Here is a 70,415-nt window from a genome sequence, read left to right on the forward strand (position 1 = left end):
TCCATCTGCTGTCACCCTGATCGAAACAACGGGTCTGACCTTGTCACTCCCCTGCTGAAAAATATTCCAAGCTTTCCTGTTGTCTTTAGAAAGACGTAATTTCTGAAGCCTGGCAAATAAAGTCATCTATAATCTGACTTCGCCTACCTTCTCTGTCTCAGTACCCCGATGCTCTACACCAGCCACAGTAAACAATAATAGTAACAACAAAAAACACTTCATAATGTTTTTAGAAAACAAACTTTTACTAAAAGACCAAGTGATTTTTTTCATTACATGGTTGATCTGCTTATTTTGATATGATTTCCAATATTTATTATTATGTGGTTCACAACTTTTGTCTTTTTCATAAAATTTTGTCAGAAAAATACATATTCTTCATCTTTGAAAAACTGTTATAGTCATAGGCACCACTTACCAAGACCTATGTTCTATTAATAAATGTATTCAAAACAACAAAAGTTCAGTGTCTTCACTAAAATAAGCAAATAATTAAAGCTTTATTGAAAATAATAATTTTAAAAAGTTAAAATAGCTAACAAGCAGTATTGATGTGTCAGGCAGTGTCCTAAGAATTTTACAGGTATTTAGCTCATCTAATTTTTTTAACTTTTTATTTTATATTGGAGCACACAGTTGATTAACAATATTGTGGTAGTTTCAGGTACACAACAAAATGATTCAGTTATACATATACATGTATCTATTCTTTTGCAAATTCTTTGCCCAATTAGGCCGTCATGGATATTAAGCTCATCTCATTTTTAGTAGAAAAATACTGAAAGTCTTGCACTTCCCAGAATGGACTATATTCTCTTGTCTTTGCACCTGCGATTTTCTTGTCACAGTACTTAGCCATCCATGTGACCATCTGATTCACATTTATCCACTATCAGCTTGTACCAGGCACTATACTAAGTGCCAGGGATTCAAATATGAGTGAGACACGGTACCCGTAATGCGAGAGACAGACACACGGAAATTCAGTAAGAGCAGTGCTGAGATGAGGCGGGGGCACAGAGAGTGAGCCCTCATCCCGCCTGGGCCTGCCCCCCTGCAGCTGCACTTCTACCCTCTTCAGGAAGCCTTCTGGCTTTGCCAGGCGGGGTGGGCTCCCTTTTCTGTGCCCCTACCATCCCTTCTCTTCCTGTATCACACCCTGACCACCAGTGGCTGCATGGCTGCCCTCTCCTGGGCATAGTGAAGGTAGAGGAGAGTCTGACTCATCACTGACCCAGCACCTAGGACAGTCTAGACACAGGTCCTTGGGATTTGCTGAATGAGAGTGCTTGCGGAATGAAGATGTGCGATGAGGGGCAGCCTCTTCCTGGGTTCTTCTCTGATGCTCTTTCTCCAGAGTCAGGCCTGCTGCCCCTGTTCCATTTCCCGAGGCTGGTGCAGGCCACTCAGCCCAGAGGGTGTTGCAGAGTTCAGGCTCTGTCCGTAAGGCTGGGGCTGCTCCTTTCATCCCTGGTTCAGGAGCAGCCTGGTTAGAAAAGGCCATCCCAGACTGGGCACCCAACATGCCCCCTCGCCAGGCTGCAACTCTCTGCCCCTGACTTTTGAGAAAGGAGCAGTACCTTGGGCAGCTCTGGTCTTAGAGGTAAGAGGGAGGAGGCCCTGAAGCAACCCTTGGGATCCCTGGCTGTCAGGGCTGGGGTCAGGGTGTCTCCAAGAATTCCTTGAGTTCCTAAGACCCTTCTCAGCCTCTGGGCTATGGGTTCTGTGGCAGCTGTGACGGAGGGCTTTAGGAATAAATGACTAGAGTGATTTCAAACTAGGGTGCTGCTGCTGCTGTGCTTCAGTCATGTCCGACTCTGTGCAACCCCATAGACGGCAGCCCACCAGGCTCCCCCGTCCCTGGGATTCTCCAGGCAAGAACACTGGAGTGGGTTGCCATTTTCTTCTCCAATGCATGAAAGTGAAAAGTGAAAGTGAAGTCACTCAGTCGTGTCTGACTCTTAGCGACCCCATGGACCGCAGCCTACCAGGCTCCTCCATCCGTGGGATTTTCCAGGCAAGAGTACTGGAGTGGGGTGCCATTGCCTTCTCCGTCAAACTAGGGTATTTGAAGAATATTCTAGGAAGCCTTTCAGGGCCTAGTGACAGCTCAGGCTGGTCCTTTGGACCCTCACTGGGTTAACATAGCTCTTTTGCTCCAGAGCTCTGGAGGAGCAGTTGGGGGTCCTCAAAGGGTGGCTGTGAATCTTGGGGCAAGGACCCAAGATAACTTTCAGCCTCAGCCCTCTCTCCCAGGAAGACTGGCTGGGAAGCTCTGGCCACCACCCTCTGCTCCTTGCCTCAAAGCCCCTCTTGGCTCATGGTGCCTCTGCAGAGGTGGGGCTAGGGGCAGGGAGCCTTGGGGGCTGATGCTAACAGCTTTGGACAGGGTGGGAATTTCCACTCCTATCTAGGGAGCCATCAACACTGTGTGCCCTGACCTGGGCCTTTGGCCTCTAAAGGGCAGTGGGAAGGCCGGCCCCCGGGCCAATCCCTGGCCATTAATCCCTCCTGCCAGCCTGAATATCCACCCAGCATGGTCAGACAAAGGCCTGCCCAGCCCAGCCACTGTGTTCCTCCCGCCCCAGGGGCTCCACTCAGACGCTGGGCCGCCTGGAATCCAGGCCCATGAGAAAGGGGCCGCCTTCACTGGCCATCTTATGCCCGGATGCTCAGCCGCATCCCGTCCGGCCCAGGGCCTGTGAAAAGAGGGCCCAGCCACGCTGAAAACAAGGATTAGCCCTTGGGCCACCCCCTGACACCGGCCTGCTTGGCTCCGGGAAGCAGGCCCAAAGGAGGGGGCCAGGCAGACACAGAGAACTAGAAAAGTCTGGGTTCTCACCCCTTTGGCCCAGCTCCCTGCCCCCACTCTCCCCAAGAGTAGCATAGCCAACCACACATTCAGTATCACTTACTGAACATACACTATATGTCCCAGACTCTACACATGGACTGGAAAATGGATAGTACAAGAAAATTTCAGTCTGCCAAGGGAGGTAGTAAGAGTCATTCTCTTACAACCCACTCCCGACCCCCGGAGGCTATGGTAGGGGTCTTTGGAGGGGGGCTTCAGCCCTAAGGGAAGGGGAGAAAGACTGGCTCTGGTTTCCTGCCTGAGAATAGCTGCAGCATTCTGCTGCACCTGGCTGAATACATGCAGGTGCTGAAATCATTTCTGTGGCTCTGCCTCTCTCCTTCCCTTCCTGGTTTAATACCAGAAATGCCAGGTGCATAGTAGAAAAGAAATCTCTTATTTAAAAAGTCTATTACCAGGTGCTGGTGTGGGCCAGGCACTCTCATACACGATCTCATTTGAGTCTCATAACAACACCGAGAGGGTCCATTATTGTCCCTCTGCAGCAGGTGAGGAAACTGAGGCTCAAATGAGCGGCTCTTGGAGCCAGGATCCCTGCTGCTGCAGCTGCTTGTCTTGCCTTCCTCTTTGGTGAGTTGTTCACTGTGACTGCACCATCTTATGCTCCCAAGGCCTGTGCCAGGCAGTAGGATGCAAGGTGGAGAGGGGACTGAGGTGAGGTCTCTTCGTGTGTAAACCAGGCTGATTCTTCACTTGCAGTGGGAGGGGGGTTGTCTCTAGTTCTCTCGAGAGTGTCATCTTCTCCTTCCTCTCTGCTTCTCGGTCCTCTTTGCCTGTCTCTCTCAAAGTGGTTGGTAGTTGTCTGGGTGTCCATCTCTTCACTCTGTCTCCCCTGAGCACTGGCAAAGGACATGGCACAGAGGTGCTCGATCAGTGATGTGGGTGAAACTGAGGCCAGGAGAACTGAAGGAAGGATGGATTTGGATCCATGTGGAATTGACAGGACTTGTGGATTGCTCAGATGTGGGGAGTGATGGGGGAGGGAGGAGCCTGAGATGATGCCCAATATTTCTGATCTAGGTGGTAAGGGACAAGGGGTCAATTGGCTGAGATTTGGACTGCAGGATGGGGAGGAAGATGGAGTTGGGGGTGCACTGGGTCGAGGGTCATGTTAATTGGACACTTGGATGTGCTGACTTGGAGGTCAGGAGAGAGAGGCTAGGCACCAATTTTGCAGATGAAGTTGTGAGAGCTGGAAGGACTCTAGAGTAAATTATTTCAATAGTCTCAGCTTTAATATATCATGGTATGATGGCGTGCTGGTGCACTGAACTCTGGGTTTAATCCCATCTGCCACTTACTAGCTATGTGAAGTCAGGGAAGTGTTTTAACCTCTCAAAGCCTTAGTTTCCTTATCTGCAAAACAGGGATAATAACAGTATGACCTCACAAGGTATTCACATTTAAGTGAGCTAATGTATGTGTTTACCACATACACAATGCTCAGTAATGGTGGCTGTTATATTATCTGCTGAGATTGGAGCTGGGAGAGTGGGCTGTTAAGCTTTGAGTTTGGAATTTGAAGCCCTAGGCCCTCTGGCTGCTGTAGTTAGCTTTGATCATCTGTACCTAGGGGCACTCCACAGCAGCCACAACTGGGGTGAGACACCTAGGGCTCCAAACTTAAGGGGAAACTGGCTCTCAGATGCTGACCCTGAGAGTGAGCACTCCCTTAATTTTGGGTCACTTCAGTAGTCTTACCTACTCTCAGCCCTGCTCCCTTGAACTTGCCTATCTCCAGGACTAGCCTCTTTAAGGCAAGACTCTTTCATCTCTTAGTTCCCTCCAAGCCAGGTCTGGCTTTCCTGTCCCTTTGGAAAAGTTTCCTGAAATAGGCTCAGGGTTGTATCTCTTTTGAACAGTGTGGTGGGTGGTGGTATTTCCTAGAGATAGATTTTAATAAAGAATAAAGGACCTCCTCATCATCACCTTCCCCAATGAGCTATGAGTCTGGCATTTCTGGAGCTTTCCAGATGGCACTAGTGGTAAAGAACCCGCCTGCCAATGCAGGAGACACAAGAGACCTGGGTTCAATCCCTGGGTCCATAATATCACCTGGAGAAGGGCACAGCAACCTACTCCAGAATTCTCGCCTGGAGAATCCTGTGAACAGAGGAGTCTGTTGGGCTACAATCCAAAGGGTCCCAAAGAGTCAGACACGACCGAAGAGACTCAGCATGCACACACCCCGCCAGAACATTCCCCAGTCAGATGTGAGTCTGGCATTTCTGGGCCAGTAAGCAGCTCTCTCAGATTTCCAGTCTGTGGAAGCACTTGGGGGGGGTCTCTCTTTGAGCCAGTAACTGCTTCTTGGAACTTTGGGCTGTGCGTCTGTGTTTTGTGTATCTTCCCAGGGTGCCTGACATGAGGGTGTGAAAAACGAAGCCTTTTTTCTAGAACAGAAGATGCATGGAGAAGAGGCAGCCAGAAGGCAATTCCAAATTACAGCTTTTCTAGGGGGCTCTTGATTTAAAGTAATCGGTTCTCCGGCTCCCAAATCTGCTGGCTGGATCGCTTTCCACAATTTTGTTTTTTCAAAGGATACTGGCCTGGATGGGACAAGGTTGTGGGGGAGATAGCAGAGAGAGGAGATGCTAACCCTGGAGCCAGGAAATATCCTCCCCTGACAAAGCCTGCCTTCTGCTCTTCCCTTCCCCCCAACCTACCTTTCTCCATTGTCTAATGTCCTGGGGTGGGTTTGACACCTCTTTGACCAGCACAGCATTAGGATGCTGAGGGTTGGCAAGCTGGCTCTGGGCGGCTCTCATCTCTACCCCAGCTGGGATTGGAAGGACGCGGAGGGGTTCTAGGAGAGAAGGACAGAGGGGATAGGACTTAGCTGAGAGAAGTAGGATGGGGAGGGGGCTCAGAGAGTGCTCTGAATGGATGGATTTGTGATTGGCATTGACCCAAAGGGGTGGAGGTTGAGGGGGGAATGGAAAGGGAAGGGGGCTGGTGTGATGGGGCTTGGACCAGGGGCTGACCCAATGGAGATGGAGAAGGGATGAGGCTGGGTCTGGGAAAGACTGACCCAAAGGGACGGAGCCAAGGGAGGGGTGAAACGCTGGGGATGGGGGAGAGAACTGTCAGCCTTGTAAGAGGATTGGGAAGGCAAATTAGAGGGGGAGGCGCTGGCCAGCGGAGAAGGTCCGAGCCCTAGCCCCTGGCTGGGGGCACAGAGGGAGGGGGCCGTGTCCATATAAGGCAGGTCAGCGGCCCGGGTCTCTCCGAGAACGCGGGCAGCCCGCCGCATTCCCATGACGGGGCGCAGCGACATGGAGCCGCCCGCAGCTTTCTCGGGCTTTCCGGCCCCGCCCTCGGTCGCGCCGTCGGGGCCGCCGCCGTCGCCGCTCGCCGGAGCCGAGCCCGGGCCGGAGCCCGAGGAGGCGGCGGCGGACCGCGGGGAGCCGGAGCCCGCGCCGGCGCCCGGCCCGGGGCGCCGGCGGCGGCGGCCCCTGCAGCGCGGGAAGCCGCCCTACTCATACATCGCGCTCATCGCCATGGCGCTGGCGCACGCCCCGGGCCGCCGCCTCACGCTGGCCGCCATCTACCGCTTCATCACCGAGCGCTTCGCCTTCTACCGCGACAGCCCGCGCAAGTGGCAGAACAGCATCCGCCACAACCTCACGCTCAACGACTGCTTCGTCAAGGTGCCCCGCGAGCCGGGCAACCCGGGCAAGGGCAACTACTGGACGCTCGACCCGGCGGCCGCAGACATGTTCGACAACGGCAGCTTCCTGCGGCGCCGCAAGCGCTTCAAGCGCGCCGAGCTGCCCGTGCTCGCGGCCCCGCCGCCCGCCGCCGGCCCGCCGCCCTTCCCCTACGCGCCCTACGCGCCCGGCCCCGGGCCCGCGCTGCTCGCGCCGCCGCCCCCCGCCGCCCCCGGCTCCGCGCCGCCCGCGCGCCTCTTCAGCGTCGACAGCCTGGTGAGCCTGCCGCCCGAGCTGGCGGGGCTGGGCGCCCCCGAGCCGCCCTGCTGCGCGGCCCCCGACGCCGCCTTCTCGCCCTGCACCGCCTCCCCGCCGCTCTACTCCCCGCCGGCCGACCGCCTGGGGCTGCCCGCGACGCGCCCCGGCCCCGGCCCGCTGCCAGCCGAGCCGCTGCTGGCCTTGGCAGGGCCGGGAACCGCGCTCGGCCCCCTCGGCCCGGGGGAGGCCTACCTGCGGCCGCCGGGCTACGCGCCTGGGTTGGAGCGCTACCTGTGAGCCCCCTTCCCATCGGCGGGAAGGAGCCCCAATCTCTGTCCCCGTGCCTTCGAGCGCTCCTTGGAGCTCCCCAGCTCTGCCTCGTGGACTGAGCACACCTGTTTCACCCGCCGCTGTCCCTCATCCCTAGGGAACCTCGCACCTTCTCTCCACTGGACTTAAACCCCCATCCCCCATCCCGAATTGTAAGGCCCGCTTTTCTTCTCCCTCCATTGTGAGCCCTCATCTGTGCACGCCCCCGACCCCTGCACTGTTTTGGGTCCCATGTCTGGGGATCCTGGCGAACCACCTGTGAGACCCCACCTCGAATTTCTGGTGAATTTCAAGCCTTGGAAGTCAGACCTGCGATCTCAAACTTCCTCCCAACTGGTCTTTAACCTCCCCTGGGTGTGTGTGTGGTTTTTTTTTTTAAATAACACATTAGAGGCCTAGGTCTGTGACTCCCTGGCTGTTGTCCCTTCATTCCCCCACAAGCTTGTTCCCCACTCCCACTTACCTGTCCGTTCTGTTTCCTACTGAGAGAGCATTCCCCTTTAACACAGACTGGAACCTGGCTGAGCTCCTCCAGACCCCAGGACAGCTCTTCATTTCTGAGTCAAGCAACACCAAGGGCTCCTTGACTTCAGGAGGAGTTAGTGGGCTGCCTCATCATCTGAAAAACTTGAGACTTACTAGATTATTATTATTATTAATTAAAACTAGTTTAATTAAAAAGAAGAAACTTTCCTCTGGGCTTGGTGTGCTGGCTGGTGACTTGGGGGAGTGGTCTGGGGAGACAGTAGGGGAGTTCTGTTCAGGATCTTGGGTTGCCACATGGGCTGAGCCCCTTGAGTGTTACCAGGCAAAGGTTCATGAAGTAGGATTAGGATGTGATTCAGCCATAGCTGTGCTCATGGTAGGCCTGATGAAATGCCATCCATCACCTGCTGCAGAAGTTGGTAGAAATGGGGCATGCAGGTGAGTGTATTTGGCCAGTGGGTTTGACTGCTGTGTGGGATTATTCCCAGCTCCCATGGATAAGGGAGCAATGGCTACTCCTCCAAAAAGCACTCACTGAATGTGCCAAGCACTGGGAATATATCACTAAACAAATGGGCAAGATCCATGCTTTGAGCTTATGGATCAGTGAGGAAGAGACATCAATCAGTTCTCAGAGAAATGAGACAAGTGCCCTACAGCCTTCCACTCAAACTGTGGTCCAGGTACCTGCGAGCTTGGTAGAAATGCAGAATCTTAACTCAGACCCATTAAATTATCGGTTTCCACAATTTAACAAAATTCCAGGGTGATTAGCACGCACAGTATTCTGGAGTAAAGGCACCGTGCCAAGGCTGGGGCTCAGTTTAAAAGGTTACTCCCTACTTTAAGGAGTGGGACAAGGCCGCAGAACCATACATGCCCTGCTAAACTTCTGGAGCTGGATTCTGCACCCTGTCTTAACTCCCCTGCTAAAATGGGAGCTGGAGCAGCAGATACCTGAGCTGATTCATGACTGTCCCCAGCACCAAGGACAGGGCAGCACTGAGCATTCAGAAGTGGCAGGAGAGGGAGGGAGTTGGCCTTTGACCCTATCCTGCTTTCTGGTGCTGATCCAAACGCTAAGCATCAGGCTTTTCCCAGCTCCTTTGCCCCAGGGCTCCCAGTCTACTAGGGCCTGAATTAGATGTGGGGAAGGGCAGGGGAGGGGATCAGTGTGTCTGAGCCCAGGGTGAACGTGATTTGCATGTTGGACGTGCCTGATACAAGAGTTTAAAGCTCTAGGGTCAGCGATGGAGGGTGACTACAGAGAGTAAGCAGCTCATAGAGAAGAAAGGTTCAGGAAATCCGAGAAGGCAGGGAAGGCCCTCTTTGGAGGTAGGGCAGTAGGTATGCAGAGTCTGGTATGAAATGCTCTGGATAGACCCTGCTCCCTCAGCTAGTATCCCCTTTGGGCAAGTCAGATTTAATTTGCCTGATGCATAACAGTCCTTCACTTAATATTTGATGACTGACTGAATGAATGAATCCCTCGTGTCTAATATTGTGCCTGACTTACTGAATAATGATTGGGTTGACAGTACTTTGGCACCATCTTACCCATTCTCACTTGCCGTCCTCGCACTGATCTGCAGTAGAGCTGAAAGACGTGGAGGTGGAGACTAAGTCCCCATTGGTCCAATGAGAAATCGCCCCTCCCTGCAGCCAAGCAGTCGGGAAGATCCCGCCCTCAGTTCTCTAAGGAATAGAGTCCCGCGGAGATCAAAATGCATACTTGCTTCTGCTCCAAGTGGTGTTACAGTCCTCCTGCGTCACAGAACTTCATGATAAATTCCTTCCAAATCCAAGAAACTTCCACAGACCGGAAGAAGAGGATCCTTCTTACTTGGCTGAAGTCGGGAAGTGCTTCTTGAATTCTGAATTCAAACCTTGTTATTTGCCATACAACTCTCTGTCCCTGGGATCTTGAAATAGTGGGGAGGAGATGAGAAATGTCTGCATGGAAATACCAGAAAGGTAAATACTGAACTAGAAAGTCAGAAAATTTTTATTTTAAAAATGCTTTTTAACTTTCCTTTATTCAACATCAGGGAGGGCTGACTGTGTGCCAGACCTTGTGCTGGGCTCTGAGACCAATAGGGATACAAACATGAGAGTGTTTATGCCCTTACAGAGTTCATTGTCTGCAAAGCTACATGTCATACAGCATCCTAAGAATTTTGACACTTTGGGAGGTGTTGAAAAAACAAAGCAAAAGCCCTAATTCAATTCTGTCTTTAAAGCACCAAACACTTTTTTTTTTTCTAGAAGTAAGATTTCAATATAATTTCCTCTACCCTCTTTTTGGAGGAAATAATTTGAATAGTCTTCAGAAATGTTAAGCAAATACTTACCCCTTCATTCTTATAGAAAACTTGATATCATCTTTACTCTGAAGATACATTTTTTAACACTTGAGTTTTGTTTTTATTAAATTGAAACAATCATATAACCTAGCAAGTCAAATAGCAATCAAAGACCTTAGGACCTGTGCCTTGTTTCTTAGAAGCATGTATTTTCAGTTTATATTTGTCTCTTTTGGATCTACTTTCCTATTTCCATGCTTATACTATTCTCTCTTAAAACATAAACGATTAACTTCCTATTATGATAGATGATCATTTACCTCTAAATCTCTATCTCTTCCCACCTCTACCTGAAATTACCAATGTTTGGTTAGTTTCTAGGATTTACATTACTTCTTTTTCTTGTTTAGTTACTAAGTTGTGTCTGACTTTTTGTGATCCCATGGACTATAGCCCATCAGGTTCCACTATCCATGTGATTCTCCAGGCAAGAATACTGGAGTGGGTTGCCATTTCCTTCTCCAGGGGATCTTCCCAACCCAGGGACTGAACCTGCAGCTCCTGCATTAGCAGGCAAGTCCTTTACCACTGAGTCAACAAGGAAGCCCTTTTACGTGACTATTGCCATATAAATTTTGTTCTCCAATAAGTTACTAGTGTACCATGACTACTATTCCTTTTTCTTCTTTTTTCTTTTGGTGCAACTTTGAGTTTTCCTGGAGTTACTGCTTTATTTTTGTTTTCATTTGCTTAGCTTTATACCTGTGGCTAAATCTTCCCATATCTTCCAATAGCATAGTTTTTCATGAAGTCAAATTTATCAGGAAATCTGTCATCGCTTTTGGTCGTGTTTTTCCTTTCCCGGGGGCATCTCTCCCAGAGCCTTCTGTCCTCCAGCTTCAGACTAGGCTGATTGTGCTCCATGTCTGCTGCCCAGATGTGGCCCTGAAATTTCCCCTTACTGTTTTCCTTGGAATTCCCTCCATCTCTATCCTTTGTTGGATCCTGTGCTCCTGGGATTCCAACCTTCCCTTTTGGTTTATTTCTTTGTTTCAGTTGAGGTCAATTTGGGGGAAATTTTTGCATTATCTGAAATTAAGATGATTATTTTAGCATGAGAAGCTAAGTGTGCCCTTTGACAATTAAATGATTCTGTCAAAGCTGTGTTCTGTAGACTTTATTTAGGGGTGGTTGAGAACGAGGGGGATGGGAGACTGTTTCTTGGGTTCAGCACATACTTCCCGCCTATCCTACCTACCTACTGGGAAACTTGGAAGGAGGCTCAGTGTTATAGAAATGAGGGATGCTTGTTTGGGTAGGAGAGTTAAGCTAGGGGAATGGGTTCTGAGTTCCTTATAGGAATAAGAAGTTACTCATAGGTGAGCTGAGAGGAGTTGCTTCCTGCCTTAGGGGATTTGGAACCCCTGGAAAGAATGACTTTGGGCCCACGATGATGCTGAGCTGCTTAGAGGGCCTGTGGGATTCAGCTCAAGAAAGTGGCCACTGTCACCCTGGCAGGTAGAAAATTGAGTACCTAGGAAAGTGACATCCTTGGCAAGGACACAGGCCAGCATGTCAGTAGAGAAGCTCCTTCAGGTAATCTTCAGGGTTGTGCTTCACCTGGGAAGGCAGATGAAAAAATGGACCACACGAAGAACCCTCTGCTGCTAGGGACTGGCTTGGCTGGTTTTAAGCCCATGGGAAATACCTAGAAGTATAAGGTAGGGGAGGATTTTGCAGGATACAGGAGGCTAAAGTGGTCTCCTTCTAAAGGAATAAAGCTCTGTGGGCCCCCAGAATTGATTTTAATTTTTTATTATAATGTCATTTAGTACAAGCAGGTATAAATTCCTCAGACTTGTATCTCTTATATAACTGTAAAACAAAGTATTTTAATAAATTAAATTCAAACAGAGCTACAAAATAAAAATTCAAATTCATTACATTAATCAAATGTAAAAAAAGACATTGTTTTGCTGAAACAAAACACTTATACTGTGAATGTGACTGTGACTGCCCCACTGTAGGTCTTTGGGTTTGGTGTGCCTTGAGCTGTGTGATGGCTAAATCCATCCATTATTTTTTTTCTTCTGAATGAAGTGCAAGCATTCCTTCATGTAGCAGGCCATGTCACCAACAGGCCCAAACACTGCACTTATTTATCAAGGTTACATCATTTTTTACCTTATCTCAAGATTAAAGAACTCCTTGATAATAAATGCAAATGAAGACTCTAAATACCAAGTTTCTGATACCTATGATATCAGGAGGTCATTTAAGTGATCCACAATATGCTTAAATGAATGTGTTTAAGATTACTGCTGAAACAAAAACATAACATTAAAAAATGTTCATAAATTTGTGATTGTATAAGAATATGTTCTTGGACCAGATTTTGAAACAAGCACTTGAAGATTTAAGTCGTTTATCTAAGTAACTCTAAAATTAGAGGGAATTATAGTTATAGACTATAAAATCATAAAGGTGAGAATTCCGTTCCGTTCCGTCACTCAGTCGTGTCCGACTCTATGCGACCCCATGGACTGTAGCCTACCAGGCTTCTCCGTCCATGGGATTCTCCAGGCAAGAATACTGGAGTGGGTTACCGTTTCCTTCTCCAGGGGATCTTCCCGACCCAGGGATCGAACCTGGGTCTCCCGCAATGGAGGCAGACGCTTTAACCTCTGAGCCACCAGGGAAGCCCAAAGGTGAGAATAGTACATATTAAAATCCATACAATGCAGTCAAAGGAAAAGTCTGAAAGGAAATTTCATAGCCCAAAATATGCTGTTACTGGGGTGGGGTGGGGAGACCAATTAAAAGGTTACTGCAGTATCCAGGCAGGAAAGGATGGTGGCTTGATAGCAGTAATTGGTGGTGGTAGAGAAAAGTAGTACAAAGGTATAGAAACAAGCAGCCATTGGTTAAAACCATCCTATTCCATGGAGGTTACACACTTTCCCATTTAATCGCAGCCTCATGCCCACTCCCTGATAGCTCAGTTGGTAAAGAATCTGCCTGCCCCCTTACGGGACCCCATTCAATTCCTGGGTTGGGAAGACCCCCTGGAGAAGGGAAGGGCTACCCTCTCCAGTGTTCTGGCCTGGAGAATTCCATGGACTGTATAGTCCATGGGGTCACAAACAGTCGGATACGACTGAGTGACTTTCACTTCACATGCCCACTCTGAAACTTTGGGGGGCATGGGCATTTGACTAGGAGACAATCTGGTTTCATTTGACTAGTTTAAGGAGTAACTAATCATAATAGGGGCTTCCCTGCTGGGCTCTGTGTTTAAAAAAAATCCACCTGCCTAGCAGGAGATGTGGGTTTGACCTGTGGGTTGGGATGATCTCCTGAAGAAGGAAATAGCAACCTACTCCAGTATTCTTGCCTGGGAAATCCTATGGGCAAGGGAGCCTGGCGGGATCAAAAAAAGTTGGACACAGCTTAGTGACTAAAACAAACAACAGACGTATTAGTACAGTTCAGTTCAGTTCAGTCGCTCAGTCGTGTCCAACTCTTTGCGACCCCATGAATCACAGCACGCCAGGCCTCCCTGTCCATCACCAACTCCCAGAGTTCACTCAAACTCATGTCCATCGAGTCGGTGATGCCATCTAGCCATCTCATTCTCTGTCGTCCCTGTCTCCTCCCGCCCCCAATCCTTCCCAGCATCAGAGTCTTTTCCAGTGAGTCAGCTCGTCACATGAGGTGGCCAGAGTATCGGAGTTTCAGCTTTAGCATCAGTCCTTCCAAAGAAAACACTGCCAGAGACCATTCCCCACTGCTCCCACCAGAAAACATTTAGGCTAGCCAGTATCACCAGTGAGTTCTTTCAAATCATTAAGGAACCTATTTTTCTAGTTAAATAAATTGTTCCAGAACACAAGAAGAATGGAAGTCATCCCAATTCTATCTACTTAATGATGTTATCAAAAACTGATAAGCAGTGAACATGCAAACTATAGCTATTCTCCCATATAAAAGAAGCATCAGAGTTCCTTAATGAAATATCACCAAATTAAAGCCAGTAGTGTATTATAAAAATGCACGATCAAGCAAATACAGTTTATTCCAGGAATGCAGGATGGCATTATTAGAATTCTTTACCATCTGAGCCACCAGGGAAGCTTGTTAGAATTCTTAGCTCCACTTAATAGATGATGAAATTGAGGCTCATAAAGGTTAAGTGACTTACCCAGGTCAAGCTGCAAAGTGACAGACTCAGAACTGGACCCCAGGTCCCTCTGACTCCCAAGTCATTCTCTTCCTCTGAGAGAGGCCAGTGGAGATGGAAACTTGGATGGAAAGCCCCAAACACCAATAAAATTCCTCAGCTCATCCCAATATCTGTGTCCCCTCAACTCACACCCACAGTCCTGATATTGAAAGCTACTTTCCCAAGCCAAGTGACAGCTTCTGGTTTCCTTTTTCTTTCAGTTTTCCCCTTCCTCCCTCATAGACACTTCCTTCTCTCCTCTCTCTCCCTTTAATCCGGTCTCTCCCCTGTTCTCCTCTCATTAATTTTGTGGAGACAAAAGCGCCACCTATTGGCCACCTTGTATGCACCTGATTTGAGCAGCTAGGATCCATTTGGATGCCAATTGGGGCTGAGGGTAGCTTCAGATCTCTGAAAGACACTTGCTCATGAGGAGCCCAGTGATTTGTTTTAGAAGAGAAAAACGGGCTGTAGTTTCCACCTCCCCCAGGAAGCCCTCCCAGATCTTCCATTCTCCCCTATTCTTGGCAGTTGCCCTCTTTTAACAAAAGGACTCTTAGTGACTGTGGTCAGAATTTCACCTACTCAAACCTCACTGCCCTTCTCCCCGGTGGCCTTCCCAAAGATGTTCTGGTCTCTAGATTTGGGAAGGCTGGGCACTGCCACTCCACCCTGGGTGGGTCTATGTCCTGGGCCCAATCTGTGCAGGGTGATAGCTCTTCTCCCTTCCAGCCCCCAAACCATGGGCATCACTGGCAGGTGTAGGGACCTCCAGGCCTCCTTCCAGACACTGCCATCTGCCCTTCTGGCCCTCCCCGTTCAGACCCCAATCATGACTCCCTTCTTCTGATCATAGGATCACGTTCTAAGATCTGCTCCTCTCTGGCCTTTGATTTCCCATTTCCTTGCCTCTAATCATCCAAATCTGAGTAGCCCCAGCCTTGTGGGAGGAAGTGGACGAGGGAAGATCAAGCAGAGCCCTTTGTGACAGGCAAGCATGTGATGATCAGAGCCAAACTCCTGGCTGAAACCAAATCCCTCCACAGCTGGGGAACCTCAGGTCATCCCAGACTCATGACATCAGCTCATGTGACAGATGGCACCATTCCAGGCTGACCTGGGCTGGGAAGAGCAAGAACCTGGGCAAGGTCAGGCTCTACAGAAACATAGTATTGCTGTGAATGTCAATTGCTCACATTTGGAGTTATAGATAGGGCACAGTACTGTAGCTCAGAGCCCTGATTCTGGATCCAGACTGCCCAGAAGAGAAGATGCGCTTCTCACATGTCAGATAAGGAAACTGAGGATGAGAGAAGTTCAGAGGTGTATCTGAGGTGACACAGGAAGGGAGGGGTAGGTCTGGGAGTAGATCTGAGGCCTCAGGTGCAACTGTTCCTCTCCAGTCTCATGAACAAACCAGGGGAGATACATTCTTTTGGCAGGTTGGAGCAGGCATACTCAAAAATGTCAAGGTTGAAGAGAAGAGCGAGGAGCCTCACCAAGGCCTCCTGACTCCTAGTTGGCTCCAACTGGAGTACTAGGCTTCATAAATCCCTGAGAGGTAGTGCCAGGAAATTTCCTTGGTCTCTGTCTCCAACCTAGCTACCTGGATACTTTACAAATGAGAAAACTGAGGCTTAGAGAGATCATTTGTCTGAAACTAGTAAGTGGTGAGAGCATAATTAAAACACAGCTCTGAGACCTGTACTCTTTCTGCTGTACCTGGATGGCTTTAAGATTCCTGCCCAGTGATTTTCCAGCCTCTACTATGCATTTCTAGTGATGGGGAGCTCACTACCATCGAAGTAGCAGATCGAATCTCTGAAGGACAGCCATGGTGGAATTTCTCCCTTCCATGGAGTCACAGAAATTGAGTCTCTTTATAACCTTCAGATCCCCTTTTGCCTTGGTCTTCGTGCTCCAGGTCAGCCCTGCGGAGATCTGGAGATGGTGGCTATCTCAACCCCCAGTCTTTTATTCTCCAGGCTAACATCTCCCAAACCAGGTCTCATGTCTTTGAGACATTCCCCCATTCCCTCCCTGTATTAATTAGGGTTAAGTTCAACTGTGAGCAACTGATTCCCTCCTCCCCAACCTTACATACCAAAGAAAATTCCACACTTGGTTAAGTGGCTTAACCAAGATTGAAGTTTCTTTCTTTTTCACATAAAAGTCTGTGCAGGCAGTTCAGAATGGCATGGCACTTCAATGGTCTCAGGAGCCCAGGATCCGTCTCTGCTATGGTGCTGCTGTTTGTGAAAAATTTGACTCAAGCTACTAAGCAGAAAGGGGAATATCTTTAGAACACCCGTGAAGTCTGAAGATTCTAGTTTCAGGCAGAGGAGGAGGACTCAACATTGCCACTAAGCTCTGGCTCCTTAGGGTGTTTTCATCTGTGGATGGACTTTGATGTCAAACAGCACTCTCCACATGACAGGAAGGATGGTTGCTGGCAGCTAGACCTGCGTGCTGATCTTCTGATCCAAAAGGAGAACCTCCAAGAGTTCCATGTCCATGTATCCCAGAGCCCCAGAGTCCTTATATCCTGGCATCTCAGAGTTCACATATTGAATCTTGTAGAAGGAGTGATTGGCTTGACTTCGGTCCCACCTAGGCCTATCACCCTGGGCTTGCAATGCTATATTTGATCCAACCAGGCTGTCTGTCTGCTCCTGGAGGCAAGTGTGAGGAGGATACAGACTGAACAGCCCCATCGGGAGGACCACACGGAACACAGGAGACCTCACCCAGCAGAGAGGTGGGACATCTCAAAACTGAACATATTCAGCTCACCATGCTAAGGAGACTGAGTTTTGTCTCATAGGCAATGGAGAGACCCTAGGAGATGCTGGCAAAGTGTGGCTGGTGTGATTGATCAGGACCATTTTAAAGGAAAAAACTGAAGTAGACAGCATGAGAGAGAAATCCAGTGGCTTCAGGGACCAGGGAAAAACTCCCCCTGATGGGGAGACACATTCTCCTTCCTTCCGGGAAGAGGACTGATGGGGGAGAAGCAACGTCATAAGAGAACACGTATCTCTAGTGATGATGTAAGCTAGATACAACCTTGTCTAGAGCCCCAGACTGAGAAGTGTGTCATATGACTCACTCATTTATTCTATCATGCATCCACATATCTAACCTTATCTGAGTATCTGTGTTGGACTTTGTGCCTGGCAGGAGGTAGTGTTTAATAATGATGACGATAGTGATAAGAAATAGTTGTTGAGATTCTCTGAAAGTTTCAGGCACTGGGCTAAGTGCCTTATTTCATTTAATTCCCACAACTATTCAATGAGGTAGGTACAACTATTATCCCTGTTTTGTAGAGGAGGAAAGATGAGGATGAAGACAATGTGATTTCTGTTCTCACGGGGTACACAGTCTCGCGAGGGCAACAGACTAGAAAACAAATTGTGACAAGAGAGGGAATTAGCATTTTGGAAACAGAGGCAGGAGCTCTGCACAGCCTGGCCAGTGTGGGGTGTTATGGGGAGGGGAAGCAACTCAGAAATCTCAACATTTGAAATGGATGGATTAGGAGGAGTGAGCTGCGTGCAAGGTGAAGACATGAGAAAGAGCAAATCAGTGCCGAGACTGGATTTGAGGCTGGACAAGCAGGCAGGGACCAGGCTGCCTGGTAGCCTTTGCAGAGAAGCACATGATGCCCAGAAGGAAAGCATCCCTGAGGAGGCCTCAGGCTGCCAGGCAGGTATCACAGGAGCCTCCTACAAATTACATGCCAATCACCCTCCCAGCTTCTCCCTTAACCTTCTAACTGCAAGCACCAGAAGGCCTTCTCTGGCTGACCTCAGATCTCAGCAGCACCCTCTGGGTATTAATTACCAGCCCCTCTCTCCCTTTCCAGGTTAGAGGAGAGGGTGGTATTTGTCTGAATTGAAGTTGTTTTCAGCCTCCAACAGACCTGCCTGATGATGTAAGGACACTTGGCCAACCCCTGAAATTTGGAGCCCTTCAAAGTAGCTTGATCTGGGTTGGAGTCAGGGGAAAGAAGAGTTTGATCTTCCAGGGCAACTTTGCCCTCCCTGCCCTTCTTACTCCCCCATCCTGGAACAGGAACTACCCCCCCCCAACCCCTGCCTCTACACGCCTACACCCAAGTTCCTTCTGGCATTTCCCCTTCCTATTCAGGTGAAATGGAGAGGGCTCTGGGCTGGGACATGGGATCTAGTTCCACCTTTGCTGTGTGACCTTGGGCAAGTCAGCCCTCTCTCTGACTTGGAAATGGGTCTCAATTTCCCCATCTAAGAAAAGAACTTTGAAAATCGACAGTCCAGTTTTGGGATAAATGATTTCATTCTTTATTTACAGGTGGTGAAGGGGGGAAGAAGGAAAACAGCACATCCAGCATGGAATGCAAAGGGTGGGTGAGTGGATGGACTAATGAGCCTTTCTTTGGAGAAAGATCAATTGCCTAGTGCGGTAGAGCGCTAGAGTCGAGGGTTCAGGCTTTAGGCTCTTAGGAGCTCAGAGCAGGAAGAGGGAAAGATGAGTTGGGCTCTCAAGAAGGCAGGATTTGAGCCAGGATTTGAAGCTTGGGTATAAGCTGGGAAAGGAAACAAGCACGCGCAAAGAGGAGTCCAGAGGTTATAAGTCTCTGAACGATTTTGCCAGCAGAGTAGGGTAGGGAAGGGGAGCTTTGATCCCAGACCTGGTCGACCAGTTCCTGCCTCGTTGCGTGTCTGCGCGGCTCCTCCAGAGGTCGCTGTTTCCCTGGAATCCGTCCCCAGCTCCCGCGCGGCAGAGCCTGGACTCTGGCTGGTCCCCTATAGCTTGGCTTCCGCGGCTCCACAGCAGCTCCAGAGGACTCAGGTCCAGCAATATTTACTCGCCCCCGCGCGGACTTACGGCATCATCAGTGACCCTTCCTGGGGCTCCGAAAGGCTAAACGTGAGGCGCGTGTGCGCGTTCGTGCGTATAGGGTAGGGGATCTCATTCGGACGGCTCCGCACCCGCTCCTCCCTCTTCGCCCCAGCTCCGGGCTGCGGAAAGCCGTCCGGTTCCCGCGGCACTGCGGTCCTCGCCGGCGGCGAGGACTTCATAGGAAGGAGGCGGCCGCTGCAGTCCCCTTGGCTCTCCGCGCGGGGCCCCTGTCCTTCCTCTCCTCGCCAAGGTGCAAGTCCCCTGCCCAGGCTCGCACCCTCACAGCCTCTTTCCCTGGAGGGTCACGCCGCGGCCCGGAGTGGGTCTGCAGCTCGCGACCAGGTCGCACCCCTTCGGGCCCTAATGTGCAGCTGTGGGCCTGGCTGGCGATCGTTCCGGGGCTGTCCCCGGCCCAGATGTGCGGTCGGGAACGGGAGAACTCGGCACCGGGGCCGGCCTCTCAGAGACGTACTTGAGCACACAAAGCCATCGTCGCCCTACGCCCGGAGGGGCAGACGCACTCCGCAAGGCACTCTGACCTGATGCCCAGGCCTCCACACACCTGGAAGAGTCTCCAACTCCCCAGGCGGTGTATCTCCCAATCGTGGCCGGTCCTTCCCGGTCGCTGCGAAGCCGGCTTTCCTGGTCGGGAGGGTTGTCTGGGACCCGCGCTGTTTTTACACCCTCCGGAGCCCGCAACCCTCTTCCCGCGAACGAACTGGAGTGCACAGGCTCCGCGGCGCCCAGGGCTGGGGCCAGAGGGTGCTCCCGCGAGCTCCCATCATGCAGCCGGGGGACGGTGGCCGTGCACAATGGAAGAAGCGAAAGTCCTCCAAGAGGCGGAGGATTGGTGTGGGGGACCGCAGAGGCACCGACCCCTGAGCCGGTGCAAAGCTAGCTAGCCTGGGAGTGAAAGAGCTCTCGCTGCCGGAGGCCCTGCCATTTCTGGGCTCGCGGAGAGGCCGGCCTCTCCCTGAACTCCTGCGTGTGTGAAGCCCTGCCGCCTGCAGCTCGCCCCTGCAGGTCACACGATCTGGAGTCTCCCGCCTCCCACTCAGGGCCAAGACTGCCGACCGCCTTTGAGAAGGCGATGATCTGGAGGAGAAAGGGGAGATGGACCCGCTGCGGCCCAACCGCCGTCTTGCTCCAGAGCTGCGGCCCGGGGGAGGGACTAAAAGAGCGGGTGGCTGCGCGGTAGCTTGGCTAGGTTTGTGAGTAAAATCAGAGAAGCGTGCAGGCGTGGGGTCCCCTGCCTGGCTCAGGCGGCGCTTTGCCGCGGGTCTGCATAGAGGGGCGGACCTCCGCGCTCACCCCACGCGAACCGTGGGAAGGCCGCGGGAGAGCTCCGCGCCGCGCCCCCGCCTCTAGCTAGCTCTGCGCCGCTCATGGCCGGTTTCGTGATGACAATTATATTCTCACAGCCATCTGAGATCTCTCCTTTCCCTCCAGCCGAGGAGAAGAGTACGTCTACGGGGGCCAGAAGAAGGGCAGGGAGGAGCCATAAGGGGAGGGACGCTACTGATAGCAGCACAGCGCAACCAACAAGCAACAACCTCTTGTCGGTGCTCTGAACATTTCCGAGTGGAAAATTCCCTAGATCGGCGCCCGCCACCCCCGCCCCCGACGCTTTCTCTCAGTCCTTTCTGGGCTGCTCGAGAAAGGTGGCTAAATACTGAGACGGAGGAAAGAGGCTGAGAACTACCAGTGACATTATAATCAAGACCCGCACAGTCTGTCGCCTCCTGCTTCTTGGAGGCTGCAGGCATGGGTGCTGAAAGCCTAGACTTCTGTCAGCACCCAGGTTTTCGCGGCGGGGAGTGACAGACACACTCAAGGACGCACACACAACCGAGAGACGTCGAAGAAGTAGAGCCCGCAGGCAGGAAAGGCTGGAGCCACGAGAGAAGGGCAGGAAACTAAACGAATCCCGAATATTGGGTCGCCATTCTCCCAGCCCCAGGGCACCTATTCCTGGCATTGTTCGGGACAAATTTGGCCAGAGCTTTGGGAGGAGTGAGAAGCTCCCAGAAACACTCCTCCCCAGGCAAGCGCTGAGCTTGGGTCAGCTGTTAATCAGCGTTATAAATAGAGGAGTTCTAGTCTGAGAACCTGGACACCTGGGCCCAACACAACTGAGGGGCCCTTCAAAAAGCCTAGCAAGTCACATGATCTCCTTGGCCTGTTTCCACTCTTATAACTGTGGATCTGGAGGATTTTTTTTTTTTTTTAAGAATCACCTTGCAGAACCGGGGCCATGTCTTCTTTCCTTGACCTGAGTCTCAGCAGAACAGAGGGTGAAGCAGGGCCAGGCAGAGGTGTGGGCTGGTGGCTGCAGCTGCTCTGTAGAAAGGCAGAGTCTTGACTGGAGCAAGAATAAGGATCTTTGGGCAGCAAACGTCTCAGTTAGTTTCACCCTGAACTTGGCAGGGGGCTTGAGTGAGGGGAACCAGGAGAGAAGGCTGGCAAAGAAAAGCTACTGGTTCACATTTGCCATTTTAGAAATAAAGACATTTAGAAAGTGAGATGGAGAAGGATGATGCCAGTGTTATTTTTCTCTCCATTTACTTAGACATTACCAGAGTTCAGCTGGATTGGAGCTGCTGTGTATGTGGTGGATGGTATGGGGGTGTCTGTGAGGGTCAGTGAGAGGTCCCTGTAGTAATGAGCAAGCTTGGAGATTGCATAGGTTTGCCAGATAAAATAAATCTGGTAAAATATGGCAACCCTGGGTATGTGAGTTTATCTGGACTCATGCAAATACCTCTCCCCAAGGCCTTTATTTGTTTCCTGGGGGGCCCCAACACCTATGAAATTCTGATTCCAGGGCCACTAGTCTCTGTCCAATTTCTTGATTATAGTTTGAGGACTGGAGCACTTCTCTTTTCCCAAGGACAGTCTTTGTTGCAGACCCAGCACACTAGGTGGATCCCCTTGGTCTGAAGTCCCAGATGGGGGTGCCCAGCAGACTTGCTCTCACAGGATATGAGCAGCCAGATCTGCCTTCCACTCTATTCTGCTCTTAGCTGAATCGCTGGGGAGGATGGAGAACTCTTATTATGAGGATTCCATGACAAGGGTTGCACCCAGCCATGCTTTTTCATGTTATAGGAGACTGAGTCCCCCCTGCCCCCAGGCCTCTGTTGTCCCACCTGTGGAATACACTAGAACGGAGACTGCTGTTGGGTGAAAGATTTCATCCACTCTCACATGACCCTGCTGAGATATAGCCTGCAGGGTGGATAAATCCCTTCTACTCTGCCCCCAGTACTATGTACAGAAAACCTAGTTCAGTAGGGTGACTGGAGAGGACTATTAATAGATAGCAGCCGTGTAACCCAGCCCAGGGCTAGAAGGGGGTATGAGATCCAGATGGGAGACTACACTGCTCCGAATCCCTTTCTCCCCAGGAGTCTGCAAAGTGCCTTCAATATCCTCCTTTGTAACTAGCCTAGAGTGATGTGGCTACTTTTACATATTATTCAGGGGGTGGATGTTTTTAACCTCATTTTTACAGAGGAAGAAACACAAAATACAAAGAGCAGGTAAGGAGTGAAGCCAGCACTGGGATCCCACCAGGCTGGCTCCAGAGTTTTTAACCTCATTTTTACAGAGGAAGAAACACAAAATACAAAGAGCAGGTAAGGAGTGAAGCCAGCACTGGGCTCCCAGCAGGCTGGCTCCAGGGTTTTTGCTCTTAACTACTGTTTAGAGCAGGAAACTGAGGCGGCGGGTAGGGGTGGAGAATCACTAGCTGACAGTCCTACAGTCTGCGACAGCTGAGCGCAGCTGGGGCTCGCGGCCCGCATGCCGAGCTTTGACCACTGTGGGGCGCTGTCGGGGCAGCAGCCGGTCCATCGGCTCTACTTGATCACGTCCAGTGCCCATCTCCCCTGTCACCCCCAGAGGTTGAGACGGCCCCAGTCTGAATTGGGAGTTACTGGTTGCTGGAGGGAGGCCAGGAGAGGAGGAGTCCTAACGGTATGGCCAGGAACCCAGCTGATGAGAAAGAGAGCACGGAACCAACACTGTGTGCACACGATTGTGAAAGCTGAAGGCAACACTGGCTTGCGGTTGAGGTCAGGGTTCATTGACAGAGGTCTCGGGGCTGCCTGTCGGTAGAGCCTGCGAGTCCGGCGAGAGAAGGGGGAAGGGAGAAGGAACGTAGGTATCTCTGTAGTGAGACTGGGGGTGGGAGAAACAGGGAAATCGAGAGAGATTCTCAGACCGATGAACAGAAATCCAGATAAATGCAGGGTTTCCACAGAAAATAGGGGCAGAGATTTACCGAGGGCTACAGGGACACATTCACAGAGCTTGAGCGAGGCAAACGGGTACCAAGACAGAAGAAGATCGGGTACAGGCGAACAGCGATGGGCCGGTCCGCGCTCTCGAGACGACCGAAGCGCCCCAGAAAAGCTTTCGGAAAGCGGGCAACGCGCACGCGAGGCGATCCCTGGGTCTGCCCGCACACAGTCCCCCGTCTGGAGTCCCGCGGCGTGGCGAGGGGATGGGGTCCCCTCGTGGCGGGGTCCAGGCCTTGGAGGGGGAGACAGGGGCGCAGCCAGAATCGCTCACCTCTCCGAGGCCCGAGGCTGAGAACGCCAGCTTTGCTCCTCGCGATCACTTAAGTGCGTCTCGCCTCGGGCCGGAAGCCGCTCGGGTTCCTTCGGGCCCCGCTCCGGCGGCGTTGGTCCCGGCGTCTCAGGCTCCGCTGGTGCGGCTCCAACTGCGCTTCAGCCTCGGTGGCCCGGGCGCTGCCTTGAGGAGGTGACGGGTGGGGGACGGTCTGCTGCTCCCAGCTCCAGCTGGCACCCGCGTGAACCCTTAGCATCCAGGGCTGAGCGCACTGAAGGCAGCGGCTCCAGGGAGCGAGGGTTTGCGGGATCTGCGGGCAAGAGGCCGATCTGCCTCCGGCCGTCCGAGCAGCGCTCCCGCCGCGGCGGCTGTTTGTTCCCGCCGGGCCCCTCCGCCGGGGCACTCCGCCCGCCCCCGCCAGCCCCACCCCGCTCGGGGAGCTCCGCCCCGGACTCGCGCTCTTCCGCCTTAGGCTGCCGCCAAGCGGGAGGGACTAATCCCCCGACCTCTCCAGCCGGGGCGGGGGAGGGGGGACTGGGGGCCAAGACCGGCAGAGTAAGGGGGGCGCCTCAGCTCCTTCCGCCCGCGCCCTGGGCGCTGCCCCCAGGCCCGGGCTCCCGGGGCAGCGGAGAGAGCCGTCGCCAGCAGGGTACTCACCGAGAGATGAGAGCGGCCGAGTGAGCCGCGAGGGGGCGCTGCAGAGCCGGGGGACACCCCTCCCCGCCAGCCCTCAGTCCCCCGCCCCCTCCCCGCCCGCGCGCAAAACACACTCGCCCCAGAGGCAGCGCGGCGGAGCCCGAGCCGCGGCCGGAGCGGAGCCGGAGAGCGGCGGTGGCGGCAGCGGCACCATGACCCTGGGCAGCTGCTGCTGCGAGATCATGTCCTCCGAGAGCTCCCCGGCCGCACTGTCCGAGGCCGACGCAGATATAGACGTGGTGGGCGGCGGCGGCGGCGGCAGCGGTGGGGGGGAGCTCCCTGCCCGCTCTGGGCCCCGCGCCCCCCGGGACGTGCTCCCGCACGGCCCCGAGCTTCCCCCGGAGGAAGCCGCGGGGGAAGCCGTGGAGGACGAGGAGGAGTCCGGCGGCTGCTCGGACGGCGAGCCCCGCGCTCTAGCGCCCCGAGGGGCGGCGGCCGCAGCGGGAAGCCCCGGGCCAGTCTCCGCGGCGGCCCGGGGCGCGGCGGGGCCCGGGCCAGGACCACCGTCGGGGGGCGCGGCAACTCGGAGCCCCCTGGTGAAGCCACCCTACTCGTACATCGCGCTCATCACCATGGCCATCCTGCAGAGCCCCAAGAAGCGCCTGACGCTGAGCGAGATCTGCGAGTTCATCAGCGGCCGCTTCCCCTACTACCGGGAGAAGTTCCCCGCCTGGCAAAACAGCATCCGCCACAACCTCTCGCTCAACGACTGCTTCGTCAAGATCCCCCGCGAGCCGGGCAACCCGGGCAAAGGCAACTACTGGACGCTCGACCCGGAGTCGGCCGACATGTTCGACAACGGCAGCTTCCTGCGGCGCCGCAAGCGCTTCAAGCGGCAGCCGCTGCCGCCGCCGCATCCACACACGCACCCGCACCCTGAGCTGCTGTTGCGCGGCGGCGCTGCAGCGGCGGGGGACCCTGGCGCCTTCCTGCCAGGCTTCGCGGCTTACGGCGCCTACGGCTACGGTTACGGGCTGGCGCTCCCGGCCTACGGCGCACCCCCGCCGGGCCCAGCCCCGCACCCGCATCCACACCCGCACGCCTTTGCTTTCGCCGCCGCCGCCCCTTGCCAGCTGTCGGTACCCCCGGGCCGTGCCGCGGCGCCTCCACCCGGACCTCCGACGGCCTCGGTGTTCGCGAGCGCAGCCTCGGCTCCGGCCCCTGCGCCTGCTCCGAGCACAGGGTCGGGCCCGGGCCCCTCGGGCCTGCCAGCCTTCCTGGGCGCGGAGCTTGGCTGCGCCAAAGCCTTCTACCCCGCTTCTCTGAGCCCTCCCGCAGCAGGCACCGCACTCCTGCGCCCAGGCCTCAAGACGGACGCGGGCGGAGGGGGCGCCGGGGCCGGGCAGAGGCCTTCCTTCTCTATAGACCACATCATGGGCCACGGTGGCGGCGGGGCAGCACCCCCGGGCGCCGGCGAGGGCTCCCCGGGGTCGCCGTTCTCGGCGGCGGCGGGTCCTGGGGGTCAGGCCCAGGTCTTGGCCATGCTGACTGCCCCGGCCCTGGCTCCAGTGGCCGGCCACGTTCGCCTCTCGCACCACGGGGACGCTCTCCTGCCTTCAGGGCCCCCGTTTGCCGGCAAAGTCGCAGGCCTCAGTGGCTGCCACTTCTGACCGTGTCGGGATCCGGGCCACTTTGAGCCCGCACTCCTCAGTCTCTCCTGGAGCTCCTGCGGTCCCAGCGGAACTCAGGGAGTCTATTTATGAAGAGTCTCCAGACCTTGGGCCGGCGCCCGTGGTTCCACGCTCGGAATCTCTCCGACAGTTGGGACGAAGCGGGCTTCATCGCTCAGGAAGAGGCCCGGGTCTACGCGACGAGGTCGCCAGCCGTGATCCCATTTCAGTTTGAGCAGTAAAAGGGGAAGGGGATGTCTTCGCTTTTTCCCAGTCTCTGCGCCTCTCGGCAGCCCCGGAAGAATGTTTTCCCGGAGAGGTGCCTGCCCAGGCCCGGGCAGATCCCGCCAGAAACACCAACTGCGCAGGGAGGTCTCCCCTGCTGCTTCTCCCTCACTCCTTCCCCAGCTTTGAGGCCCTGATTGTTCAATATTATAATTTAAAGACATCTATTATCTACTTTGTGCTTAAAAGGAAAATGCAACTTTTCTCCCCCCTCGCTATTCTCCAAAGCAGTTCCTTCTCTCTCGGAAGCCTACTGCAGTGTCTACACAAGCCAAGGTGAACGGAGAGGTGAAGCGAGGGTCTCCACAATGCCTGGGCAATCCCGAGATCCCACTCCATTGAGGAAAATCCTCCCTCTTTTGCGTCAGGGGCGCTTTGGAAGGAACTTTACCCCTTTCCCGTGGCCGGCTGGGTCCAGCCATCCAGGGCCAGCAGCCATCTCCGCGGTCTGCTCTGTCCCAGGCCCTGGGATATTTATTGTAGCTAAAGGCAATGAGGTTGGGGTGGGAGAGGAGGGTCTGGGTCAGGGACCGGAGAGGTGGGGGTGGGGTGGGCCGGGGCACATCCTGTGGCAGGGGTCCTGTAACCATGTGTAAATATCTGTATCGCAGGCTGCTATCTGCGTTCTCTGTCCACTGGGTGTGCATTGATTTAGACTTCTCCAACTGGGGAGACTGTGAAATCGTCTGATGGTTTGTGTGGAAGAAAAGAAAACCTGTCTCCCTCCACTCTCCATCAGTGTCAATTGAATAAATGTACGTGAACTCCAGCAGCCACCAGCTCTGTCTGCTTGCCTGCACTCCCCATTCCCAGTCCGGGGTCTCACAGCCTCCTAGGCAGACTGAAGTGAGGAAGGGCCTGAGCAGGCCAGGCAGGCAGAAGAGGGCTTGAGTTTGTCTGATACAGGGGACACTGTGGCATTGGCCTTCGGCTGTTAACAAGGCCAGGATTCTGTGATGCCTGAGACCCCTCCAGCACTTTCATTTTCACTCTGGTCCTCGAAGGTTTCTGCCTGGGGTGTCTTCAGAGAGGTTTTATTTCAAATGGACCTGGGGATTCTCATCTCTTTCTAGTTCAGACTTAGCATGGCCCGGGCAGATCTGGGTGCCTCAGGCTCATGAACACTATACCCATTAAGTACAATGTGAGTGAAAGTGTTTACTGATGCATATTCTGTAAGCCTTTCTGTGCTTCTGGACTTGGGGGCTTTTATGGAGCTTGTGTTCATGTTGTCTGGGTTGTCATGCCTTGCTTTTTGTCCTTTATTGGGGGGGGGGTTGTCAGTTGTATTTCAGGATATCTGTGTTTTTATTTCTGTGTGTATCTGTGACCATGTCTCTGTGTTTTTGATTCTCTGTCACCATCTCTTTCTGTGTCCCTAAGAGGAGAGAGGTCTCTCTCTGGCCATTGTGGGGCATTCTTTGCATTCCCCCCGGACCTCCCCACACACACTTGGAATAATCAGAGTGAAAGGCCTGAACTGGAAACTGTGAAACCCCTCTCTCCTCCAGCCAGAGAAACTTGGGGCGAGGGCAGTATGAACTAAAGGAGAGGGTCGGTGAGGCCTTGTTCTATTAAGGTAAACTTCCCCAACCCTATTGCCTGAGTGCAAAGCCATTGGGCTGGCTGGAGTCTTCCATAAGCCCTGTGTCTGGAACTCCCAGAGGCCAGACTTGCAAGTGTGTTGGGTGAGAGGTGAGGCTTGGGGTGAAACAAAGATGGTTGCTTAGCTCTTTTCTCTGAACGTTCGACTAAGGTCATAGAAAAAGAGAAATACGGAGGTGCAGTGAGAGGCAGTTCAACCTTCAGGGAAAATAGACACATGCTGGGGGCAACAAGTCTGTTGGGAGACAAGTGACAGAGAAGGAAGAAGGAAAGGTCAGAGAATCAAATGTAGTGAGCTTGAGAGGGGCAGACAAGACAGGCTGCTTTAGGCAAATCTCAGGCGTTTGCAGTAGGAAAGAAGGAAGAAGCAGAGGAGAGAGTACCCTGTATGAAGAGGGTCAGAATCAGGATCAGGGTGAGAACACACCAGGGTCCAGGAAGAGTGGTTGGGACTCCTAAATCTCTTAACACCTTCCTCAGTTAAGGAGAGAGGAGGTTCCAGGCATAGATGTTAAATGCAACCCCTCTGCCAGAGGTGAGGCATCCTCTCCTCCATCTTGCTGGGAGTCTGTGGGAGTGGAGTGAGACTGAAGCACGGCGGAGCCCCCTTCCAGTGATTTTATCAAACAGTCCAGGAGAAGGGAGGTTAGGGTCAGTGGTAGATAGAGGGAAATGTCTGCCGATTCTGGGATAATGGTCTCTTGCTGGCTGCTTCGTTGACTTCTGTTGCTGAATTTGATTTCATTTCTTTTCACTTGAGGAAGGTTGAACATGATCGTGTGTTTGCCCTCAGTAAAACACTTTGTAGCTTAGATGATCTTATTTACCATGAATATGCCACCCCCAGATATTAGGTTGGAGCTTTAAGTAAAAGATACCAATTTGTTTCTCCTCTAGAAGAGAGAAAATTAAGTCAGCCAGAATTCATATCTGATGGTGTAGATAGATATTTCCACAACTGCTACTTCCAGGAGAAGCAGTGGGTCTTTCGGGATTGTTCAGTGTGTCTTTGTGAAGAGTGTGTGTCTGCATGAATTTATCTACGCATTTGCTTGGTGTATATGCGTCAGAGGGTCTGTATGAGGAAAAGGTAGAAATAAAGAGGATTGGAGAAGAGTTAGATGCATCCTTTCAGGGGATTCTAGGGAGCTTGGCATCTCAGACCAATTCAGATCCCAGTTTTCCCCTGGGTCAAGAAGGCCAGATCTGGGCCAGATATAATTACTGGCCTTGAAAAATACCAGACAAGAACTGTTGAGATATGTGCACCATTGATGTCAGGGGAGAAGGGAGGATATTTTGAATTCAGGACTCCTTCAGGTTGTGTGGGCTGGGAACCTGTTAATTAAGATCTGGCAAGGACCCACCTGGGACCTGGACTGTAGGGAGGGGCAAAGAGAAGGTTGAAGTAATCCCACGTTTGCATGGTAGCGTCCTGGGACTTCTTTTTCCCCCTCCCCCTGACAGGAGAGGTTCTGTAAGTGGCCCCCTCTCACCCTCTGGGTGCATAAGGGTGGTGGTTCAGCGTAAGTCCGCTTACCTAGGAGGGAAGCCAGCCTTCTGGGAGGAGAAATAGGCCATTCCATCTGGAGCCCCTCCTGCGGGTTCCCTGGCCGTCTGGGTGGATACAGCTGAGTCTCTGACCCCGCAAGCTCCAACGATCGGTGACAATAATAAGAAAATATCCAGGGCACACCTTCATCTCTCGAGGTGAGAAAAAAAATGTCAAAAAATCGGCTTGGGGTTCAGAAAGTGCTGCTGAGAGCGGGCAGTTTAAAGGAGAAGAAAATTGGCGAATTTCACTGGTCAATTTCACTTCATTTCGTTCAATTTCGTTCAATTTCATTCCTTTTCATCCGGCGCCGGGAGGCCCGAGGCCACAAAGAGAGGGAGGGGGTCTTTCCGGGCAGAATTTCCCCATCTTGCAGATTTACTTTCTGTGGCTGAGAACAGCCTTGATTCTCAAACTTTGACAGAAGTCTTTCAGCCAAGGCTAAAGGCAGACATTTTATTTCATTTTTATTTTATTTTACTTTACTGAAGGGTGTTTGGTTTCGGTGATCGGGGCACATCGGTGAGCCTCTCCCCATTTCTCTCTTGAAGTCCAATTAAATTGGTTAATTCTTTTCACCGCCGATTCCTCCCCATCTTTCTTTCTCCTGGGGCTCCCCGGACCACCCAGGAGCGGGAGCTGAGGTGGGGGCGGACACTTCCCCCTCCATATCCAATTTGTTCTCGCCACAGCGGGCGCGTCTTCGTGGTTACAAAGCGCTTTTCCCCTGATGACTTTTTTCCCCTTTTCAAAAACACTTCTCCCTCTCCCGTTCAACTAGCAACCCACCCCTCCTCCCTCTCCGCTCCGGTTTATTTAAACTTCGCCTCCTCCAGCGCCGCCGTAGCGCACACTTAATGAAGTTGAAGGCTCGGTGAGCCCGGGTGAAGAGGGTTTGGAATCTGTTGAAAGGGGCGTTTTGTGACACTGATTGGGGCGGGGGTGGGGCCGACCGCGGACCAGACAATGACGGATCAGGCGGGTTTTCCTCCGCTTAGGGTCAGGCGAATAAAGGCGCCGACGCCGTTTAAACGAGGAACCCGGCAAGAAAAAAGGGGGAAAAGATTTGAGTGTGGAGCGTGCCTCTTAAGATTTCAACCTTATTTGGGCGGTGTGAGGAGGCGGGTCGCCTAGGGTCTTTATGGATCGGAATCTGAATTTAACTGAAACGCTGCGCATCCCGCCAAAGAGAAGGAGGCGAGTTTGGGTTTGCTCCCAGATTATTCCGATACGTGGTTCAAAAGGTTGTCAGGGTTGGGGCCTGGCGAGGTATCCAAGAGGACCCACCCGCACGCTGAGACCCAGCTCACATTTGACCTTGCGGCTGGCGTTCTGAAATTTCCGGAGAAACGGTGAAGGAGAACTAAAGGTGGCAGAGGTCGTACAGGATAATTCAGCCTCCTAAGCTTTTCGTCTATCAGGGTATTTGAGAGCAAAACAAATGTTAGAGTTTTGGAGTTGAATTATTCTGTTCCTTAAGGTCGGCATAGACACGTACCAACACAGAAAGCTGTAGGGAGGGCAGAGATTCCCAGCTCTGGTTTAGGGAACGAATCTTTCCGCGAGCTGGTGGGCGCGGCGCGGGGCGGAGCGGGCACCGCCTCCTTTCGTAGCCGAGAAGCTGTGCGGCCCGAGGCTGTGGCCGCTCCGGAGCCCCAGAGGCTTGGGACTGTTGGTGAAGGAAAGCGCTCTCCTCCGGTACCTGCGCCCCAGGGCTGGACTGGGCTCGGGAACACCCTCGGGGTTGTTTCCGACCCTCGCACAGCTCCCGGCTCTGAGTCCTGGGTGTCTGCGGAGCTCTGTCCTTTCGCTCCACACGGACTCAGAGCGGAAGACGCTCGTCGCCCGCGCCTTTGCTTTTCTCCACTCGGCAGGGGTCTGCGCCTGGTGTCCTCCCCCCGGCCATGCCAGCCTCCTGGCCGCAGTCTCGTCCTCCTGAAGGGAGTCGACAGGGTCCCGGTCCTCAGCCGGTACCCGCCTCCTTCCTGCCTAGCTATTCGGGGATGCGCGGCTCCCAAGGGCTACGCATCAGCGCCCGCACGCTCTGGCGGCTGGGAAGATGCTCACAGCAGCCGCTTCAGGGGGTCCTGAGCGTTTCGCCCCGGGAAGCCGGGGTCTTGGAGGTCTGTGCTCATTTCCCCCGATGTTGGAAAAACGTCTTAGGATAGTCTCACCTTCGGGGCATTTCTGTCTACGCAGGCAGAATTATCCTTGGAATTGCGGTTGCGTGGATCTTAGGACTGGAAAGGACGAATTACTGGCAGAACAAGATATTTAAATCAGTCCCTACGTTTCCAAAGAATCGCCGCAGCCCTGAAAAGCGTATTTCAAATTATGTGTGAACACTGCCAAACGGTGTGTGTGTGTCTGGCGGGGTGGGGGGAGATGAGGGTACAGGAGTGCGGCTTATTGTCCAAATTAATTCATCGCCCCTTCCAGAGGGCCCTCGCTTTGTGTCCCCCTCCCCAGCAGGTGTCGGTGTTGTTTGGACTTCTAGACTAGCGGCCCATCCCATTCAGATGCAGATGTGCGGGTCCCGGTCGCCCTGTAGGGAGACCACCCCCCCACACACATGCTCTGGTCCTCGCAGTCCCTCCGGTCTGCGCCTTCAGGGCCCGGGGGCTCGAGTCAGAACTGCGAGTCCCATGCAAATGTCCAATCTTTGGGGGCTAGTTCTCCCTTCCCCACGTGTCACTGCAGTCCAGCTGGTGAGGTTTTCCCTTAAACTAGCCTCGGACCCAGATGGCAGGAGCCTAGAGGGTTCTGAGGACGGTATGGCTCCACTTTCTGCTTTGGAATGGAAGAGACCAGGTCGGGATTGCACCGCGGAACAGTCGTGGAGCGGGCCAGTGGCTCCAAGAACTTGGGCTCCCGGTATGAGGAGTCGAGGAGTCGGATCACAGGGCTGGAGACGCTGGTGGGCTGGCCTTGCATCGGTACCACCCGAAAGCCCCAGGCAGCCACTCTTTGTGGAGCCCCAGGCAGACTGGAGGATCGGAGGACTGTTCTGAGGATTTTTTGCAAAGCTCTGAGTCTTTGATATAGCATTAAGAGGGCAGATGGACTTCGAGGCAGCTTCCGGGTTCTGATGGGCTCCAGGCAGCAGGTCTGGCCTCTGATCTGTTTACCCCGTCCCTCCTCCCTCTGTTGACCATCTGAAGAGTGTGAGGCCAGTGTCAGGGCTCAGTTTGTATGAAGAACAAACAGTTTTCCTGTTCAAGGAGGTACCTGTAAGAATCAAACGCTGGAGAGTTAATTTGCCTTAGGCCCTGGACATCTCTTAACTCTTTGGCTCCTTCTTGGCACAAATATTTATTGAACACCTACTGTGTGCTGGGCATTGTACCAGAGGTACAAGCAGCAAACATCTGCCTAGCATCATTAGATGCTGCCTAATTCTGATAGTGGAGAATAGAAGAGACACAAAAGAAATGATTATTACCACATTTGAGGTTAAAAAAAGTATGTTAACGGTAAAGGATGGTAGATTTCCATTTTATGATGATGGTTCCAGGTATCATAGTCTATGTGTATGTGATTTTTTAGTATTTTGGGTCTGTGACTGTGTATATGTTTGTGTGTGAGAGGAAATTTGTGTCTGTGTGGGTGATGGCTCGGGGCTGAACACTTGCTTGTGCTGGCGTGTATATTTGTGACTGTATCACTGTGTGAGAGTGTGGTCCCCCCTCCTGGGGCAGAGGCAGAAGCTGGGGGGATGTGGGTGTGGAGGACTGGGGTGGAAGGGTTAGAAATAGGTTTCTTCAAGGTTGGGGAGGAGTCCTGAGTTCTGAGCCTCATGCCTTATTCTAGCAAAGACTGAGACCTGCCCACCTTCTTCCTGCTTCCTTCCCCGCTGCAGGCAAAGCTGGGATTTGGGGGCAGCCAGTGAAACTGAGGGGCACAGTGACCAACCCGTAGTGGAGCAACTTAGCCTTCCCCTCAAAGCCTCCACTTCCTCCCTGTCCCACTGGTGTCCAGTCCCTTTAGCCTGGATGGGTGGCTCCAGGCTCTTCCAGAGCAGTGAAGAGGCTCCACAGTCTGGCCTCTGACCTGCTTTTCTGCCTGGTGCCATGAGACACCCCCCCGCCGCCCCCACTCCTCCAGCCCACACTTGGTCAGCGGCCCCGAGGGCTTTGGAGTCTTCATTCCTAGGAAACTAATCTTGCAGCCAGAGGACGGTGCCGTTTGTTGAGCTGGTAACACTGGAGCTTGCAAGGTTTCCAAGGCTAACATTGAATGGATGGAGAAACAGGTCTAGAGGAGGGGTGAGGATGGGTTTGCTCAAAGTTGCTCAGCAGGATGCCAGATGTAATGCTGGAATCTGCAGCCTCTATGAACCAACATCAATAGTTAAAGAATTTGCTTAGGCATTTTGAGGGAAATAAAAACCCAACATCTCCCCTGGTACTCGAGGGAAGTCTTAAGTGTAGTCTGGGTTATGGATGCTTCTGAACCCTCCTTTCTTCCCAGAGGCAGGACTGGAGAAATGTTGAGATCAAGGTGTGAGAAAGCAGACTAAGATTCAGATAAATTAAGGTGTGAGATTGGTTGCCCTTAGGTGAATGAGGTGCAGTCGGAGGAGCATGAGTGAGGAAGAACCTCTTGTGCTCCACTCTATGCCAGGTTCCTGGGCTGGGGCAGACAGCCGAATCCTTCCGAGAGCTCCAGACCTGGTGAATTTGGGGCAACAGCTTGGCAGTGAGAAAGGAGAGGTGGCGGGAAAATAGTCAGGTTTGCCAATAAATTGTCTCCTTCCCTTCAGTCTTCCTAGGGAGTAGCATTCCTCCTTCCGGGTTTCTATGAGTCTGTTGGCCAGTCTGTCAGTCCATCCACCTGGCTACACCAAGTCTTGCTTCCCATGCCCCATCAGACTTTAGACCTTTCACACAGTGGAGTATAAATAAAATCTGAATCAGGTGGCCTGAGGTTCCCCTGGCTGGAGCCATTCCTTCCTGAGCCAGGATGGATGGAATGGCCCAGTTTTAGGGCTTTGAGGAATGTTGGTGGGTGGTAGGCCAGTGTATGTGTGTGCCTGAGTGTGTGACCCCACCTGCGTGCATGCACAGGAGTGCATAGAAATTCTGAGTTACCCTGACCCCCGAATGGTACCAGACTTTGATGCCTCTTTTCCTTCCTTTGCAGTTTTCATTTTAGCACCTTCCTGAAGATGATTAATACTAGGGGCAGAGAAGGGGAGGAAGAGAGAGGATTGCTGACTCTGTGACCTGGGGCCAGTCGCTCCCACCCTCACTGACCCTCAGTTTCTCTATCTGAGAAAGGAGCTGGGTTGTGTTAGCCTGGACTCACCTTCCAGGTCTGGGGTCAGTGACTTTGCCCAGCTCCTCCCTCTAGTCCGCCAAGGAGTTCTCGCTCCTCCCTCGGCTCTCCTGCCAGGGTGCAGGAAGGAACAAAGCTGGCCTGCCACAGGTTGTGCTGGGACTCCAGAGACGCAGCCCAGGTGGCCACCTCAGGGTGTCCATTGTGTCCAGGGGCAGGAGAGTGGGGGTTTGACTTGCTCCTTTCTGGACGCAGGAGACTTCTAGCCTAGACTGTGTGATCTCTCTTCCCCTGGCAGAGCTGTCGGAGGGGCTGAGTCTCCAAGGACTTCTTGGTTCCCTGATTCTGCATAAACCTGCCTCCTTTGTGGATAATAGGGAATACATGCTACTGTGAAGGTGAGTCGCCACCTGGCAGCCTGCTGAATCCCCTGCCCATCGTGCCATTGGGATAGGTGGCAGGGAGTGGGAGGCTGGTCCCCCAAGTGACCGGCAGCCTCTTTCCCAGCTCCCTTTACTCCTGCCTCTGTTCATCCAGAGACACCGCACCGCCTTTCTGGGAAGCGCTGTGGGGAGTGTCCGCGTGTTGAGGAGGAGGGAGAGGGGCTGGAAAGACCCTGGAAGGAACCAGGGTAGGTGGCCCGCGGTGTGGGATGGACAGTTCCAAAGCCCGGCTGGGGAGCGGGCTGTGTTCTGCTTCTTCCCTCGGTGTCCCGTCTGAGGGCAAACTTGAGAACTTCAGATTGTGTAGGGTTGTAGCGGCAAGTACACAGAGCCTGGGGGTAGCGGGTGGACCGAGCTCTCAGAGACAAATCCTCAGCAAGCCCGTCGGCAGACCGAGACCCAAGGCAGAGGGGAGAGGCGGGAGGGGGCGGGCCGGGCTCCGTGGTCGCTCCTTCTGGAGCGGAGACTGGAATTTCCCGATGACGCGTCTGCTCTCCGCCTGCATCTCGGATTCTCGCTCTCAGATGCGCTCACGCACCCAGTTGCATGCTGTGAGCAGAAAGAGCCTCAAAGATGCGTGTAAAGAATATTGGGAAGCAAAACACTTCCTGCAGGGGGAGGCCCGGAACCTGGGTCCACCAGGCTCCCCACCTGAAATTGAGAGGAACGAAGTTCCTGAAACCCTCCCAGACCACGATCCGAGCGCCGTCGGGGCCCTGCCAGCTGGGGGCGCCGCTGGCCCCCAAGTACCCGGAGCTTTCCCGCCGCTACCGAGGAGGTGACCCCGCCCCGCCCGCTCTGACCCTCCGTTAGAGGCTGATCTGCAAACAGGGAAGCTCTTGCTTTAAAGCGAGCCGACCCAGCGCTATAAGGGATGACCCAACTCTGAGCGCGCCTGACCCTGCGCTAACAGGCGTGACCCTGCACTGACCCGGGCCGATCCACGCTAACGTGCTAAGGGGATGTGCTTGGGCAATGCCGCTGGCTCTGTGTTCTCGCTCGCAAGGCTTTTCCGCACAGTTTAAGTGCTGAGGCTGTCCAGTCCTTGCCGTAGGTCCCCAAGCTCTGGCACCGAAACTGGCCTCCTCATCCTCACCCTCACCTTCACACCGGTCGCTGCTCCATCCTTTCTCCCTCTGGCACATCATTTGAAGAGAAGGCTGGCTTGCCGTACAGGTGGTGGAGTGTGGGAAGAACTTCCTTAAGAAACTGGTTTTGTAGAGGCTGGGGCATCTTGGGGGCCAGGGCTGTGTGTGCCTTCCTGTGTCTATGCTCCCAACCTGTAACAGGCCTCCCTGCCCCCACCTCTCTGTCTACACTGGCAGCTCTAGCTTGGGGCAACTCCATCCTCCTGTGGGCCCAGTGTTGCTGTCTGTGAAATGAAACGAGCTTGCCACCAGGCCATCCCTCATTTGCTGAAATGTCCTTCCATATCCACTCATCAGTCTCAATTCGTTTCAGCAAGTCTCTTATTACCTGCTTTGTGCCTGAGGATACAGTGGTGAGCAAAACAGATGTTGTTCCTGGCCTTAAGGTGGTGATGATCTAGGGAGGAGAGGAAGAAACAGACACGTGCATATCTAATTAAAACTGTAACATGGGCTCTGAAGGCAGGAGACAGGGGGCTTTGAGAGAGACTAGCTGGAGGATATAATTTAGGAGGTGAATCATTTCCCCACTCTGGCAGGCTGCAACCTGTTGGGGAGACTGACCACCACCCAAAACTCCATCCTTTTTGACTCTGACGCCTATTAACAGAGCTCTGACCATTGGGTTACCAGTCACTGCATTAGCAGGGAGCCAGGGTCCCCTCCTGCTGTGCCATTGTCCATCCCAGAGAATTCCTTTCATTCCGCCAAGAGCAATTCACCCTTCTTTCTTATATTCAGGGAATCTTCAAACTCATTTTCCTCTCCCCTGGTCCTTGGAGTTGGAAGAGGCTGTCTACCCTTCAAGAGACGCTATGGAAGCCAGGCCAATTTTGAGATACAAGAACCCTTTGATTCTGAGATCTTTTTACCCATCATGGTCATCTGGCACAATACATTGTTGTTCATTAGAAGAATGATTCTAGACGTCTATGATTCTACCCTTTGATAAGTCCAAGAGTCAGTGATTCTAAGGTTCACGCATTTGATTGTCTCTTCTCCCCCTTTCTATTAATACCTGGTTTACTCCCAGCTCCGGTGTCACTTCTTCCAGGAAGCCTTCCATCCCTATCCCCCAAGGCTGGTGTTAGATCCTGTCCCCCGTACTTCTACAACCTCTGGTGCTTTTAAATAACTTATTGTAGAGTGTTTTCTACTCATTGTTCTACCTCCCTTTTCAGACTGGGAGCTCCCTGAGGGCAGGAGTTGAGTCCAGTACATCACTGTGTTCTCAGCACATGACACAGGCCTGGCACCTGAGTGAATGAATCAACCACTTGCATGTGGAGGTGCCCCCAGAATGCGTCACGTTGCTCAAAGTCAAGTGGAGTTAATGTTACTCAGAAGTTTGACCCTTAATGGAGCAGTGATGGTGTTTGGTGCTCTGTGTGGTGGGGGACAGGGAGTGGGCACAGCAGTATCCAGATCAGGACCTGGGGGCCCGTGAGCCCCATGGTAGCAAGATGACCCGAAGAGAGAAAGGCGGCAGGGGCTTCAGCTCAGTTCATCTCTATTCTCTTCTCCCTTCTGAAGGGAGCTTGAGCTGGCAGGAGCCCTCTGAAAGAGGGGACCAGAGACCTCTCCACCGTTTCCACTCTCCCGTGGTGCAGCAGCTGTCGGGGCAGGTCTGAGCTTCCAGAGCTACTCAGAGAAGAGAAGTGCTCCCAGTCCAAGGGCAGAGGCTTCACTTGCCTGGTGTGAGTGAGGGTGAGGGAGGGGTGGGAGAGAGGGCAGTGGGCAGAGGGAGTGGCTTTCAAGAGTATGAAACAAAGAGGCTGACTCAGCTGGGACCCACAGAAGGCATCTTTCATCCGACTCATCTTTTTTTGAACTCCTTGTAGTCTCATCTGGCTACCCAGACTACAGAGACCTAGAGAACAAATGTATTGATTGGAAATCCAGACTGAACAGAAATAATCTCAAGAGAAGGGAACTTGAGACCCCAGTGTGGAAAAGCACCAGTGCCCCTCACCCTTGCCTGCCCCATTTCCCCAAAGTGTGCAAAGACTGTGTGGCCCTGGACCAGGTCATAAGCGAGTGGAGCTGAATCAGACAGACAGTTCCCTGGCCACACACCTATTTCCCATGCAGCAAACATTTACTAGCCCTACCATGACTGATCATTTCATTCCTGAGGTGGGCCCAGGCTGGAGGACAGGAAGGGAATTTATCCAGTGTCCCACCCCTGAGGAAGCTCACAGTCTAATGTTGGTATCTCCTGGTGCTTCAGTTCAAAGGCAGAGGGGTTCTGGGATGGGGAGGAGACCTGGGAAGACTTCCTGTAAGAGGTGGCATTTGAGCTGGGACTTGAAGGTTTGGGAGCATTTTGATAGCAGAAGTTTGAGGGGAGGGCATCCAGGGCATTCCATCCTTCTTGAGCAAGGGCATTTAGGAGAACTAAGACTGAGTCTAGAGTTAACTCAAGCCAAGAGGTCCACCCTGTACTCTTCCTGGATCTACAAAGACTACTCTCTGTATATAAAAGGTCTTCAAGATCTTAGTAGTTTAACAAATGAAGATTGTTTTTATTCATCTCATACTCCAAATGTTGGATCAGTGGTGGTGGTAGTAGGGCAGGGGACGTCATCCAGAGACCCAGGGCCTTCCCTCTAGGGGCTCTATTACTCTCTAGAGGAGGTGTTCTTATTTTTTTGTGTGTCATGGATCCCGCTGGCAGGCTGGTTAAGCCAGTGGACGCCTAAGAATAAAAATGTTCAATACATAAAATCCAATTCATGGGACTATAGAATAAATCAATTATATTGAAATTCAAGTGTCAAAGTATTACGAGTTTTTATATAATAGGATGGAATAATAATATAACAAGTTAAACAGAAGACAGGAAAAGGATTAATAGTACAATTTCATCATGTTTTCAGTGTAAGTGATCTTTTGATATTTCGGCAACCACTTAACATGATATAGAAAAATATATGGGTGGCCTAGTTACAGGTATGGGGAATACCACTGGGATTTGTTGCCTCTCTTTGCAGTTGAATATAACATTGAATCTCAATTTGAAGGTTCTGTAAAAATAAAGATAAAAATTTTCTCATCCAAATATATGAAGCTCCCACATAGCAAATTCTATCATCGACCCTCTGGGGATTATGTACCCCAGTTCTAGTGGCTTGGCATCCTCCACTGGATCTTCTAAACTCAGCAGAGGAGGAAAGAGAGCTGAGGATTTGGTGTGGGGCTGGGGGTGGGGTGGGGGCATGTGTGAGTTTTTAAAAGGCCTGCAGGTCTGCAAGCAGCAAATATCACTCTGACCACTTTCCTTGGCTAGAACCCAGTCACGCGGCTCCAGCTGATTGCAGAGTAGCTGGGAAATAGTGTCTGGTCTTGACCACAGGGGTCTTTCTAGGTGGTAAAAGAATCTACTTGCCAGTTCAGGAAGTGCAGGAGACCTGAGTTCGATCCCTGGGTCAGGAAGATAATCTGGAGGAAGAAATGGCAACCCACTCCAGTTTTCTTGCCTGGGGAATCCCAGGCAAGAGGAGCCTGGCAAACTACAGTCCGTGGTGTCGCAGGAATCAGACATACCTGAGCACACATGCTTGTGTGCAGGAGGAGAAGAAACAGGGAGAGGAGTAGACTGACCCTGCCACACTTCTATCAGGGGAAAGTCATCTGAAACCAAACATGGAAGATGCTTGAGAAGGGAAGGTTGAATTGAATGGCTGAAGAAATGACCTTTGCCCAAGAAGTCTCTTGCCTTCTTGTTGCCTCTGTCTTTATTCCTCTGTCCACCCATCTGCCCTTCAGTCAGTCTGTCTGATTTTCCCCTCTTAGCCAACTCAAATCCTTTGTGGGGTGAGGAGGGATGTAGAAGCACACATAAGAATTAAGAGTAAAATATCCCCGTTGGTAGATAACTCACTGTCATGTCTACGCTGTCTCATGGCTTCTCCCCCGCTGGCAACCTCCATCAATGAAGAGGTGCACAGACCTCGCTAGAAAGTATTTCCATCCACATTGTCTCATTTGGTCCACCTGGGGACTTGAGCTGAGCTCTGTATTTTCCAGATGAGACTAGTGGACATTAAAGGGCTCCTGCAAGGTTGCACCGGAAATAGCAGCATCAGGACTTGAACTCTGATCTGATTTCAAGGGTCCCTTTGCTCCTTTGTCCCCACTGGAAGGTTTTCTTTTTCTTCCCTCCCACCAGCTTCCTGCTCCTCCATGGGCCTCCAGGCAGGCTCTGAAGAGGGAGGGATGCTCACTGCTCCCCCTGCCCCCTCACAGTGTAGTCCAGGTCCCAGGGAGGTTTCCTTGAGGATTATTGGACATGTAGGGCAGGACCCACTCTTTGCCAATGACTTGCTAAGGCTGCCAGAGAGACCCTGGTCCTGAGTCCTTTCATCCCTTCCTGCTGCGAGTTTCTGTCCTTTATTTCAGCACTGCCCTGGGTCCCCCGTGACCCTCAGTCTTCTTACCCATCCTACTCAGACATTTCTTCTCTTCCCGCTGCCCCTCTCGTTCTTCCCTCTCTTTCTCTCCTCATTCATCTTTCCGCCATCACCGCATCCATTCTCAATCTCCTTTGTCCGAAGGCCGCTCTGCGGGGCGTCTTCTCAGCTCAGGCTCACTCTGGTGCCTCTAGGCACCCTACCTCAGCAGCTCCAGGAAGGGGGCTGAGGCTGACCCCCATCCTCTCAGACCTGGTGACCCCAGAGGGCCCTTGAGGGGCTGGAAACCTAGGTCCTCCTCAGACCCTCAACCAGCCAGTGTCCACGGCTCTGGACCATCTCCTTGGTGATTCCAGAAAAGCACGTGCTCCTGAATCTATTCTCCTCTGGACCAGCAGGTCCCAGTTTCTTCCTCTGCCCTCTCTCATCCCCCGCCCCGTCTCTTTCAGAACACCCCTCCCCCTACCACCACATTGATGGGGGCTGCGAGGGGATCTGGTTTCTGATGTGTTTGCTCTTGGGTAGTTATGCAGAGGGCAGCCCTACCCTGCAAAGACTCCCTGGGGAGAGGGGCGGCTACAGAGTCTCAGTGCGGGGTCTGCTCTGTACAAACACACACACACAGAGGCAGCCGTGCTGGAGTGTGAGCACTTGCACACCTCTCACCTTACCTTACCCTGCAACACACACAGGCGCCCACACACAGATGGAGAGTCAGGGCTTTAGGTGTACACAGCGGGATGAACCTTTTCAAACACTGGTAGAAGTGGAGAGAACAGTAAAATGAATTCCTTATGTACCCACCGCTTAGATAAAACAATGATCAGGTACAGGCACATCCAAGTGACAGCTGCATTTAGCACATGTAAGTGAATAACTCTATTTAGTGTTTTTCTGGTTACACTAACGCAGAGTTGAGTGTGTTCATTAGTTTCCCATGAATAATTACGTGGGGAGGGTGTACTTCATGGAAGTGGGTATGGGATGGGCATTACTAGCAGTCGTGGAATATCCTCAGCTGTTATCCTTGTAGTGTCTTATGTGTCGATGACAACAGGGGTGTGAACTGGGTGCGTTGGGAATCTGTGACATGTGTCATTCATGGGTGGGTATGTTCTGAACAGTGAACTCAGATCATTTTGTGATGATAACTGTGCCTGTGAGGAAGTGTCTGTGTGTGATAGGGTATTTGACGTGTGTGTGTGTGTGTGTATGTGTGCATGCCTGGGGCCCGCAGGAGAGGTGTGCAAGTGTCAGGAGAAGCTGAGAGGCAGCCAGCCTGGCTCTTGGGAGAGACACTCATTGTGAAGAGCTCAGCGCTCGAAAGCGGCTGTTTAACAGCTTGAGCATCAAATTATAGCCCACGTGGACAGAGGTGTCAGCGGTCGCTGGTTGCTGTAAATACTTCAGTGCAATTGACAACAGCTTGTGGAGGGCTAAGTGAGATGGGGAGTGGGGGCTCCTGCAGGGACCCTAGACCTATAGTCCTGTCGCTGCTGGATGGAGTGCCGGTGGGGAGAGGGTACCTGGCATGGAGCAGTGAGTCTGCAACGGGGTAGACTTCAGAGCTAGATTGGTTCCAATAATCTATCATTTATAGCTGGGAATCTTGGGCAAATGATTTACCTACTCTGTGGCTCTGTTATTCTATCTGGGAAAAAAGGAAACAACAAACAGAGATCTTCATGAGGAAGTATAAGAACTTTTTCATCTGAAAGCACTTGTAGTTATACAGACATTAGCTTTTATCGCCTTGTGCAGGATAATGACAGGAATTAACACAGAGCCTCTCCCATAGGAAGCTCTCAATAAATGTTAACCAGTGCTGTTAGCTTAGTGCTATTGTCTTCATAAGCCTGGATCCATAGCTGGAGGTACCATAGTGCTTCCAAATATGCATGGAAAAAAGGCTTCCCAGAGGGCAGCCAGTGAGTCTTTGTGGATTTTCAGAGAAGATGTTTTTTAGTTTCCTGTCTTTCAGAGAATCCTGCTGGACAGGATCTGAGAGATTCTGCCCAGGGACTCTCTATGTAGATCTTCTTGCCTTCATTAGTGCCTTGGCTGCTGCGTTCTTGAAAAGTCCTGTGTATTCTGCAAACTCAATCCCGTTTAAAATGCACTAGCAGGGCTAGGAGCTTAAAGGGACCCTGGGGTGAATTCTTTTGTAAAGCATAGCATATCCTGAATGCATCTATTTTATAAAGCACAAAGAATTATAAAGTAAAAATAGTCAGGGTTTCTTGAGTGCCTACTATGTGCGTAATATTTAACATCTATTATTTATGGGCTCCCCTGATAGCTCAGTTGGTAAAGAATCCGCCTGCAATGCAGGAGACCCCGCTTTGATTCCTGGGTTGGGAAGATCCCCTGGAAAAGGGATAGGTTACCCACTCCAGTATTCTTGGACTTCCCTTGTGGCTCAGCTGGTAAAGACTTCGCCTGCATTGTGGGAGACATGGGTTCAATCCCTGGGTTGGGAAGATCCCCTGGAAAAGGGAAAGGCTACCCACTCCAGTATTCTGGCTTGGAAAATTCCATGGACTGTATGGGTCCATGGGTCGCAGAGTTGGACATGACTGAGCGACTTTCACTTTACATTTAATTATAGCCTCAGAACAAGCTTATGGAGGACAATATCCTAATCTTCAGAAAGAAGAATTAGATGCACAGAGAATACCACAAACCTTCCCGTGGTCACACATGGGAAGGTGTGCTGGGAGCTCGGTCCTGCTCCTGTGGAAGCTCAGTGCTTTCAGCTGTGCCTCCCCTGCTTCATCCTGCCCTTCCCATCCCTCTTCCCCTCCTCTTCCCTTTCCACAGCTTCTCTTTCTTTATTTTTTCTGCAGTTATGCAAGAATCTTTATTTTGTATGTACTACAGAGAGGGTAGTTCCAAGAATCAACAGTCACCTGAACCACAAAGACTTCAACAGCATTTAAGCAGTAGGACCAGTAGTTGTTACACGTCTCTTGAGTTTTTGACAATTCTTATTAAAAAAATTTTTAATGCACATTTTCGGAGAGAAAAGTACAATGAACCTCCTATATACCACCATTTAGATTCAACAACTATCAAGATTTTGTTTCCTCTGTCCTCTACTTCTTTGAGATCCTGTTTTAATTTTGAGACAGAGGAATTATTGCATCAGTTGTACTAGTTTCTGAGCATGCACTGAACTATATATACCATTGGAGAGTTTTGTTTTTATTCAGAACAACTTGATGTAATATACCATAAGCAATAGTGTCTTTCCTGCATTTCTATGTTATTACAAGATCCTTTTAGATCTTGTAACCGGGTAGTTTTTATTGTTGGCTTTCTCCTGCACCATGTTAGCTGTTTTCTGATGGAACCCCTCGAGGAAGGAGGTTCCCAGTATGATAGAAGGGACCAGGCTCTCCAGTAGCCCGTTCTCCATGGCTGAAGGCAGTTGATGGTCACCAGACTATTTGCTTTCTTTTGTAAGGATGCAATGAAACTCTCTCCTTCACCTCTTCCTCAAGTTAATAATTGTGATAATAGTTAAAATAATAACTGTAATTTTCTACAGCTTTCCAGTTTCCAGGACTACTTTCTTTTTTAACTTTTTTTTGGGGGGAGGGCATGCTGTGTAGCTTTCGGGATCTTTTGTTCTCCCACCAGGAATTGAACTTGGGCTCCGACAGTGAAAGCTCTGAGAAGGACCACTTTCTTAATGCCCTTGTGAGTGGTCCTGCTTCTCTTCCAGTTTATTGGCTTTTGGGTGTTGAATTCACCCATGAGAGGTCCTGCCTGTGGGGATGGGGTCTTGGGCAGGTGTTTGACTGGAAGCAGCAGGAAAGAGTTCTTCCATCTTAGAGGAAGCTGTGGCTTTGCTGTGTGTTCTACTCCTCCACAGCATCTGGACTTTCAGTCATAGGTCTGTTGGATGAGTCTTGAACATTCTCTGCATGTGGATGTGGATGTGGAGTGTTCCAAGGATGAGCTACTGAGGGAAGTGAGTCCTTGGACCACGAGGCCTGCCCTTCTGATGTGGGATGCAGGTTTGCCACCTGGGACGGTGGCTTCTAAAGCATTTGGCCGAGTAGAGCAGATCGTCCCCAGCGTGGCAGATGGCTACCCGTGCACAGCCGCCCCGCGGCTTCCGGGGTGGTCATCTTGTGAGATCATCGTAGGAGAGTGTGGTGGGCTGGCAGCAACACTTCCACCACTTCGCTCAGCAGCCAGGCCTCGCTGCTTCCCACCAGCTCACATTCCCATCCATCCTGTCTAACACAGGGCAGGGCACTTACATCCCCTGAGAAGCCAACACCCCAGGAAAGTGGAACAGTTTCTCCAAGAATTTTGAGACGTGACTGCATCTCCAACTGGATTTTCATCACCTTTGTGAGATACTGTTTCCTCTTCACTGCTTGTCATAATTACAGAATTTGATTTAGTTTTTATCTCCTTTTACTTCACTATGAACACAGCCTTACCCTGATAAGGAGTTTTCCTCACTGAGTCTACCTTGTCCTACAAAATTATCTTTGGACAAGTCATTCATGAAAAATTTTCATTGTTCCAATTCTGGAAAAATCTGGGGGACTGTCAATGGCAAGATGATTTTTGCTGGTGATGCTGCATCTGTTTGTCACATGGTGTTTCGTCTGTCAAGAGCCCCTTTACAAACTATTGGAAAGATTTCAGAAAAATTACCCAAGATGGTAATTTTGAGAAAAAATTTAAAAGACCATTAAGTGATCTGACTTTAACCATAAGAATGGCACTGCTCGACAAAGGCTTCAGTCTGGGCAGTCAGCAATGAAACATTGTAGGCTTGCATGTTAGAGCATCAGACGGGCCTTATGAACATCCTGGCTTCACTGGATGCTTCCACACCTTGCCATGACATGGCACCCGGAGACTGTCCTGTCTTTGTATGGCACACTGGTGTAAGTGGAAGGGGATTGTACTTAGTCAGAAGCCCCAGAGTGTATGGTTCAGAGTTACACTCACTGTGTAAATGCAGCTGTGAGATTCAACACAGGGCTGCCCACAGAGCGGGGGTCCGCTGAAACCAACAAGGGGGTATGTTCTGAGGAGGAATGATTGCATCGACAGTGGGGTTTTCTGGAAGATTCCCTGGAGGCAGTGGACTTTGGTCAAAGGCCTTAAAGATTTAAGAGAATCTTTGTTAATCGCAGATGGTGGGGGAAGGAGAGACTGATGTTATTTTTAAGCACTGCCAGGTGATGATGGTGTGAGCGCAGGTGTAGCAGTGAAGGCTTTTCACCATTTGCAATTAAATTGCACAGTCACTTTTTAATAACTGTCTTGAGAGCAGGGACCCTTCCTCCATTGTTCATCTCTGTATCCCCAGCACAGTCTGGAAGGATGGTGGGTTTGGATATGGGGCAGGGAGAAGGGAGGGCATTCCTGGAGGGGAAGTAGTGTGGGCAAAGGCACAGAGGTAGGAAAGCATGAAACATGGGTTGAGATGAATGAGGAGTCTGGATCATCTGGGAAAAAAAAAAAGAGTGTGTGCTGGGGAGTTGTGGGTGATGAGGTTGGAAGGTGGGCAGGAATGCTACATTTTCCAGGTTGGGTCTGAGGCCACAGCAGTGATTCCCTGCGGAAGAGCAAGGGAAAGGATTGGGCAGCAGCGGGGTTTGCTGTGTGGCCCATGGTGGGCTGGGGTGGGTGGCAAGAGGCTGCAACCGCCTCCTTGAGTTTCTGTCCAGCCCCTCGTCTCTTCCGGTGTTATGCAACTAGAAGTTTGAGGGAAGGGCCAAAAATGTCATTTTTCCTCTGTGGGCAGACACACACACATCAATCCTGAGAATGATTTTTTTTTCCGTTTGTTAAGAGCCAGAAAAAGGCTGAAGGTATAAAGTTCAGAACTGGCAGGGCTGGAGGGCCAACAGGAGGGCTGAGGATCTCCGAGCTTCATAAGCTGCAGCAACTGTTGGAAGCTGGGGAGAAGAAAGGGATTTCCACGAAGCTTTGCGGTGGCCTGTGGGAGACCGTATGGAATGTCTGGGGAGGGCGTGTGCTCTGTCCTGAGCCTGGGCTATGCTGGGGGTTGGCACCCATGCCCATCAAACACTTCTTTGGGCATGGAGGGTAAGGCCTTCAGGCCAGGGCTGAAAGCACCTGGTCTCACTGCCAGAGCCATGCTGCCAGGATCCATATCCTGAGTCCCCAGCCTGCCAGCTCTGTGACCTGGAGGGATTTACTCAACCTCTCAGTACCTCCCTTTCTTTGTCTATAAAACAGATGTCACTGCGTCCACCTTATAGGGTTTGGACGGTTATGTCAGTTCATATTTACTTAGAACGGTGTATGTGCTTAAGTGCCCAATAAATGTTAGTTGTTGTTGTTGTTATTGAGAACATGCAGGTCAGGGAAGGGACGTGATGAAGTTATTTATACTCGAGTCCCAACTGGGGTTAGAATGGCTCCCTTTAGGCTTTAATAAAGGTTACATTACTTTCTGTATATGCTGAATAAGAAGTCAGGGAAAGAGTACATATGTTTAGAGAACAGTTTCTAGAAATGATTAAAATTAAAAAACAAAATTGATGTTTAAACCTCTAGCTGTCTGAAAGCTCTGGTATCTGGAAAAATGCATTAATCAAAGGCTCTAGATAGCTGAATTTCACCATATGTGTGTTTATTTATTTTAATTCTATTTTTGTTTTCATATGTGAATTTAGATTTGTGGCAGCTAGACACACATGATAATTAAAAATTGAATGTAAGCATTGCCAACATTGGGAAGAGGTCATGCAAAAATATTTTGTTTTGTAATGTAAGGATCACTAGAGGTGGAGACCAAGGATCTGGGTGTTGGCTCAGTCAGTAACTGGCTATGTGTCTGGGCAGCTAGTCTAGCCTTCCTGAGACTCTATTTCCTCATCTGCAAGATGAGGATAAAAATTCATTATTCATTCACCCATAAATGATGATGATGGTAACAATAACTATACCTGTAAACGAGAACTGTCACAAAAAACAGCAAAACAGGAATGTCCCTGTATAATTTCAAAATGCTAAACTTTCCTCCACTTCTAGGTAGAATTTATTTTTTTCAAACTTTAGTTTTCCCAAGTTATTAAATAAGTAATTTTTATTTACTGTAGCAACATTAAATACTACCATGAGCAAAGAGAAGAAAATTAAAAATCAGCTTAATATAATTATGTATTTGGTTTCTACTGAAACATTGAAAACCTGTGTATCTTTAACAGATGTTCAATAGGTGACCATTTACATTTCATTTCAGTCTCATAAGAGACCTGGGGGAGGCAGGCAAGGCTGGGAATTATTAATTTTGTTTTATAGGCAAAGAAATTGAGGCCCAGAGAGGTTCGTGATTGGATTAAAGTCACACAGCTAACCATGTTTCTTCTGGATGGAGAAGACAGGAATCCTTTCCAACTAAGCCAGAAGGGCTGGGCAATGTGGGTAGCTGGGCTCATTGACAGGGAAAGAGAAAGAGGGAAAGGCGGCTGAGCTGCCCTAGACGTGCAGGAAGACATGTGAGCAGGCAGCAGCCTTGATGTGGGTGGAGATTACCCTCTCCAGCTGTGGGTTTGTTTCCAGGGCATCATTCCTGGTCACCCCCTTACCAGGCCATCCTTACCCTTGGAATGCTCCAAGGCTGGGAAGATTTTTAGGAGGATGGAGGACTTGGAAAGATGGAGACAGGGGTGGGCCTGTGAGATCTGTGCAAGAGAAAGCACAGACAGAAAGACTTCAGGTCTCTAAATGAATTTGTAATTTCCCAACTTTGTGTCCCTTTTCCCATCCACCAAACTGCTCCTCTTCTGGTGCCCCTGTCCCAGCATAAGCCCCTATCTGTACCTTAGTTTAGGTGTTACCTCCTCCAGGAAGCCTCCCCAGCTTGCTCTGCCCAGCTCCAGTCGTGTGAGATTTACCTGGACTGTCATCTCTGAGTGGCCTTGAGCTAGGGTATGTGTGTGCATCCATTTGCCCTTTTGTGTACCCTCATCACTCACTACCCTCCTTCCTTCTCCTACCACCTCCAGACCTAGAGGGTGCCTGTGGGTAGACCTTTGCTGTCATTGACCAGCTGTGAACTGGAACCACACTGACAGCCTCCACTACCCCCAGATTCCCCAGGATGATACCTATGTCATACATTCCATTCTGTTGTCGCTCTGTTCCTTAGAGGCTGGAGTTGGCCAGGTGTGTTGAATTTCAGTTCAGAAAATTCTGTTTCTATGGTTGTACACGGAGAAGGCAGTGGCAACCCACTCCAGTACTCTTGCCTGGAAAATCCCATGGACGGAGTAGCCTGGCAGGCTGCAATCCATGGTGTCGCGAAGAGTTGGACACGACTGAGCGACTTCACTTTGATTTTTCACTTTCACGCATTGGAGAAGGAAATGGCAACCCACTCCAGTGTTCTTGCCTGGAGAATCCCAGGGATGGGGGAGCCTGGTGGGCTGCCGTCTATGGGGTCGCACAGAGTCAGACACGACTGAAGTGACTTAGCAGCATGGTTGTACAATGTCACAAACCTCTGTCCATAGTTCTTCAGGCACTCTGTCTATCAGATCTATTCCCTTGAATCTATTTCTCACTTCCACTGTATAATCGTAAGGGATTTGATTTAGGTCATACCTGAATGGTCTAGTGGTTTTCCCTACTTTCTTCAATTTAAGTCTGAATTTGGCAATAACGAGCTCATGATCTGAGCCACAGTCAGCTCCCGGTCTTGTTTTTGCTGACTGTATAGAGCTTCTCCATCTTTGGCTGCAAAGAATATAATCAATCTGATTTTGGTATTGACCATGGGGTCACAAAGAGTTGGACAAGAATGAGTGACTGAACTGAACTGAACTGATGGTTGTACAACCTCAGCTGACGGAGTCCTAAGGTATCAATCCTGAGCTTCATAGCTTCAAAAATTTTCAGTGAGACAAAAATATGTAGGCATTCTTTTGCAAAATGAAGTATTGTCTTCAAAGGTAAATTTTCATAATCACTATTCAGCAGAGACATCACTTTGCTGACAAAGGTCCATATAGTCAAAGCTATGGTTTTTATTTTTGTATTAATTTAATAAATTTTTTTTATTGGAGGCTAATTATTTTACAATATTATATTGGTTGGTTTTGCCATACATTGACATGAATCCGCCCCGGTTGTACATGAGTTCCCCTTCCTGAATCCCCCTCCCACCTCCCTCCTCCCCTTATCTTCCCAAAGCTATGGTTTTTTTAGTAGTCATATGTAGAGGTGAGAGTTGGACCATAAAGAAGTCTGAGCACTGAAAAATTGATGAACTGTTTTGCTGGAGAAGACTCTTGAGAGTCGCTTGGACAGTAAGGAGATCAAGTCAGTCAATCCTAAAGGAAAGGAAATCAGCCCTGAATATTCATTGGAAGTATTGATGCTGAAGCTCCAGTACTTTGGGCACCTAACGCGAAGAGTTGACTCATTGGAAAAGACTCTGTTGCTGGGAAAGATTGAGGGCAAGAGGAGAAGAGGGCGACAGAGGATGAGATGGTTGGATGTCTTCACTGATTCAATGGACATGAGTTTGAGCAAGCTCCGGGAGATAGTGAAGGACAGGGGAGCCTGGAGTGCTGCAGTTCATGGGGTCTCAAAGAGTTGGATATGACTTATTGACTGAAAAAATCACTAATAAGTTCTCTATATCTCTCTCAAGGGAGAAATTATCTTCTCTGCCAATCTTCGCTTTTCTTGGATCTCTCTATGTATATACATCTCACAGTTTCTTTACCCATTTATCCATTCATTGATGGGCACTTAGATTGTTTCCATACCATGGTTATTATAAATGTTGCTACAATGAACATGGGGATGCAGATTAGTTAGTGTTGTCATTTTCTTTGGGTAAATACCCAGAAGTGAAATTGCAGGATCATATGGTAATTTTATGTTTAATTTTTTGAGGAACCCCCATACTGTTTTCCATTTACACCAGTTTACATTCCCACCAACAGTGTAGGAGGGTCCCTTTTCTCCACATCCTCACTTGTTATTTTTAGTCTTTTTGATAATGGGCATTCCAACAGGAATGGGGTGATATCTCGTTGTGATCCTGACCTGTGTTTTCCCAATGATGCAGGGCATCTTTTTATGTACCAGTTAGCCATCTGTCTTCTTTGGAAAAATATCTATTCAGATCTTCCGCCCAGTTTTTTTTGTTTGTTTGTTTGTTTTCTGCCCAGTTTTTAGTCAGACTGTTTTTTTTTTTTTTTTGCTGTTGAGTTGTATGAGTCCTTTATATATTTTGGATATTAGTCCCTTATCAGATATATGGTTTGCAAATATTTTCTCCTGTTTTGTAGGGTAGGGTGCCTTTTCATTTTGTTGATAGTTTCCTTTAATATGCAGAAGCTTTTAGTTTGGTGTAGTCCCACTTGTTTATTTTGCTTTTGGTGTTGGATTAAAATAATCATCTCCAAGACCTCTTAATTCACCCACTGGTATAAAGATGGTATGCTTGATAATGAATTTAATTTTCTATCCATCCATCCATCCATCCATGCTTCACCATTTTACTTACGTATCTTTTGTTTCTTCATCTAAACTCCCTCAGTTCTCTGAGCAGCCTCCCCAGTATCTCAGCCTTCCAATTTAGAAATATCCCTTTGAGATCGTAGATATGCTCTACAGAGTATCTATAACCACTTTTTCTAGTGCAAAGGGATTTTTCTGGAGACTCTTCAGTTGTCCTTCCACCGGGGACCTCCTTGGCCCAGTTTGTTTTCCAGAATTTCAGCCTTATTGTCTCCTTGAATTCTCCCCCTTTGCTGGTCTTTTTGTATTTTATCCAGACTTTCATGCCTTGCCTCTGATTGTTTCCTCTGCCTGGAATGCTCTTCCCTGCATTGTTTCTTGTTGATGACTTTCTATTTATCCTCCGGAACACTTAGTTCAAATGTCACTCTTTTGCGACACTGTCTCTTTCACATCTTTTGACATTACCTTTTCCAGCTGAATTAACAGTCCCCTCCCCTGTGCTCCCTCAACAATTTGTACATCTCGCTAGCACAGCATTCACCACTCTGAATTTTAATTAATTGCTTGCTTCTCTGTCTCACCGGCTGGATGGAGCATGCTTAACCCATCACTGCGCTTCTGGTACCTGGCTCAGAGCTGGGCTAGTAGTAGCATCTGTCTGTCTGTCTATTTATCGATCTATCATGATCATCATCACCATCATCAACATTTATCCATCACTTATCATCTACATATCTACTATCTATCAATCATTCATCATCAATTGATTAGTCGGTCATTTACTTATTTTCTATCAATCGTTTATCACCTATGTATTATCTATAGAAGAAGTTAGATGTGTTAGTTGCTTAGTTGTGTTTGATGCTTTGTGACCCCAGGGACTGGTCAGACTCCTCTGTCCATGGGATTCTCCAGGTATGAATACTGGGGTGGGTTGCCATTCCTTTCTCCAGGGGATCTTCCTGACCCAGGGATCAAAACTGGGTCCCCCACATTGCAGTCAGATTCTTTACCATCTGAGCCACCAGGGAAGCCCATATCTGTTCATCTGTCACCTACCTATTTATCTATGTATGGAATGAGTAACTCACTCTGTGGATAAATGGGCTCTGTCCTTCACCACTGTGGTCTCCATTTACCTAGTCACACTCCACTCTTCCTTGAAAGCTTTGTTCATGGACTTGCTTCATGAAATCATCCTTGATTTCACTGCCGCAGTCAGAATTTCCAGTCCCTCTCCTAACTGTCCCAGCGCTTTGCTGAAGGGGCGATGGAGCGGGGCGTGGGAAGAGGTCGCATGTGGAGGCTGATGGCACCTCCCCTCCCCTCCCGCTCCTCCTCTGTGTTGGCCGTGTGTCGTTATACAGGCCCCTGGCTAGCCTGGCATTCTTGATCCTTGAGAATACAGCTTCCCCTAACCTCTACCCCATGTCCCAGGTGACTTAGGCAGGCTGAGAGGAGCCTTCAGAGGTGCTGAGACAAAGCCCACCCTTCCCAGGACGGGAGGGACATGTTCACCAAGAGAACTGTCTGAGAGGATGGGTCCAGGCTAGGGGACATATGTAAATCAGAAGCAAATTGGATGCAAATATTATGCAAATATACATGTGTTTCTCCTGATTGCTTCTTTCAGTGGGAGGGGGTCCGTGGCAAGCCTCTTGCCTGGGTCACTGGGAACAGGATGAGCAGGGACCCTCCCCCCATCCATTTGTTCTCCTTCCCTCCTCCCACAAGGCCCATCATCTCTATCTGTGACCATAGCTACAGCCAACGCTTCTGTCAGGAGTGTGTGGGGCTAGGGTTTCCTATCACCCTCTCCTTAGGGGTGGGCTGGCTTGTGTCTCCCCTGTCAGACTGGGGAGTCCTGGAGGGAATGTGGTGGCAGGAATGCTGAGGTCGGCTTATCTCAAGCATGGCTAAATTCTGAGAGGATGAATATGGGAAAAGGTCCTTCTGCACGACTGTGTCAGCTTTACCTGAGTAATTCTGGCCCTCTGTCCCTACTGTCCCCACAGACTAGGGAAACCCAGCGGGAGAGACTGGAATGAGACTTGAATTTCTTGGTTTGGAGTAAGGCAGAATCCTGTTTTGTTTACTCTACCAAAAAAGAAAAAAAAAAAAAGTTGTTTTTCCTGAGGGGAGAAAAGCTCCAGTCATTTCCATAAACAGGTCCACCTCCTCTCCTGAGCCAGAGAGTAGGCTTCTTAGCTGAGCCTGGCTCTTGGTCCGAGTGTGAATGAGTCAGTCCCCACAGGCTGCGCCGTGATCCAGGGCATGTCTTTAATTAAGGGGACAATTGCTTGGCTCAAGGATGGCGGCTTCTAGCCAACAGCCCGATCCACTCTGTCCTGTGAATCTTCTCTCAGCCTGTCTCAGACTCAAGCCTCTTTTTTTCTTACTGAAGAGATGAGATGTGGGCAAATTGGAATGAGAGATGGGGGAGCAGACACCTTATATGATCTTGTCTGGACTCTAGTGAGGGCTCCTCCAAGAATCTGGAGCTGGTAAGAGCAGAGACATGCTGGACCAGAGCCCTTGACATCTGTATCCTTCGGTATAGGAGGTTGAGAGACCAACCCCTCATTTTACAGGGGCCCAGGGGTGGCAGACCTTTTTTCACGTTATATAAAAAGGCAGTGACAGAATTTGGATGCTGGAATCCTGAACTTGTGCTGAGTTTACTTCATTGACTTCTTTATCCAGTGGGTATTGATCTGAGCAAGAAGTGGGCAAATGAGATAATGGAGGCCTGAGCTGCTGGGCACTTAGTAGGCTATTTTCTCAGCAGTGGTGTTTACACCTGCAGATTAGCTTTTTTTGTTGTTGTTTTTCCCTTTTTTTTTTTTTTTCAAACTGCTCCTTTTGTGGACAAAGCCTCTGTCTGTTGTTTGATTCCTTCAATTAGTCAAGTTCCTGAAAGAGTCCTAGTAATTCTTTGTCATTTACAAAGGTTGCTAGTATTGGAGCCATTGTGTTGGGGTTCCTGGGTGACCCCCTGAACCTGGGTGGAGCCTGGGTCCTGGGATGCTGAGGATGGAGGGGAATGCTCTGAGGTGTGGATGCTGGAGGGATGGTGTACTGCGCATTCCCTGGGCCTGCTGGGTTCTCAGATTGTCCCTGGGAAAGAGGAGCAGGGCCCAGACACTCAGGATCCATGGGGAAAGGTGCAGGCTGAGAGGTTTGGAGTGCTTTTCTTTCCTCAGAGACAGCTGGAATCTGGAGATGCACGCAGGGAGAGTTGTGGCCCCACACATCTGCTTCTCCAGCAACTCAACCGGGACTGCCAAGTCCCTTCTAAAGGGTAGCAGATGGACCACATCTAGGGCTCCGGAAAGCAGCGCCAAGTTCTCATATCGGAGCCCAGTCGGAGGCCCATGGTATTTCACTAGTAGCTAGGTCTACAGGGAAGTGGGGCCCTGAGAGGATGGCTCCTTCCACAGTGGGCCTTGGGAACCTGGTCTGGGAAGTGGGGCATGTACCTCTGCCCACATATTCTTTATTTTATTTTTTTTGTCCACATATTCTCATCTAGGGCATCCCCAGTACAAGGAAGTGGGAGGTGGGTGGGGCTAGGAGATATAGTGGCCTGGATCACTGGGAATGCTGTTTGCATGTGTGTGTATGTGTGTCTGTGTGCATATATGTGTATGGGAACATGTCTCGCCTCCCAGAATCTCCAGTATTGTGTGTAGAGGTTAAGGTTAAGGGCACAAGATCTGGAGCCAGGTTCAAATACTGACTCTTGTCACTTACCAGTTGTATGATCCTGGGCGAGTCACTCCACCTCTCTGTGTCTCAGTTTCCCCATCAAGAAAATGGGGATAACCTACCGTGTAGGATTGCTGTGAGATTCACTTCATGAACACTAGCATCTAGTAAGAGTTATTTGTATTATTTTGCACAACACTTCCTGTCAGTCTCTCTCATGAGTCTTAGGACTAGGGTTGGAGGCAGCTCTACAGATGTCCTTTCTCTGTGTTTCAGAGGAGACCTGGGACTGGAGGGCAGCATGGTTGATTAGAGCAAGTCCAGAGTTATACAGCCAGGTAGACCTGAGTTCAAAGCCATTTACAAGGTGTATGACCTTGATCAGGAGACCTTGCGTTTTTGTACCTCAATTTTCCCATCTGTGAAATGGGGAAATCCTTATCTCATGGAGAAACTGTGAGAATTAGTTGAGAGGACATATGAAATCTCTTAGCTCACTGCCTGCCAAGTAGTAGACTGTCAGTGATTAATGTGGTTTCTTCCTTTTTGCCTTTTAGAATGCCTACAACAGAACTGAACTTTTTTTTTTAATCAGTAGCTTTATTTTTTCCTCCATATACATTTAGAAAACCGATCTGAGAGGAAGGTTCATGAGACAGACCAGAAGACTATATAGAAACTCAGGAATTCCAGATCAGCAAGACAAAGTACACAAACAACGCACTCTTCCCCGAGGCCCTGGGGCCTAGGACTGTCCCAGCAGAGGTGAGGCAAGCTCCGGGATGGCTTATGAGTTCAGCTGAGGAATTGTGCTGATCTTCAGGAGCTTGCTGCTTGCATACTTATTCTTGATGGCGGTGAACTTGGTCATGTTCTCGTTGATCTGCGTGGCGTTTTTGGCTGTGTGCCGCGTGACCTCCAGCACCTCACTCTGTGTAGCTGGTGTAATACTGCTGCTGTAACAGAACTGAACTTTTAAAAAAAGTTTATTTATTTATTTTTGGCTATGCTGGGTCTTCATTGCTGCACAGGTTTTTCTTTAGTTTCAGCGTGTGGGAGCTACTCTCTAGTTGCGGTGCTTGGGCTTCTCATTGCAGAGGCTTCTCTTGTTGTGGAGCATGGGCTCTAGGGCATGTGGGCTCTAGTACTTGTGGCATGTGGACTCAGTAGTCGCGTCTCCCAGGCTCTAGAACATAGGCTCAATAGTTGTGGTGCATGGGCCTTGCTGGTCCCCAGCATGTGGGTTCTTTCCAGATCAGGGATCGAACCCATTTCTCCTGCATTGGCAAGAGGATTCTTTACCACTGAGCCACCTGGCAAGCCTAGAACTGAACTTTTACTCTATGTGTTTCGTTTTAATTGGAACAGTTATTTGAATGGCAGTGATAATAGCATTCATAATAGTAATAACTCCCCTCCTCCTATACAGCTGTTTATTGATTTACACATTGTTCACGTGTATCATCAAGGTAATCATAACAACAGCCCAGTGAAGCATGTGGCATCAGTATCCCCACTTAAAGATGAGGAAACTGAGGCACCCTGAGAAGGCAAGTAGCTTCCAACAAGGCACTGGCCAGGTTTTGCAGAGGGATCCCCTTTCCAGCTGTGCAGAGGCCATGGCTCACTTGGGTCTAGGGAGCCCCTGTGCTTATGCAAATGGATGAGTGCTAATCGCTTTCCTAATGGGAAACACGCGGGGAGATAGGATCTGCAGCAAAGTGGAAAGGCCTTCCAGGAGAGCAGAGTTGCAAGAAATCCCAGAGAAATCTGGGAAGATAAGGCACTGCCCTGGGAACTCGAGGGTGGGAGCCTGGCAGTGCTTCCAAGGCAGGCTGGGATGTGTGTAGTTAACTGACTGTCTTGGACGCGGAGCAGCTTGGAGAGCTCTCCCTGAGCCAAGTCCACTTGTAGGGCAGCTGAGCACAGAATTCCTGGGCACCTTCTCCTCTTTACTTTGCTCTGTGATGGGTTCTGGTGTCATCCAGACACATCTAAACCCTGCCTCTTAGGAGAAGAGTTCAGCAGATTGAGCATCTGGACTCTAAAGCCAGATCCTCTGGGTTCAAATCTGATTTCTGCAAACTTACTTACTAGCTGTGTGACCTTGGGAGAGTTACTCAACATGTCTGTGCTATAGTTTCCTCATCTGTGTACTGGGGTAGTATATGTTAGTGATGATCCTATACTGAGGATTAAGTGAATTAATCCATGTAGAATGATTAGAAGAGTGACTGAGACATAATGAGTACTAGATAAATGATAGATACTGTTGTTGTTGTTGTTGTCATTATTACCTTAGAAAGACAATAAAAATTTGGTCAAGTCCTTTCTTTGCTTGAAATATTTGCAGAGTGTCCCACTGCCCTCAGGCTCCAGTACATTCTCAGTGCTGTTGTCTGCATGTAGCCCCTGCTCATCTTCCAGCTTTATCACATTTCCTGACCCACTCCCCTGCAACCACCCTGAATGATGTGTGTTTTCCTGAATGTTCCATACTCTTGCCTCTGGGCCTTTGTATATGCCATTTCCTTGGCCTGGAGTTTCCCCTTCAAAGGATGTGCTGTCCTTCCATCTCCTGTGTTGGGCTGTTGCCAAGGAAACTTTATTTCTGATGCCCAGCAGATTTAAATATATATATATTTATTGATTTATTTGGCTGCTGTGGGTCTTAGTTGTAGCATGTGGGCTCTTCAGTTGTGACACATGGGATCTAGTTCCCTGCCCAGGGATCAAACCAGAGCCCCTGCTTGGGGAGCATGGAGTCTTAGCCACTGGACCACCAGGCAAGTTCCTGCCCATCAGATTTTGATGTCCATGCCTGCGTCCTCATGGCCTCTCAGTCCCACTAACCCAACACTCACCACTGTGTCATGATTGCTCAAGCTCTGTCCCCCACACTGGGCTGGGTGTCCTCTCTGTCCCCAGTGCACAGAGCAAGTCCTGACCCGGAGGAGTTTCAACAGGTGTTTGCTGAACAAATCTAGAAGGGAACTCAGACAAGTATACCAAGCTAGCTGCCCTGAGGTCCCACCCGGCTTTTGGAGACAACACAGCCTGAGAACATGGCAGCCTGATGGGCAGTGGCTGGTGGTTATAGAATGGGCTTTGAGACAGACTGAGGTTTGAATCTCCACCCAGCTTCTTGTAAGCTGTGTGACTGTGGGTGAATTGTGCAACCTGTCTGACCTTCAGTTTCTACCCTGGTAAATGGGAATAATAATAGACACTGAGCATGAAGTGAAATCATGGTGTAAAGTGCTTTACCCCATGTCGGGGACATAGTAAAGGCTGTTAAATGGGGAGTGAATACTTCACCATCACCATGACCCATCCTAAAGCTGCCGATCCTACAGGCTGCCTTTACAGCTACTCCCTTTAACCTGGGGGCAGCAGCCAGGTGTGTGAAACTGCCTGGCAGTGGAAACTGTCTCTGGGCACTGCCTCTCACACTGTCAGCAAGGAGGAACCACCTGGGAATCTAAGTGGAAAGAGGACTGGTTCGGTGTTCAGACATCTACCTGGCAGCCCTGCAGGACCCAGCCATTTCCAGAGATCTCTTCTGGCATTTGGATTCTAAGGTTTGGTCCCCTGGACTCTAGAATTTAAAATTGCCTTTCTCTATCTGGGGTTCTACTATATGTATAAAGCCCCACTGTGTATAGGTTGATGCTAGCATACATTCATTTTTTTATTCATTCCACATTTACTGAGTACTTGCTCTGTGGTTGGAGTTGGCGATACCTAAGACTAGTATGGTACGGTGAGCCTGCTCTCAAATTGCTCACAGCCTGGAGGGACAAAGGTGTAAACGAACAGTTAAAGACCAAGCTGTCAGGGCTTCCCTGGTGGCCCGGTGGTTAAGACTCTGCCCTTCCAATGCAGGGAGTGCAGGTTCGATCCCTGGTTGGGAACTAAGATCCCACATGCCTTATGGTCTGTCCAAAAACTAGAAAAAGGAAAAAAACAAGCTGTCAGGGACTGTGAAGGGATCGGGGGCTATGGGAGCCCCAGCTCAGACACCTGACACTCCTGAGCCAGTTCTCTGTCCCAGGTGCTATGCTAGGGGGTCTCCATGTGGAATGCTATTTGGTCTTTCAGGAGACCGAAGCTGAAGTTCCAATACTTTGGTCACCTGATACGAAGAATTGACTCATTAGAAAAGACCCTGATGCTGGGAAAGATTGAAGGCAGGAGGAGAAGGGGACGACGGAGGACGAAATGGTGGATGGCATCACTGACTCAGTGGACATGAGTTTGAGCAAGCTCCGAGGGATAGTAAAGGACAGGGAAGCCTGGTGTGCTGCAGTCCAGGGGGTTGCAGAGTCGGGCATGACTTAGTGACTGAACAACAACAGAGGCCAGCAGTTAGGCATGAATACTGTATTCACCTGAATGTGTTTTCTGTTGCTGCTGTAACATATTCCCACAAAACTCAGTGGTTTAAAACAACACAAAACTACAATCTTATAATTCTGGAGAGAGAAATCAGGAACCACTTTCACTGGACTAAAGTCAAGGTTTTGGCAGGGCTGTTTTCTGCAGGCTATGATGGCAAAATCTATTTCTCTGCCTTGTCAGCTTCTGGAGACTGCCTGTGTCCCTCAGCTTCCAGAGGCTGCCTGTGTCCCTCAGCTCATGGCCCTTGCATCACTCCAATCTCTGCTTCTGTCACCAAATTCCCTCCTCTTACTCTGACCCTCTGCCTCCCTAATCACAGGGACTCCTGTGATTACACTGGATCTGCCCAGATAATCCAGGATAATCTCCCCATTCTAAAACCCTTAACATAATCACACCTGCAAAGCTCCTTTTACTACACAAGGTAACACATTCACAGGTTCCAGGGATTAGGATGTGGACATCTTTGGGAGGGGGTGTTATTTAGCTCACCCCACCATCTTCCAGATGAGAAAACTAGGGTGTCTGAACGTTAAGGAATTTCCGGAGTCATTTAGCCCCTAACTGGCCAATCCTGGGCTCTCTGGTTTTAGGCCTTGAGCTCTTGTCCTTGAAACAAGAAGACTGCTAGTGGAGGTGAACCTTGAACCAGGTTTTGAAGAATGAATTGGAGTTAACAAAAGGTGTGGCAGAGAGAGGAGTGGTGTGAGCCAAAGTACATTGGTGAATGTAAGCTTAGATCCCGATGTGTTTGGGGGCCATAAATTGTTCAGAATGGCTGGAGTGTGACATGAGTGACGGAGAGCAGGTGGACAGGGTCTGGATGGTGGAGAGCCGCAGGGCGTGGGCTGAGATGCCTGCCATTCAGCCTGAGAGATGTGAAGATCCCTGGGCTGGGGTTGGGGTTCCCTGTACGTCCTGGATCAAGTCCCATTCTCTCTCTGAGCTCTGATTTCCAGTCAAGGGAAATGATGGGCTGTGACTGGGTGAACCCATCAGTCTGCCCCCTCACTGCCTGGCCTGGTCCCATCCATCTCTGGGCAGAAAGGAGGGCTTGATGAACTGCCCCCTCCCCCCATACCAGGACAGTGACGGTTTCCAAATATCTGTCTGTTGAAATAATGTTCTCTGGGCGCTGGGCCTCCCTCCCGCCCTCACATTCCTGGGCGAGCCTGCCTGTTTGGCTTGCTCGGACAAATATTGACTTTCTCTGTCCTTCTCACTCTGGGTCTGTTTAAAAGGCATCAATCTTTGCCGGGGTGTGAGCTCCCTCTCCGTAACCTGTGGCCTCTGCGGTCCTGTCCGGGCAGGGAGTGGTGGGGAGGGGCTCACAGGCCCCGGGGGACACCCCTTGGGCTGCCATAGAGAGGCTTTCATGGGATCGTCAAGTGCCTTCCATCCGGTCCCTGCAGCGTGGCATTCACGCAGAGACTCTCTGGTCACCTTCCTCCCAGCTTTGCCACACCAAGCAGGTAGCTGTGTAATCCTCTGTTAGAAAACCCTGCTGACCGTACCTTCCAAGTCCTACCCATAAGCCAACCACTTCTCAGCTTCCCCAACCACTGCCTGTGTCTAAGAACCATCACCTTGCTCTTGGGTTATTAAATTAGCTTCCTAACTGGTTTCTCTGCTCCTGCTTCCATCAGGCTGTTCTCAGTGTTGGAGTCAGACTGTAAATGGTCGTCAGATCCTGCGACTCCTGTGCCCCAGCCCTCCAGTGACCTCCCGGTCACTCAGAGGAAAAGTTCTTAACAGTGGCTTCAAATCCTCCATGGTCTGTCTCCGCCTTCCTTCCTTGACCTTCCTTCTCACTCACTCCTGGCTCCTCTGCTCCAGCCTCCCTGGCCTCGGACTGAGAAACTTTGCACTGACGGTTCCCTCTGCCGGCCCGCGGGGCTCCTCTCCACCATGTCTGTGTTATTTTTGCTCAGATGTCACCTTTTCAGTCAGTAAAAGGTTTTCAGTAACCCTTTCCTGGACAGCACCCTCCTACCCGTCCCCCACCCCCCCAGCACTCTGTCCCCTCCTGCTTTATAGCACTTCCTACATCTAACAGGCTGTGTATTTTAATCACTGATTTTGTTTATCAGCTGTCTCTCCTGAGGGCAGGGATTTCTGTCTGTTTCATTTCGCAGCTGCAGCGTCTGCACCTAGGATGGTGCTGTCCCACGGCAAAGAGCCTGACTGTCCGTGGAGTAAACGTGCGGCTTCCTGCTTTGTAGATGAGAGTTTGTGGGTTGTTAGTGTCATAGCCAATGTTTATTATGTGCTTTCTGGGCACATCACATACACAAGCTCACCAGATGCTCACACAAGCAATCCATAAGCTGGGCACAGCTATTGCCCCCTTTTGTGGATGAAGGAGAAGAGGCATCAAGCAGCGTAGGGGTGGGGCCTGGCTGCCTCGCCAGGCTGTGTCCAGCCCTTGGTGCATGCGTGTGTGCGTGTGCCACAAAAGGCCAGCTGCAGGGTGAGCTGGTATCCAAGCCTGTGATCCTCCATTCACCCCCTGCTTCCTTGGCCCTCCCACCTGTCACCAGGACACGAGTTCGCAGATTCATCTCAGTCCATCTCGCTCCATGGCACTTGGCCAGGCCCCTTCATTCAACTCTGGCTTCCAGCCTCTCCCTCTGTATCCATGTCTGCCTCTCTCTTTCATGCGCCACCCAGCTTGCTGCCCACGCGCTGCCCTTAGACCTCATTTCCCTCCTCTCTTTGCCCTGAGCTCCGAGGGGACCAGTACTAAACCCCCTTCCTGGATTTCTAAGTCTCATGGTATCTGGCTCAGGAAGCCCATCCCCATTCCCTCCCCTTCTCTAGTAATGAAGGTCAGCCCCATGGTTTTTCCCCCACAAACCCTGTAGTCATGCACACCTCTGCTTTTGGGATGCCTTCTCCTGTTTTCTCAGTCTAGCCAATACCCCTTTTTATTTTGGAAAAAAAAAAATGGAAGAACAGAGAAGTTGTGAGAATCATTCTAACAACATCGTACATCTCAAGTTACCTGTCTGAGTACATTCTCCTCTTCCTCCCTCTGTCCTACTCACCTCTTTCCTCTCTGCCTCCCTCTCTTTCTCTCCCCCACCATCTCTCTCTCAGCATCTGTAAGTAAATCACAGCCCTCAGCCCTCAAACTTCAGGACATATCTCTCAAACAAGGACGTTTTTCTACATAACCACAATATGATTTTGCCCTGAGTTTAATTTGGATACTTTATTATTATCTAATATGTAGTACCCATTCAAATTTTCCCAATTTTCTAAATAATGCCCTGTAGAACATTTATTTTAGTTGTCAAGCCTGTTTAATCTCCTTTAATCTGGAGTAGTTTCCAAGTCTTTTTTGGTCATCTTTCACGACACTGACATTTTTGAAGGGCCCAGATTGGTCGTTCAGGGAGTTATCTCCTGACTTGGATTTCTCTCAGTGGTTCCTCATGATTGGGTTCAGGTTAAGCATTTTTGGCAGGAGTACTGCCCTCCCTGCCCCCAGCCTCTCCCTCTCTCTCTGGATCTTCCCACCCACACTGCTGCCTCAGGCCTTGCCCTTGACCTCACCAAATCTTGCCAGTGCTTCTCCACCCATGCCCAGCCCCATTCCCAGCCCCAGCTGCCGGGTCAGTGAGAAGACCTGGCACCCAGGGACCGGAGTGGGAGGAGCAGAAAAGCCACCCTGCCCTGCTCACTCCGAAGACATGAGGGAATCAGGGACCCTTCCCCTGGAGAGGCTCAGGAGGGGAGGGTTTGCTCCTGAGATGGTTTTCAGCAGCAGAGACTTCTGTTCAGATGCATCGTACATGGGAAAGCAATGGAGACTGGCCCTGCTTCTATTGGAGGAGGTGTGTGTAGGTGCCTGAGTGTGTGTACATCTGTGTGTGCATATTTGTGTGCACACACAACTGTGCTCTTGGGCTTGGGTTCTGAAGCTCCAGCTCCAGGCCATCCTTCTCTGCCCCAGGGTGCCCCCAGGAAATTTTCATAGAGTCTTGGGGGTCCCACTGATCCAAGGAAGCTGAACCACACAAACATCCATCAGATGTACTGTGTTGAGTCTGGTGCTAGGCCTGTTGAAGGTGGTGTGGCCCACTGGCTTTGGAATCATATAGATCTGGCTTCCAAAGCCTACCCTGTTTTAGTTTGGTTCTGTGGTTCTGGGCATGCTGCTTCACCTCTTTAAGGTTTGGTTTCCTAATCTATAAAGTGGGATAATAATAGCATCTACCTCTGTGTGACCCCGTGAAGTTGAAATACAGTAATGGCCTTGCAGGCCTGGTACATAATAGATGGATGTCCCCAAGTGCAGTGAGGAGAGCAGGGAGGGGGTCCACAGGGTGGGATGGTGAACCCCCTACCCAGCAGGCTAAGGCTCAGGAACTGATTGTCAGACCAGTTGTTTCTGATCCACAGAAGGCTCCTGACTTTCCGCTCTAAGACTGTCATTCTGCGGTGGGTAATCAAGTGGGGCTTTGATGGTGGATGCAGTGGATTAGGACTGGGAGCAGTTTCCAGGCCCAGCCCTTGGCAGTGACTGTGGGGAGGAGAGACTTTCAGAGCTGAGGGCGGGAGTGGGGGGGCGGGGAGCCCTAATTCACATCAGCCTCTGCTTGGCGCTTACCCCACCCTTTGCTTGGAGTCCACTCCAACTTGTCCAGATGTGGGAGAGGAATTGGTCCCCTGGCTCAACAGTTGGGGTGTCTGAATTCTAGTCCTGACTCAACCGCTTACTCTATGTGGACCAGGGTGTCACTCCCTGGCTCCCAGACTACTTTCTTCATCTGTAAATGGTGCATGACCATGCATACATGTGTGTGTGTGTGTGTGTGTGTGTATTAGATTAATTTACTAATTCATCAATATTAGTTGAGCACTTACTGTGTACGAGATGTAAGGATATAGTGGTGAGCAATAAAGAACTGTGGTAAATGCTCAAGGAGAAGAGCAGACTGCTCTAAGACTGAGAGTGATGGTGGTGGGGAGTCAGGGAAGACATTCCTGAGAAGGTGACATCTAAGTCAGGCATAGGGCAAGGGAGACCTTTAGGCAGAGGAAACAGTATTTGCAAAGGTCCTGGGGCAGAGAGAGCACAAATGCTCTACAAGGACTGTTTCAGCTCTGCCACCTGAGGGTGCTTGACACGCACCTTCATTCTCATTTGATTCTTGCCTCTCACAGTAGATGGGATGCTCGGAACTGGCCTTCCTTCCCTCTGTTCTCTGTGGCCCCAAAGATTGGAGAAGACTGGAAAAGGGAAATTATATTCCCTCTTCAAGCCTCATCAAGACATTCCTTGTATCTTGGGCCCTCTCTCCCATTTCCTCAATCTTGAAATGACATATGATGTTTGGGATTTTCTTATTTGCTCTCCTCTCCTTCTGGTTTTTTCTCCACGCTTCCTATCAGTGTCTGCTAAGAGGAGAAAAACATGGAATTTTTGGTTTTGTTGTCAAAGTGATTCATTCTCCATGTAGGTGACCCAGATGAAGTATGAGTGTGTGTGTGTGTGTGTGTGTGTGTGTGTGTGCATGCGCACGTGTGTGTGAGGCAGTGATAAGAGTGGGTGGTGGTGGTTGCTGTCAGGAGGCTCGGGGTTAGAGAACGCAGGCCTCAGCCCTGGTCTGGCTTTGGGACTAATTAGTATGTGGGCAGCAGGAGAAGCAGGGTAAGAAGAGACTGTTCCAACCTCAAAGGCCCCTTGGCCAGACATGGCTATGCTTTCGCTCAGGACTCTGCTGGGAGAGCAGCAGGTTGTTGTCTTGGGCCAGCTGCTTACAAGGCACTGCTGCTGGTGCCCTGGAATCACTGAGGACAAACTGCTCTAGCAGGCCCCGATGGCACTCGAGGGCCTGGGGGCTGCTGCCTGGAGCCCTCCTGTGTGCCTTATGTGGCCGAGAGGGCTGAGTGCACCCTGCGGCCGAGCCTCTCGAAGGCTCATGGCTGCAATCAAACAGTCTTCAGGGAGCTCCAGGGGAGGCTGAAGGGTAGGGAGGCGTCTCTACTGTCTGGTAGTCCACGAAAAGAGGATCTGGGTAGTGGAGGGTCCATGGATCTGTGTTCAGGGTTCTCCAGGAGACTGGTCTCAAATGCATGTACGAGAAAGTCGTCAGCATGGTTTAAGGTTGAGGGGCTGAAGGACTTGGCCTCCCCCAGCCTGGGGGGACGGCAGGCAGCCGTCAGAGGGCTATGGCGGGTTCCGAACACACTGTGTGGAGAGGATGAGTAACTTCTCCAGCCTGTCTGCATCTGTGCTTTATTGGTGTCTACATTATATTTTAGGTCCTGGCAGACCTGGCAGCCTAACTTAGTACTGGTCTCTGTTCAACCCTGGTCAGCTCAGCTGAGCCCAGCTACACATGCCTCCCCTCATCTGAGCTCCATCCACGAGCTCAAGGAAACTTGACTCAGTATGACCCAACTCAACACAGCTTAGAAACTCCAGCACAAGCTCTCTCCCTTCTGCCCAACTCAATGAAGACCTGTTTCATCCACCCTCACTCTGGACAATCCACCCCAACCACCACAGTTACCTGAGCTCACTTACCCCACATCTATTCAGCTAGGTGCTTGACTCAGTTCAGCACAAGAGCAAATGACATTTTCAACTTTTATTTTTTTTGGCTAGGTGTTCACTGTGGCTTGGTCTTTCTCTAGTTGTGGCACATGGACTCAGTTGCCCCATGGCATGTGGGATCTTAGTTCCCTGATCAGGGATCGAACCCATGTCTTCTGCACTGAAAGGCAGATTCTTAACCCCTGGACCACCAGGGAAGTCCCTCAACTTTTAAAAGGCTTTTTATTTTTTATTGGCGTATAACCAGTTAACAATGTTGTGATAGTTTCAGGTGCACAGCAGAGTGACTCAGCATGTAAACATGCCGCAACATGTATCCATTCTCCCCCAAAGACACTGTCAACTCAGCTCACCCCTTCTCTCCACAGCTCGGCCAAGCTTATAGCAATACAACCCAACCTAATGCAGCCCAACAAAACTGAGTTTACTGTAGCGCAGGTTTGTCCAGTCCAGTCCAAGTCAGCTGGGCCAAGACTAGCTGTGCACTGACCCATTATCCCAACCCAGTCTAAAACAACTAGGTCCAACTTGAATCAATCCAGTCTGACTCAAGTTCAACTAAAGTTTCCTTTCCTAAATTTGAGATAATTGATCTCAGTTCAGTTCAGTTCAGTCGCTCAGTCGTGTCCGACTCTTTGCGACCCCATGAATCACAGCATGCCAGGCCTCCCTGTACATCACCAACTCCCGCAGTTCACTCAAACTCATGTCCACCAAGTCGGTGGTGCCATCTAGCCATCTCATTCTCTGTCATCCCCTTCTCCTCCCGCCCCCAATCATTCCCAGCATCAGAGTCTTTTCCAGTGAGTCAACTTGTCGCATGAGGTGGCCAAAGTATTAGAGTTTCAGCTTTAGCATCAGTCCTTCCAATGAACACCCAGGATTGATCTCCTTTAGAATGAACTGGTTGGATCTCCTTGCAGTCCAAGGGACTCTCAAGAGTCTTCTCCAGCACCACAGTTCAAAAGCATCAATTCTTTGGCGATCAGCTTTCTTCACAGTCCAACTTTCACATCCATTCATGACCACTGGAAAAACCATAGCCTTGACTAGACGGACCTTTGTTGGCAACGTAATGTCTCTGCTTTTTAATATACTATCAAGGTTGGTCATAATTTTCCTCCCAAGGAGTAAGCATCTTTTAATTTCATGGCTGCAATCAGCATCCGTAGTGATTTTGGAGCCCAAAAAAGTAAAGTTTGACACTGTTTCCATTGTTTTCCCATCTATTTCCCATGAAGTAATGGGACCAGATGCCATCATCTTTGTTTTCTGAATGTTGAGCTTCAAGCCAACCTTTTCACTCTCCTCTTTCACTTTCATCAAGAGACTTTTTAGTTCCTCTTCACTTTCTGCCATAAGGGTGGTGTCATCTGCATATCTGAGGTTATTGATATTTCTCCCAGCAATCTTGATTCTAGCCTGTGCTTCTTCCAGCCCAGCATTTCTCATGATGTACTCTGCATATAAGTTAAATAAGCAGGGTGACAATATACAACCTTGACGTACCCCTTTTCCTATTTGGAACCAGTCTGTTGTTCCATATCCAGTTCTGACTGTTTCTTCCTGACCTGCATACAGGTTTCTCAAGAGGCAGGTCAGGTGGTCTGGTATTCCCATCTCTTTCAGAATTTTCCACAGTTTATTGTGATCCACATAGTCAAAGGCTTTGGCATAGTCAATGAAGCAGAAATAGATGTTTTCCTGGAACTCTCTGGCTTTCTCCATGATCCAGCGGATGTTGGCAATTTGATCTCTGGTGTCTCTGCCTTTTCTAAAACCTGCTTGAACATCTGGGAATTCACGGTTCACATATTGCTGAAGCCTGGCTTGGAGAATATTGAGCATGACTTTACTAGCATGTGAGATGAGTGCAATTGTGCAGTAGTTTGATCTCAACCCTTTAGTAACTCCTTCAGTAACTCAGACTATTACCTCTGAGGGCAGAGATTTTGTATGTTTTATTCATTCAGGTATCCCAAAGAAATAAAATAGATACACAGTAGATTCTTGATAAATCTTTGTAAAATGAATTGTTGAGTGAACCTTTTCTGGCCCAACTTAAATTGACTCCATTTCATTCCACTTTTAGTTTGAACTAGATTCTATAACTCTTATATCAAACATCCAATTTATAAAAATTTCATATATTTATTCAATTATGTACTGGGAAGTGTTCCAGTGCTCTGAGTATCACAGTAAAAAGGCTGACAAAGTTTTTCCTTGAGCTTACATTAGCAGAGATGACAAGAATAAAATAAAAATATATAAACACCCATGTGTGTGCGTGTGTATGTTGTAATGTCACATAGTGAAAAGTACAGTGAGGATAAACACAGCTGAGTAAGGGGCAGAGGATGATGGGGGTGGAGCAGTGGTCTTCATGCTATGAAGAAATATGGTGGTCATAGAAAGCCTCTCTCAGATGATATTTGATCAGGGACCTGAACAAAAGAGCAAGCCCTTTGATTATATGGGGCGTTTTCCAGGAATGGGATATACCAAGTGCAAAGTCCCTGAGGCAGAAATGAACTAGGTTTGTTCAAGAGACAGGAAGGCCAGGGCAACTAGAGCAGTGTGAGATCCAAGAGACTTCTCTCCTGCTAGTCTCTTGGCTTCGAGTGTTGGGACTGTCTTGTATATGACTGCATGCCCTGCTTCTGACATGTGCTGAAACACAGAAGTCACTTAGAAACACATTTTTGAGTGAATGGATTTAACTGAGCATAGTGCCAATTGATATAACCCTAATTAGTATATTTAACTCAAGGCACTTTATTTCAGTTGGACTTTGACAAGACTTTTTTGGACCTTGACAATTTTTGGAAAAGTGGGCTGCAATTCTAGGATTTGAAGAGTGTAAGATTCTCTTAATTTTCCTAAGCCTGAATAGACTCATCTATTAAAGAGGAACAGTAACATCTGCCTTGCCTCTTGTGGATGTTTTGAGGATTAGTGAGATTGTGAGTGTGAAGGTGCTTTGCAGACAATCAAGTGCTCAGGTGACCTCCCTGACCTTGGAGGTGTGTGAGTAAGGGTAGGGAGGGCAGACCGTGCCATCTCTCTGGTCCCTTCTCTTTATAAAATTCCACACATCTCTTTTTCTATGAGACTATCTAAGACCCAGATTTGAGCAAATCCCTTCACAGTTTAAAACCCTCCCAGGGAACTTCCCAAGTGGCCCAGTGCTTAAGAATCTGCCTGCCGATGCAGGGGACATGGGTGCGATCCCTGGTCTGGAGTGATCCCACATACCTTGGGGCAACTAAGCCCGTGTGCTACAACTACTAAGCCTGTGCTCTAGGGCCCTTGAGCCACTACTTCTGAAGTCCTCGCACCTGGAGTCCTGGGCTCTGCAACAAGAGAAGTCACCTCAATGAGAAGCCTGCGAGCCACTGCAAATAGAGGAAGCCAGTGATCAGCAGCAAAGAACCAGCACAGCCAAAAAGAAACAAAGGCGACAATAATAACAACAAAAATCTCTCCTAGGGACGCCTGGTGGATGTGAGATGAAGTTCAAAGTCCTCACCATGGACCCACCAGCTATCACAGCCTCCCCTGACCTGCCGGGCCTCAGCCTGAACGCTTGCTCTCCTGTGTGTCCTTCCCCAGGCCTCTCTTCTTTCTCTGGGTCTCTGTACCTGTGGCTCTCTCTGCCTAACTCCAATTCCTTCCTGCCTTTTCTTTTTCTATTTAAATCTCAGGTAGGCCTAGCTCCACATGGTAAAGCATCCTTCTCATATATCCTGCAAGGCCCTGCTCTTGTTTTGTTGTGTTTATGATTTTCCTACTCCTTCATCTCTAATTCCTCCTCCCATTTCACTCTTCCCAATAAGTCCCCACTCTAATGTATTTGGTGTATGAGCTAGAAAATGCACATTTCTTGGAAAAAATACATGGTGTTGTTTTCTTCATGTATGTTTTTAATTTGTATAAATGGTATTTTGCTTTTGAGCACCTTCTGTTTCTTATTTTTGTACTCTTAACAATGTTTCTAAGATCTATCCATATCACTGCATGCCCCCTGGAGTCTAGTTCCTTGTGTCTAACTGCCTACACACTGTGTGCTTTCACTGCATTTGTCTTACCTGCTCCCCTGTCACTCCTTGCTCCTTGGCACCACTGATAGTGCTCTCATGAACATTCTCGTACCTTTGTGATCACGGGCAGGGCGAATGTTTATTTGTGGTGAATCCCGAGGAGGAGCACTGCTGAGTGGGGGTGGGGGTGGGCGCTCAGACCTGGATTTAATTTCCCGGAGTCTTGCCTGATAGTATCCTGGTCAGTTTTCCCTAAGTCTTTGCCAGAATTTGGTATTATTCAGCTTTCACATTTGCAATCTGATGGGTGTGAACTGGCGCCTCACAGTTTTGATGTGCGTGCTCCTGATTAGGGTGAGGCTGGGTGTCGCTCCCACACCTGTTGCCTTCGGCTTTCCCCTTCCTCTTTACCTGTGCTGAGTCCTGCTGGCCCTCCTGGTCTCAGCACAGGTGTGCTCCCTTGGGAAGCCTTCCCTGACTGTGCCCCCCTCACTGTGTTTCCTGTCTCTCCTTTGTTTTCCTAACCCCCTGTGCCCTCCTATCCAAGTACTAACCAGGCTCGACCGGCTTAGCTTCCCAGATCAGATGAGATCAGGCACATGCAG

The 70,415-nt window shown here is 50.4% G+C and overlaps 2 protein-coding genes and 1 long non-coding RNA gene across 4 annotated transcripts; 2 read left to right on the top strand and 1 right to left on the bottom strand.

Annotated features, from left to right (window-relative positions):
* Nucleotides 1–259: 259 nt before the first annotated feature.
* LOC129541360 (uncharacterized) lies at nucleotides 260–24,230 on the bottom strand. Of its 2 annotated transcripts, none has more exons than XR_008682811.2 (5): nucleotides 23,584–24,230; nucleotides 9,157–9,552; nucleotides 7,577–7,740; nucleotides 5,542–5,681; nucleotides 260–1,470 (listed from the first exon to the last, which is right to left on the bottom strand). It is a non-coding gene; the product is annotated as an uncharacterized LOC129541360 (long non-coding RNA). The 2 variants fall into 2 exon arrangements; XR_008682812.2 differs by having other exon boundaries at nucleotides 9,332–9,552; nucleotides 23,584–24,226.
* Nucleotides 6,133–7,181, top strand: FOXE3 (forkhead box E3). The gene has a single exon (XM_055403202.2). The coding sequence runs from the start codon at nucleotides 6,133–6,135 to the stop codon at nucleotides 7,078–7,080; it is 948 nt and encodes a 315-aa protein (XP_055259177.2). The 3' UTR covers nucleotides 7,081–7,181.
* Nucleotides 24,231–24,341: 111 nt separating the features above from the next.
* On the top strand, nucleotides 24,342–26,666 carry FOXD2 (forkhead box D2). Its single transcript, XM_055402639.2, has one exon. It carries the CDS (start codon nucleotides 24,432–24,434, stop codon nucleotides 25,887–25,889), a length of 1,458 nt encoding a protein of 485 aa, XP_055258614.1. The 5' UTR covers nucleotides 24,342–24,431; the 3' UTR covers nucleotides 25,890–26,666.
* Nucleotides 26,667–70,415: the final 43,749 nt, after the last annotated feature.

The sequence above is a fragment of the Moschus berezovskii genome, chromosome 4, assembly GCF_049115385.1.
Source record: "Moschus berezovskii isolate FMDL1 chromosome 4, NW_MosBer_1.0, whole genome shotgun sequence".
In the NCBI taxonomy this organism is placed as follows: Eukaryota; Metazoa; Chordata; class Mammalia; order Artiodactyla; family Moschidae; genus Moschus; species Moschus berezovskii.

Excerpts from the sequence above, each read along its gene's own strand:
- FOXE3 (XM_055403202.2), top strand. The coding sequence starts at position 6,133 with ATGACGGGGCGCAGCGACATGGAGCCGCCCGCAGCTTTCTCGGGCTTT.
- FOXD2 (XM_055402639.2), top strand. The coding sequence starts at position 24,432 with ATGACCCTGGGCAGCTGCTGCTGCGAGATCATGTCCTCCGAGAGCTCC.